Genomic DNA, 62640 nt, shown 5'->3' with positions numbered 1-62640 from the left:
GTGTCCAGCTCTGCAGCCGCGTGGGCTGCAGCCCACCAGGCTCCTCTGTCCATCAGGACTCTCCAGGCAAGAATACTGGGGTGGGTTTCCAATTCCTCCTCCAGCGATGGAGTATTACATAGCCAGAAAAAAGAGTGAAATCATGCCATTTGCAGCAACATGGATAGGCCTCAAGAGCACTATGCTGATTGAGACAAACTGCACAGAGAACGAAAAGTACTGTGTGACAGCTTCTGTACGTGGCATCTGAAAAAGCCAAACTCATGGAACAGAGAGTGTATAGTGGTTTCCAGGGGCCGGGAGGTCAGGGCAGTGAGGAGCTGTTGGTCAAAGGGCACTGAGCTACAGTTATAAAATGAATAAGTTCTGAGGATCTGATGCACCGCCTGGGGCCGGGACCTAACAGTCCTGCACTATACACTTACCGTATGACAGAAAGTCAGTAAGAGAGTACATCTTCCATGTTATCACCACCAGCTGGGAGAAACGTTAATTCTGTGAGGGGATGGAGGCGTCAACCTTCCTGTGGTAATAATTTCACAGTATATTCCCGTATCATAGTGCCATGATGTATGCCTCACACGCACATATTTTCCGTGTCAGTGACATCTCAGTAAAGCTTCCTGAACCAGTCAAGTCGCTGGGCTTCCCCGGTGTCCCAGTGGTTAGGACTTTTCCTTCCATCGCAGGGGCCGCGGGTTCCAGCCCCAGTCGGGGAGCTAAGATCCCACAGGCCTCTCGACAAAAGTGAAACACCTAAGACAGAAGCAGTCCTGTAAGAAATTCGGTAAGGACTTAGAAATGGTCCACATGGGGCGGAGGCGGATCCCTTTAAAAAGAAAGAAAGGCTCTGCGGCGGTCTCAGGGCTTCCTGCTGGGGGCGCACACCGCGCCTGCCGGTCCCAGCCCCGTCACGGGCGCCTGGCAGGCGTCTCCCCGTCCGCGGACCATGGGCCTCGCGATCGGTCAGCGAGTGCTTTGCGGGGAGACGTCCTGAGACCGGGCCGGTGTGCGGCCGGCGTCCCGGCGCGCCTCCTCCGCTCCCAGCCCAGCGCCCTCCCGAGTCAAAACGTCCGCCGTGGTCTCCCTTCGGCCTTCAGCGGCTACTGGCAGGAGTCTGTGGAAGGAAGAGATCTCCCTTCACCCACGTGTGAGCCATCGTTCGTTCTCTCCCTGTTCATTTCCACTCATGCCAGAGAGACTCCTAACGCAGCGGGGCCCCAGCAGCCTCTGAGAGCCTGAGGAACCCGGACTCTGAAGGGCTCTGCTTGCTTTTATGTGGAGGATAACGGCTTCACAATATTGTGGTGGCTTCCGCCATACGTCGCCGTGAATGGCCACAGGCATGCACGTGTCCCCTCCCTCCCGCCTCCCACCCCTCAGGGAGCGCTGGGTTGAGCTCCTCGCGTCTTTCGTCAGACTCCCACTGGCTCTCTGTGTTACGTTCGTCAGTGTAAATGTTTCAGGGCTACACTCTCAAGTCATCCCACGCTCTCCTTGCCCGGCTGTGTCCAGAAGTCTTCTCTACGTCTGCATCTCTATTCCTGCCCTCCAAGTAGGTTCATTAGTACCATCTTTGTAGGTTCCATATATACGTGTTAATATATGATCCTTGTCTCTTTCTGACTCACTTCACTCTGTGACAGGCTGTAGGTTCAACCGCTTCACTAGAAGTGACTCATAGCCTCCTTTTATCGCTGAGTAATATTCCATCACACACACACACACACACACACACACACACACCCCCACGACTTCTTTATCCGTTCACCTCTCGATGGACACACAGGGCACTTAAAGCTCCCTCTGAGTCCAGAGCAGGAGAGGAGAGACATGTTGAGCTGAGGTTGAAGTGTTCAGAATCCTGGTTGTCAATCAGTTTTCAGCCATCGCTCATCCTGTGTCATCTGGGTGGATAGCCACAGCCCACACAGCCTCCTGGGGGCATAGCCAGCACCCAGCGAACATCGGCAGGACTGGGTTGAATTAAGCAAGCTGGCAGTGGGTTTCATCCCCAAGTCACATAGCAGAGTCACCTTGCTTGCTTAAAAAAGCAAGCACATTTCTAACTCAATCGACACAAACGTTATGATGATCAACAACTTGTTACTGGGCTTCCCTGGTGGCTCAATCGTAAAGAACCTGCCTACCAATGCAGGAGACACAGGGTCAATCCCTGGGTCAGGAAGATCCCCTGGAGAAGGAAATGGCAGCCCACTCCAGTGTTCTTGCCTGGGAAATTCCATGGACAGAGGAACTTGACGGGCTACAGTCCATGTGGTTGCAAAAGAGTCAAATACAGCTGACCAACTGAACAACAAAAAACATGAGTTAGTCATAATTACTCCGATTAAAAATCAAACTCTAGGGCTTATCCTACCCTTCCCCTCTTCTGTGCTTATAATAATTCCACCAACAGTGAGACCATATCCACCTCAGTCTATGTATCATCTGTTCAAAGGTGGTTTAGATGCTTATTAACCCAATGCCTAACCACTTTGCCTATCTTTTGTCTATATTGTTGGATTAGCCAAAAAGTTCATTCGGGTTTTTCCATACATCTTCCAGAAAAACCCAAATGGACTTTTTAGTCAACCCAAGACATAACTGAAGAGAAAAAACTAATACCTTCTTGTAAGGAGAGTAGCTACTGTGAATAGGAAGATTTTGTTCTGGTTATAGCCATTTGTGCTGTATATAAAAACATTCACCTACTCAGGGTCCAAGATTGCCGGGAGAAATATCAATAACCTCAGATATGCAGATGATACCACTCTTATGACAGAAAGCAAAGAAAAACTAAAGAGCCTCTTGATCAAAGTGAAAGAGGAGAGTGAAAAAGTTGACTTAAAGCTCAACATTCAGAAAACTAAGATCATGGCATTGGTCCCATCACTTCATGGCAAATAGATGGGGAGACAGTAGAAACAGTGGCAGACTGTGTTTTGGGCGGTTCCAAAATCACTGCAAATGGTGACTTGTGCCATGAAATTTAAAGATGCTTACTCGTTGGAAGGAAAGTTATGACCAACCTAGACAGCATATTAAAAAGCAGAGACATTACTTTGCCAACAAAGGTCCATCTAGTCAAGGCTATGGTTTTTTCAGTAGTCATGTATGGATGTGAGAGTTGAACTATAAAGAAAGCTGAGTGCTGAAGAATTGATGCTTTTGAACCGTGGGGTTGGAGAAGGCTCTTGAGAGTTCCTTGGACTTCAAGGAGATCCAAGTAGTCCATCCTAAAGGAAATAAGTCTGGAATATTCATTGGAGGGACTGATGTTGAAGCTGAAACTCCAATACTTTGGCCACCTGATGGGAAGGACTGACTCATTGGAAAAGACCCTGATGCTGGGAAAGATTGAGGGCCTAAGGAGTAGGGGACGACAGAGGATGAGATGGTTGGATGGCATCACTGACTCAATGGACTCAATGGGTTTGGGTGGACTCCAGGAGTTGGTGGTAGACAGGGAGACCAGGCGTGCTGCAGTTCATGGGGTCACAAAGAGTTAGACACGACTGAGCGACTGAACTGAACTGTACTGAACAGTGTCCAAGTAAGTTTCCCCAAGAAAATTCTTGTTTGGGGAGGAAGTGGAATCGCAGAAGTAAAGTGAACCAGCTATTTGTGCCTTTGCAGTAAAGGTGAAGAAGATACCTATAGTGTGGGGTTTGGGGTCCTTGACCTGAAAGGTGACAGTGGACGGGACTTTCGGTGTTGACAGTTCCTCATCCTAAATGGTGACTTGAGAAGACTCTGAGTCAGTCCTAAAAGAAATTAAGACATGAACACATACCCAGTAAGAAACAAAAAACAGCAAAAAAGAACAACTTCTCAGTGGAAAGCCTATCGGAAACCCATGGCGGTGTGTGGTTGGCCCAGGGGCGGGGGCATTTCGGATTGTCGCATGGGGTGGGTGTTGGGCAGTAGGAGCACTATATACAAGAAGGTGCTTGAGGCAAATCTCTTTAAATACATTTTTATTTTTTTAAATTATGAAAGTATAATGACATATTTACAGGAGACCTGGAAAATACAGAACAAGGTTACACATAGTTCCACTATATATTACAAATTATTTTTAAGTGGATAAATTGAGATTTTTTATTTGGAGTTTCAATATCAAAAGTTAATAGAATGAATATACAAAGAAGTAGAAAGAGTAGATCCGAAGAGCACTGTGAACCAATTCAACATAATTAAGATTTGCATAATTTTCATGCAGCAACAGAGTACAAATTTGATTCAATTTCCCATAGACTGTACACCAGGAGACACTGGAATATATCCTGGCACATAAAACACGGTGCAAAAATGTCATGGTCTAAAGGTATTGACATCATACAGAGTCTGTTTTCTTACCACTGTGGAATTATGTTAGAAATCAATGTGAAACAATATTTGAAAACTACCCACATATTTGCTGGGGGAAATTGAGGGCAGGAGGAGAAGTGGGCGACAGAGGATGAGGTGGTTGAATGGCATCAGTGACTCAATGGACATGAGTTTGAGCAAACTCCAGGAGATGGTGAAGGACAGGGATGCCTGCTGGGCTGCAGTCCATGGGGTCGCAAAGAGTCAGAGACGACGGAGTGACAGAACAGCAACATGTATTTTCAAGTGCAACGTGACATTTACCAAGAGAGATCTTCGACTTGGCCATCAAAAGCCACGTGAGGCAGATTTTTATAAAGCGTCAGCGAGTAGATGTTTTAGAGTTATGGGCTGTGTGGTCTCTGCCACACCTATTAAGGCCGCCTTTGCAGGTAGACACCGCCCGTAGACAAAGTGAAAACAGGTGTGACGGCGTCCCTAGGAAGCGTTCGAATAACTGTCCCAATAAAAGGCATCATCCTCCCGTGGAGGCCTGGGGGCATCAGGGATCCACAGCATTTTGAGGTGGGAAAGATGGCTTCAGAATGGGCTGCTTTCCAGATTAGAAAAAGAGCTCCCACCATAAAGAGCAGGATCCAGGGAGCGTGAAGTCACTGGAGCCAGACTCCTGCCCGGGATGGAGCTCAGGGCTGTGACGATGACGAGATGATGCTGCCCCGAGGAGCACGCCCAGGAGAAGGTGCAGGAAGGAAGTGACTGGTGCACCTTGCCTGCCCCTTTAATGCCCAGTTATGCTTTCTCAGCTCTGATTTTCCACAGAGGACACAGGAGTGTTTCCACCTGAGGTCTGGCTGTGCAGTGAGGATCTTTAATAGCTTAATCACCTGAGGGGGATGAGCAGCATGAGGGATAAAACCGGCTCCTCCCGGGACACGCGCCACGCTCGCTGTGCAGACAGCGTGGCCGACGCAACCGCTGTGGGCGTGGTGGCATCTGGGGGGACAGCAGGTCTGGGGACCCCGTCCCTGTAACTGTGGACTCACCAGCCCCTGGCCCACCCTGGTCGACAGTTCCCTGCACAGAGCTCCGAAGCCAGGTCCAGGCAGTGTGCGCTTCCTCATGTTCAGTCTCAGGGCAGAAAACAGACAGGACAGAGCAAGTCTCGGAGAGGACCGTGGAGCTGTGTCTGGGCACCGACCTTGGGCAGGACACGTGCTGACCCTGCCTCACCCTGCGTGTCCACACCCGGGCTCCGGCTGGACGACGGGGCGACATAGGGAGCAGAGAGGGGTTTTTCAGTGGGGTCCTAGGAGGATTTACTGTAAGCGAGCTTCAAGTCAGGACTTTTGCTGAGAAAGAAAATTTTTAAAATGAGATTCGCTGCGGCTACAGTAAAACCTAGCACTCTGGAGTCCCAGGGAGTCTGCAGGGAACCATAATTCAGAGGAGAGCTCAGACAGATGGATGTCTGCATTCCCTCCATGTGCTGTGGGAGATGCTGGGGAAGAGGCAGAGGGGAGGCCCCCCGAGTGCAGACGCTGAGGACAGAGCATCTGTGAGGGGGAGAGAGCAGAGCCCGTCCTCACACGGCTCTCGGGGCACTGGGGACGGGGCACTGGGGACGGGACAGAGGAGGAAGGAAAACAACAGTGCGAGTGTTGGCATGAGACTAAGAGCAAGGCTTGGTCGCGGTGACTGAGGATGACCAGCAGGTGTGTATGATCAGGTGAAACCAACTGACTGGAGTCTGAGGAGCAGCGAGGCGAGTAAAGTGGGGGGAGAGGGGGTTCCAGGAGGAGGGGGAATAGGAGTTGCTGTGATGAAGCCAAAATGTATTTCTTGCTTTTTTAAGGAAAGTAAATTCAGCTGGACTTAGAAAAAGGATGCAAGGACAGCAGAGCTGCAAAGCAAAATAAGTTTCCTGAGCGAAAGCATCCTCACGTTCCTGCCAGCAGTAAGTAACGAAATGAATGTGTTCTTTTCAGAAAGCCGACTCTTGGTTTTGTTGACGTTTTCTGTTGTTTCTCTGCTTTCCATTGTGCTCACTTCGGAACTAGTCTTTGTTATTTCCTTCCTCCTGCTAACTTTGGGCTTAGTTTGTTCTTTTTAGTTTTGTGACATATGAAGTTTGAGATTTTTTGTTTTTTCCTTTTTTTTTTTGTTCTTATTACTTGTATTTTTAAATTTTAAGAAACAATCTTCTCTTTATCAGTAATTAGAGATTACTTATTTCAGTAACTAGAGACAATGCATATAAGTGTATACTAATACCCACAGAACCTTAATCTTCCTTAGGAAATTTAGCATTACTGTGGCTTCTTTCTTTCTAAAATTTTTTCAGAAAATGAATCCCCTTGAAGAATGTTTTGTATTACACAGACTAGTTCATGTTATGTTGGAAAGTTACATTTCAAACAAAAATGTTTGTAGTTGAAAACAATCCCAGTGTTTGCTGTACTGGTCAGTAGTATCCAGTATATTCCTGTATATAGTTCCAATATCCCATATATGTTATTCCAGTATCCCGTATATAGTTGTTATGCTAAAAATCTCCCTCTTAACTTTTCCACCTTACAAAACTGGTCCCTACAGAACTCACCTAAAAAAAATCAGGTCATTATTTTCTCTCTCCCCAGCCACTAGTATCCACCATTTTACGTTAATGTTATATATATTTGACGACTTATATACCACATGTGTGTGGAATTCTAAAGCACTTGTGTGTGTGTGGCATGTTTATTTCACTGGAATATTGTCTTTGAGTTTTATCCATGTTGTTCCTTCCTTTTAAATGCTGAATAATATTCCATTGAGCTTTTACACTGCATTTTATTTATCCATTGGTCAGAAGGTCAATATTTGCGTTGCTTTCATCTCTTCACTGTTGGAAAAGTGCCGCTGTGAACATGAGTTTGCACATGTCTCTTCAAGCCTCTGCTTTCTGTTATTTTGGACGTGTCCCTAGTATTTGGATGGCTTGGTCCTGCGCTGTTTCTAGTTTTGATTTTTTGAGGATCTGCTGTGTGTTTCCCATCGTGATTGCTGCATTTTATAAAGTTAACAACAGCGCACAAGTGTTTGAATGTCTCCTCCTCCAAAACAGTTGTTATTTTCTGGTTTTTTTCAAGAGTAACTATGCTAATTTGTGTAAGATAATGTCTTATTTTGGTTTTGTTTTGCATTTAGCTAAAAATTCGTCATCTTAAGCACCTTCTCATTTTCTGGTTGCCCATTTGTGTATCCTTTTTAGAAAAATGTCTATTTAAGATCATTTGGGCATTTGTTAGTCAGGTCGTTTGTCTTTAGTTAAGTTGCAGGAGTTCTTTGTATATTTTAGATATATTTTATATATATATATATATATATCACCTTATCAGATATGTGATTTGCAAGCATTTTATCCTGTTTTGTAAGTTTATTTCACTCTGTTGACTGTGTCCTTTGACTCACAGCAGTTTTGAGGTTGATGTGGTCTCATTCGGGGTTTGTTTGTTTGTTTTTGGCTGTGCTGGCTGCTCATTGCTGCAGGCAGGTACTTGAATATGCTGCCCACACCATTCTGATGCCGATGGTCACTTCTGTCACTTGCTAATTACTGAATTCTGTTCTTGCTACTTGCATCATCACTTTAGTGGGATGTCACATATGGTTGGTGCAGGCCTCTTACATTTTGGGCTTCATGTTTTCCTGAATTTTGCCCCTGGCTGCTGATTTCTAGACACCCTAGAGCTCCTGTTTCTGCTCTCAAAATGATTTAAATGACTGTTGAGAATCTATTGATGTAGTCAGTTTCAATAACAGCCATGTTTACATTGTTCAGTAATAATTCACTGAATTGCAGTTGTTTACATTAAAACCCACAGTGGTCTTTTATTTTTTCATTTTCAGTTGAATTATAATTGTCATAAAACATTGTGTACATTGATGGTGTACAGTGTGTTGGTTTTATGTACTTATATACTGTAATGACTACCACCATAGGATTAGTTCAGGGCTTTAGCCCATCAAATAATTATCATTTCTTTTTTTATGGTGGTAACAGTTAAGACCTAGTCTCTTAGCAACTTTGAAACTTATAATACAGTATTGTTGACTATAATCACTACTCTGTGCAAAATCTCTGCAGGACTTATTTATCTACTCACTCCAGTTTATACCCTTAAATACACATCGCCAACTTCCCACCCCACCTCACCCCCACCCCCAGCCTCTGGTAACTGCCGGGGTCCAGCCTCGGCAGGATCCAGGCGATACCCTCAGGATGAATGGCGTGAGAGAGAGAGAGAGCGAGAGAGAGCGAGAGAGAGAGAGAGAGAGAGAGAGAGAGAGACACGTGAGACCAGCCTTGATAGGGCCAAGTCTGTGTTTTACTTTTTGACAACTGGTTTTATACCCTTTCACAGGACGTTTTCAAGGACGTTTTCAAAGTACAAGACGCTTACTCATGATTACACAGGATTAGTATTACATCATTTTGTTTTTTAGGAAAAGCAGGATGTTTTTTGCTTTCCAATTCTATAGTAATTCTTAGCACATGATCTTCTGGCCTTGAGGCTATTAACATTTTATGCAGGTCAGGTGAATGTAAACCTATTTTCCGTTTTTATGGTGACCTTAACTGAAAGTAGCAGTCTCATAGGGCAACAGTACAGAGTAGAATGATATTCTTGTTAATACAAAAATTAATCCTTCTGCAAAGGTTGTCAGTTGCGTTTATCTAAGAAGTTTACCCCATACTGACTCTGCGACTTTGGTGAGGCAGCTTCTGCCTAGCACTCCTGGCTGGCAACTAACAACCATCTCATTGTTACCACACTAGGGCTAAGTCCTTATTGCGCTAGATCTTTAACTATATTAACAATGGTTTCTATAACACAACCTTAGCACATTAAAAGCAAAAACACAGCAAGCAAAACACAGCAAGCGAATCTCAACCCAAGAACCACCTATAGAATAATTTTTCTTATGTTTTCTAGTAGGACTCCTTTACTCCTTAAAAAGGCTCTATGTCTATTAGGGCTTTTATATAATCAGGTTCTTTATGCTATTTTATGATTAGGATATTATAAGCACTCGTGCATATTAGTACCAAGGGCATAAACGCATTTGGCTAACAAACTACCAGCAAAGGAGTTTAAATTAAAACACTCCTTTCATCCTGGATAATCTCATAAAATACCACCACCTGGGAAACTTATTGATTAAAGTTCTAAATTGATTCTTATTTGGGAAGAGATCAGGGAAGGCCTTCTGCCTGTGTCACAGAAATTAGGGAGTAGTCCATTGAGGCAGGCATCAGAAAGACAGATATCATCTTTAAGGTGAGCGCCAGGGGCAGCTTTTCGAAACCCCTGAAAACCTGATCCGCCTTTCCCGTCAGGCTTTCTCCCTCATGGCCTTTCATGGGTGGGATCTCCTGTGCCGGCTCCCGGCAGGTAACCACTGTTCTACTCTCTGTTTTTATGAGTTTGTTTTTTTAAGATTTCACATATAAGTAATAACATACTGTACTTATCTCTCTTTGACTTACTTCACTTAGCTTAATGCCTTTCAGGTCCATCTATGTTGTCACAAATAGCATGATTCTCATCTTTCTAATGGCTGGGTTACATATATATACATATATACATATTATGTATATATATATTATGTGTGTATATATATATATTTTACGTGTATATATATATAGAGAAGGGAACAGCAACGCACTCCAGTATTCCTGCTTGGAGGACTCCATGGACAGAGGAGCCCGGTGGGCTACAGTCCATGGGATCACAGAGTTGGACACTTTCACTGTCACACTTTCATATGTATATATGTGGATCTCACAGCTTCATTCATCTGTTGATGGACACCGAGGTTGTCTCCATATCTTGGCTATTGTGGGTAGTGCTGCAATAAACTTACGGGTACAGATACCTCTTCAAGCTTCAGTTTCCAGTTCCTTTGGATATATATCCAGCCTGAAGTAGAATCATATGGTAATTTTATTTATGAAGGAACCACCATATTTCTCACTGTGGCTCTACCAATTTATAGCCCCAATAATATACAACGGTTTATACCAATAAACTAATAATATACATTGGTTTAAACCAGTAATGTACAAGGGTTTCATTTTTTCACATCCTCACCAAAACTTGTGTTGTTTATGAGAGCCATTCTAACAGGTGTGAAGTAATATCTCATTGTGATTTTGTGCTTTTTCCTTATCAGTGATGCTGAGCATCTTTTCATGTGCCTGTTGGCCATGTAGACACATCTTTGGAAAAGTGTCTATCCATTTCCTTTGCCCATTTCTTTTATTGGGTTATATTCTCCCACTTCATAGATTTTTTTCATTTTGCTGTTTCCCATGATGTGCAGAAGCTTTTAACACTGATGTAGTGCCGGGAGCCGGCACAGGAGATCCCACCCATGACAAGGTCATGAGGAAAAAACCTGACAGGCAAGGCGGATCAGGTTTTCAGGGATTCCGAAAAGCTGCCCTCAGCGCTCAGCTTAAAGATGATATCTGTCTTTCTGATGCTTGCTTCAATAGACTACTCCCTAATTTCTGTGACACAAGCAGAAGGCCTTCCCTGATCTCTTCCCAAATAAGAATCAATTTAGAACTTTAATCAATAAGTTTCCCGGGTGGTGGTATTTTATGAGATTATCCAGGATGAAAGGAGTGTTTTAATTTAAACTTCTTTGCTGGTATTTTAGTTTTAGTTTGTTTGGCAAATGCGTTTATGCCCTTGGTACTAATATGCATGATTGCTTATAATACCCTAATCATAAAATAACATAAAGAACCTGATCATATAAAGGCCCTAATGGACATAGAGCCCTTCGGGGAGTGAGGAAGCCCTATTAGAAAACACAAGAAAAATTATTCTAAAGGTGGTTATTGAGTTGACGTTTGCTTGCTGTGTTTTGCTTGCTGTGTTTTTGCTCTTAATGTGCTAAGGTTGTGTTATAGAAACCATTGTTAATATAGTTATAGATCTAGAAAAATAAGAGCTTAGCCCTAGTGTGGTAACAATGAGATGGTTGCTAATTGTCAGCCAGGAGTGCTAGGCAGAGGCTGTGTGGGGTAAACTTCTTAGATAAACGCAACTGACAACTTCTGCAGAAGGATTAATTTTTGTGTTAACAAGGTTATACTTCTACTCTGTACTGTTGCCCTATGAGACTGCTACCTTTCAGTTAAGGTCACCAGAGAAACAGAAAATAGGTTTACATTCACCTGACCTGCATAAAATGTTAATAGGCCCCAAGGCCAGAAGATAATGTATAAGACCCTCATAAACAAAGAAGTATGCAGAAAACACCCTGGTTTCGTGAAGGACAAGCTGACGTAATGTTAAACTATCTTCCCCTTAGAAATGTACTAATTTAGGGTATAAAAGCCACGGTAAAAAATAAAGCATTGCCAGACTCTGCCAGACTCGGCTGCACCGCCCATCTGGTCTCCCTCCCTCCCTCCCTCTCCCTTGCAGACTTGGCCCTATCAAGGCTGGTCTCACGTGTCCTCTCTCTCTCTCTTGCCAACGCCATTCATCCTGAGGGTGCCCCCTGGATCCTGCTGAGGCTGGACCCCGGCAATGTAGTCCCACCTGTTGATTTTGTTTTTCTTTTTGCTTCTGGTGCTTTTGCTTTTGGTGTCATTATCTAAAAAATCATTGTCATGACCAATGTCAAAGGGACGTTCTTCCCTATGTTTTCTCTCAGGATTTTATAGCATCGGGTCGTACACTTACATCTTTAATTCATTTTGAGTTAATTTTTGTGAGTTGTGTACAATAGGGTTACAATTTCATTTTTCTCCATTTCTTTATTCAGTTTTCCAATACCAGTATGTGGAAGAGATTGCCCTTTCCTCAACAAGTGTCTGTTGCTCCCTTGTCAAATGTTACTTGACAGAAGACGTGTGAATTTACCTCTGGGGTCTCTGGTTTTACTTGGTCATGTGTCTATTTTTATGCCAGTACCACACCACACACAGTTAATAACTCTAGCTTTGTAGTAATTAACACAGTAAGTGCGATGCCTCCAGCTGTGTTCGTCTTTCTCATGATTGTCTGGGCTATTTGAGGTCTCTTGTGGTTCTATACAGAATTTGGGGGAAATTTTTTTTCTATTTCTGTGAAAGATGCCATTAAAATTTTGTTAAGGATTGCACTGAATCAATAGCTGACTTGTGTAGTATGGACACTTTAATAATGTCAGTTTTCCAATCCATGCTATGGATCCCAAGATGCTATGCTTCAAGTTCCTTCATCAAGGAAGTTTAGTTTTCATCAAGACTTTATCAAATCTCATAGTTTTCATTTGTACAGAGCCTTCACTCCTTAGTTTAACATATCCCTAAGTATTTTTTTCAATCAAGGAGGTGGTCTCAGCTGAAGCCTGATCCCACAGGGGCTGTGAAGTGTGGATGGAAACAGTGAAAAGCAAGGGTGTGTGGACTCCAGTTCAGTGGGACATTGGCTGGGGGCCTTGAGGGTGGATCAGAAGGCTCGCCCAGCGTGTCCACGTGGGAGAGCTGCAGTCCGCCTGGGCAGGTCTCCAGAGTCTCCGAGCCCGTCCCTGCAGGTGGGGCCCCATGTGCCATCCAGGGAGAGGGAATCCATGTGTAGATCCAACCAGGGCACAATTTGTAACAGTTATGTTTGGTTGCTCATTGTTTTCTTTGATATGCTCAGAGTCAGTGATGCCTGGCTACATTTAGGTGTGCACTGGGGCAAGGAGCTGTGAGGCGGTCAACTGGAACATTCCTCAAGACAGCACAGAGGAGATCCTGCCACACTTGTATCATGTTGTTGTTTAGTCGCTCAGTCATGTCCAACTCTTTGCCACCCCATGGTCTGTAGCCCACCGGGCTCCTCTGTCCATGGGATTTCCCAGGCAAGAATACTGGAGTGGGTTGCCATTTCTTCCTCCAGGGGATCTTCCCAACTCAGAGATCAAATACATTTACCGCTGAGCCACCACGGAAACCCATTATGAGTCTCCCCCTAAGTTCATTCCCCTCTGAACATACTGCATGCAGCGCAGTTTCCCCCATAAATATGTCACAGTGTATTTCTCAACAGCACCATCAAAGTTCCAGCTTAGAGGACAAGTATCATTTTAAATTCTCCAGGGAAAGGACATATGAGGGAGATATCGACAAAACTAGGTCCAGCTCAGTGTAAATGACAGTTGAAATCAGACAAGGTGTTCCCGACGTGTATGTGAGTGGGGTTTTGTTACTATTGGCTGTAGTTTTGTGTGCTCAAAAATGTGGGTTCCAATTGTATTTTTAGGGATCAAGTAGTGTATTTGAAATTTACATATTCAGAATAAAACAAGTTATCTGGTGAAGTACAGTGTGAAAGAATTATCCCTAAGATTATATTTTAAATCCTGACACCCACTCAGCAGGAAACCAAAGACAGCAGGAGCATCTGGAATCCAGTGGGCAGTGTGTGGCTTCCCAGGGCTGGCTGCACAAGGGGCTTTGAGGCAGAGCAGGAGGTGGAGCTGGAAGCCCCACCCCCTTCACCAAGTTGCAGCAGCAGAGTCAGAATGTAACTATGTTAGGCTGTTGAGGCCCACGTTCTGTATCACACATGCTTTCGGTTGTCACTGTAGTGCTGGATCATTGTAAAGGCATACCTGAATTCCAGTAAATTTTTATTTAACAATCAACCAGCATTAATGTACACTATTTGTTTTTCTCTTTCTGATTCACTTCACTCTGTATGACAGACTCTAGGTCTATCCACATCTCTACAAATGACCCAATTTTTTCTTTTTTATGGCTGAGTAATATTCCATTATATATGCACCACCTCTTTATCAGCCACTCATCTGTCAATCAACATTTAGGTTGCTTCGTTATTACAAATGCTACTGCTATGAACACTGGAGTGCATGTATTAAAATAATACTTTATGTTGTTTAAAGTGACAAAGGCATTTTAGGTGATAAACTTTAACATGTCATGAAATAGCCCCTATTCAAAACACTGAAAAATACAGCTGAAGGAAAAGGAGACTGTTATAGGATAAAGAATAAAGAACCAGCCTGTGGAAGATGAAAAACATCTGATGGTCTGGAACCACTTGGTGAAACTCGTTTTGTGTGAGGAGAAACCAGGAAGTGCGTACAGTGCCCAAGGGCTGGCTGACTGGACACACTGCATCTCTGGTCCAGGGAAACATTTACAGGGATGAGATTTATCTAAGTTTTGCTTTGCTGACACGTCACTCTGGGTAGGAGAAGCACCATCTTAGACCTGGACAATTATTTCAACATTAACAAAAATAAAACTACTTCCAGGATAAATTGTTCACCTTTTCTGGTGGCAAACTCCCTATGTCCTCAATACAATCTCATTTATTCCAGAAATAAATTCTGATGGGATTAAGGAGGAGAGGTGGGATATAAGTAAACTTAGAGGGAGGAGGGACTGTCTCCCATTAAAGCCTCCACAGGGAAGTCTCACTCCACAGCTGAGTGGTCAGTGGAGGCCACAGGAGAACCTAGTGGCCTGGAGGTGGGTCCGGTTTATGGAATTTCTTCTTCACATCTCAGATTTCTCCAGAAGGCAGACTTGAGAGAGCAGGGTCCACAGCATGGAGGCACTTGTTAATTCAGCAAGTGTTGTGTGAGGTCAGCCTGGTGCCCAGCAGTATGTGTGCACTTCGGGACATGTGTGCCCCAGAGCAGAGGGATGAGTCTGGTTCTCTGCACAGGCAGGAAGCAGTCAGCGCCTTCACTGTCTTCAGTCACCAGAGCTTGATCGGCTGCCCTGCTGTTCAGGCAATTAGTCGTGTCTGACTCTTTGTGACCCACTCTTTGTGCCTGTGAGTCCACCAGCCTCCTCTGTCCATGGGATTCTCCAGGCAAGAATACTGGATATTTGAACATATATTATTTCGAATATGACATGCCTGCATATATGGTTTGAGGAGAAGACATTTATCCTCTTTAGGGTTCTCTGGGCTTCTTGGATCTGTGGTTTGGTGTTGACATTGTTTTGGGGGGAAATTCTGTCATTGTTGCTTCCAATATTTTTCTTTTTCTCTATCTTGCCTTCCGATAATCCCGTTGTGCATATGTTCCACCCTTGGTACTTCTCCCACAGCCCTTGGATACTCCATTTTGTGTTAAGTCTCTGTTCTGGCCTTGCAGTTTGCAGATTTCTATTGATAGATCCTCAAGCTCAGACACTCTTTCCACATCTACTAACATTTCCTCCAACCTACTAACAAGCCCATCAAAGGCATCCTTCATTTCTGAGCAGTGTTTTGGTCTCTGGTATTTCTTCCTAGTTCTTCCTTAGAATTCCCCTCTCCTGCTCTCCTTGCGCAGCTGTTCCCGCAGTGTCTGCTTTATCCACTAGAGCCCTCAGCACAGTGATCGTAGCTGATTCACCTTCCAGGTCTGACCCTCCCAACATTCCTGCCGTGTCTGCATCTGATGCTCGCTCTGTGTCTTCACACTGTCCTTTGCCTTGTAGTATACCTAGGAATGTTTTCTTGATATCTGGACATGGTGTACTGGGTAAAAGGAACCGTTAATAAACCTTTAGAATGTGGTGGTGAGGTGGGGGAAGAGCGGAGCATCCACCGCCTCTGATGAGGTCTCAGTCTGCCCGTGAGCCTGTGCCTCTGGACTGTGAACCTCCTGTTTCTCCATGTTTTTCTCCCCCTTGGATGGGACAGCATGGCTAGATTGGGCTGGATGCTGGGTATTTCCCTTCCCAGGTGAGTCAGGCTCTGAGAAGACCCCAGCTGTTGAGGCTCGTTTCTCTCTCCTGAAGGCAGACCTCGGTAAGAACCCCACACTCTGGTGTATTTGAAAATGGTTTCTTCCTCCACTCCCCACTGAAAGCACAAAGGGAGTTTTCTCCCCATCAGTTATATTGCAGCATTTCCTGCCCCAGCAGGCCTGGTTCACAAGGTGTCTCCATCAGGAGTCTCTGTTTCAGAACCTCGAGCCCCACTAGTCACTGTCCATCTCTCCAGTCTTGGAGGCAGTGGTGCCCCTGTTTCCTCTCCTCTTTTCATGATGCAAGAATTTTCATCCTATTCAGTCTTGTTAGCATGCAGTGAAGACTTGAATGAGCTCCTTGAGTGAGGACCTGGAAACCTGAAGACTCATTTTTTTTTAAGTTATTTAGTGTCCAGTAAGTCTGATGAAATGGGAACTTGCTATAACTCACTTGCACACTCTGTTAAAATTAGACCATCTTATTAGCTCAATGATATTTTTCCATTTTTTCTTTCATTGTCCTAAGTTCATAAATCCTTATCATAGGTAGAAAGACCATGAATTCTAAGGGATGTGGAGTACATCCTTGTGTCTGTGTCCTGTAACATATTCATATACTAAGTATATGTTATTTAACACCTGTTATTGGTCAACCATGTTGCTGAACAGGACAGACCTGGTTCCTAAGTGCATGGACCTTACCTGCAGGTGGAGGATCAGGATATACAGGTAAATAGAAATAAATACAAAATAATAATAGTGAAAAATGTAAGTGGTGTCATGTGTATATTCTCTAGGTTGAGCTCCTCCTGTGGAGTATGACAGTGTCTCCCTTCTCAGGAGAGGAAAAGACCAAGAATTCTTCTCCAGTATTGGTTCTGTGAGAAGACTGCTGATGTCATAACCAGCTCAGCCCCACTCCAGGCCACTCTGACATGCTCTCCATGTCTTTTCACAGAGATGTCCTGAGAAGCCCAGGGGAAGCGGCTGTGAAAGCCATCTTTCTGTTACAGGTGGTGGCTGGGGCTCTGGGCAATGCCATCCTTTCCTTCCACAGCATCTCTCCGGTCTTGCTTGACCAGAAAAGGAGACACAGATGCAATTCTCACACACTTGGCCCAACCTCCTGGCTCTTCTCTCCCCTGGCATTCCCCACACAATGGCAGTTTTCGTTTTGAGGAAGCCCCTGTCCGGCCTTGGGTGTAAGTTTGTGTATTATGTACAGAGAGTGGCTCGCAGCACTGCCCTGTGCTCCACCCACATCCTGAGCACCTATCAGGCCTTCACACTCACCCCCAGGAGAGCGGAGTGGGTGATGCTCAGAGGAAGGGCCCCCAGGGTCACTGGTCCGTCCTGCTGCACCTGCTGAGTATTCAGTCTCTTAATGAGTATCTTTGTTCCTGTGACAGTCACTGGCCCACAGGACACAGGAAATGATACTGACAATCAAGGGAAGTGGTTCTGTTCATCAAGTCCCAATGCAGCCACTGTCCTCCTGTGGTCCGTCTCTGATGCCGTGTTTCTTACCCTCATGGTCTGGTCCAGTGGCTCCATGGTGCTTCTCCTGCTCAGACACCGCCAGAGGGTGCAGTATATCCACACCTGCACTGGACACCACAGATACCCCCGGAGACCAGAGCTGCCCACACCATCCTGATGCTGGTGGTCACCTTTGTCAACTTTTACATACTGAATTCCATTTTCAATTTTTACACCACTGTTCTTCTGGAGTCTCGTCTGTGGTTGATGCAGGCCACTCTTATTCTGGCTTTGTTTCCCCACTTTTAGCCCCTTCCTCTTGATCCTTAGGGACTCGGGATCGCCTCAGTTGTGCTCATGAGTTGTTGAAATCACTGTTGAAAGGTTTGCTGTTGTTCAGTCGCTAAGGGTTAACTCTGTCTCTTTAAGACCCGATGGACTGCAGCATGCCAGCCTTCCTTGCCTTTCACTATCTCCTGGAGTTTGCTCAAACTCATATCCATTGAGTTGGTGATGCCATCCAACCATCCCATCCTCTGTCATCCACTTCTCCTCCTGCCTTCAATCTTCCCCAGCATCAGGGTCTTTTCTAATGAGTCAGGTCTTAGCATCAGGTGGCCAAAGTATTGGAGCTTCAGCATCAGCCCTTCCAGTGCATATTCAGGACTGATCTCCTTTAGGACTGACTGGTTTGATCTCCTTGCTGTCCAAGGTTAAATGTATATGAGTCAGTTTCTGTACCATCCATGATTGCTGTATTTAGTTATCATCTACCACTTACCCATTTTTATACTTATTAAACATGCCTAACATCATACTTACAACTTTAACCATCCTCAAGTGTATAATGCAGTGGCAATCAACACAATGCGGATAGCCATCACCACTACCTAAACGCTTGGTATCATTAAATCACTGGCCCTTCTCTCTACTCAGCCCAGACTCTCTGTTCTGCTCTGTCTCTAAGGATCTGCTTGTTCCAGGCACTTCATATACGCGGAGTCATAATGCTGTTTGTCCTTCTGTATATGCCTTGTCTCCCTAAGCATAATGTTCTCAAGGTCATTCTACCTTGTGGCAGATACCAAACTTCCACATTTTATGGCTGAAATCTAGTCCATTCTACATACACGTGTTTCATCAACCTGCTCAGTCACTGACGGACACTTGTGCCATCTAGTCTGCTGGCTGTTGTGAATAGTGTCCATGTGAACATGGGTGTGTGAGCTGTTTCATGTACACCTGGCAGACATGGCTGTGTCCTGGGCATCTCTGTGTGTAACCTTTAGAGAAATCACCAGATGTTTCCACAGCTATTGCTCCATTTCCTATTCCTACCAGCAACGCACAAGCATTCCAGTTTCTCCATATTTTCTCCAGTATTTGCCATTTCCTATTTCTTCAATGTACCCACCCTAGCAGGTGTGAGGTGGTATCTGTGGTTTTCATCAGCTCTTCCCCAACGGCTAATGATGCCGAGCACCTTTTCAGATATTTGCTGGCTGTTTGTATGTCTTTGGAGAAATGTCCTTTTTCCAAGTCCTTGCACATTTTTGTATGGGGTTGGTTTTATTGTTCGTTTGGGGGTTGTATTTTATACCTTCTGAATACTGAGTCCTTTTCAGTGTCAGACTGGCAAGTATTTTCCACTGGTCTGCAGTTTGTCAGGTTGCTGCTGTCCATGGGGGGCAGTTCTTTAGAGACCCACAAGTTGGTCTGCAGCTGCAGGCAGGGCTGTGTGGCATGCTACAGATAAAGGGGGTCTGACTGGAGCTCCAATCACATCCATCCATTTTTAGCACCTAGCTTGAGTCACATTTTTAAACAATCATTTTTTATCTTTATAATGACTGAAGTTGTATGTTGTGTGTGCTCAGTCGCTCAGTTGTGTCCAACTCTTTGCGACCCCATGGACTGCAGCCCACCAGGCTCCTCTGCCCATGGGATTCTCCAGGCAGGAATACTGGAGGGGGTTGCCATTTCCTTCTCCAGGGGACCTTCCCGACCCAAGGAGTTCTTTGTCTCTGGTGTCTACTGCACCAGCAGGTGGATTCTTTACAACTTTACCACCTGGTAAGTCTTAAGTTTGCCTGTGCAACTGAAGGGGAGGGGGGAAGATTTGAGGTGGTCAGTGGGAACATTCCAGGAGGCAACACAGAAGTGCTTCTGGCTGTGGCGTCATGAAGTTCTTCCCCTTTGACAACGTGGGGTTAACTGCTGTCGAGTGTGTGTTGTGTGTTAGTCACTCAGTTGTGTCCAACTCTTTGCAACCGCCTGGACTGTAGCCCACCAGGCCGCTCTGTCTATGGGATTCTCCAGGCAAGAACACTGGAGCGGGTTGCCATTCCCTTCTCCAGAGGATCTTCCCCACCCAGGGATCAAACCCTGGCCTCGTGCATCGCAGGCAGATTTTTACCTGAGCTACAGGGAAGTCTGTAGGTAGCCCCCACCACATACAAACTAACACCAAACTGTTCCTAGCCAGTGCAATCTCCAAAATTCTCTAGGGGAGGCGCTGCGAGGGGGGCTTAGAAGAAACTAGATCTGGGGGATGTTGGACAACGGTTGAGCAGAGACAGGAGTCCGGGGTGGGGGTGATCCTCTCTACAGTTTCCTGCGCTGGAAAGCATCAGTTCAAACTATTTTAAGGAACACATGTTAAATAGTACTCACGGAAACTCTTAAGTGTTCAAACAAAAGTAAAATAAGGTGGAAGAAATAAAAGAATTAGCCCAGGGGGCCTCCCCGCTGGCTCTGCGGTAAAGAATCCGTCTGCAAACGCAGGCAACGCAAGAGATGCAGGTTCGATCCCTGGGTCAGGAAGATAGCCTGGAGAAAGGCATGGCAACCCACCCCAGTATCCTTGCCTGGATGAGAATCCCATAGCCAGAGAGCCTGGTAGCTACAGCCTGTGGGGCCGCAAAGGGTCAGACGCGAGTAGACAACAGCAGAGAACAAGCAAGAAGACACGCTCATAGGCAACAAGACGACAAAAGGAACGCGGCTTTGGTGAAAAGCCTCTGGGATGCCTACCTCTGTCCTACCATCGGGGCTCGAGGGGGCCAAGGGGCTCCGTGTGGCGGGTTGAGGGCATGTGGGGAGGTGAGGGGGGAGGGCAGATGAATGTGGGCCGTGCTGAGGATGTGGGGGCCCTGGGACAGGAAGCATGTCCCACCAGACTATACTCACCGGAACCCCGCCCCGCTCCCTGCAGAACACCTCCGGCCAACCTCAACCGGCCAGAGCAAGTTCCCTGGGTCGTCTCCACCCTCCCTGGGGCAGCGGGGTGGCCCCTCTTCCGTCCGTCCCGGCACCGGGGTGCGCAGAGATAGCTCTAGGGTCGAGGACCTGCCAGACCCCCAGACCTTGGAGGGGGTGTCCAGCGGGGCAGCCCGGGCGTCCGTGCAGGCCACCATGCATCCTGGAGGTGTGCCCTGCCCTCGCCTGGAGCGGGGGCACCTCCTGGGAAAGGACGCGGGCCAGCTGATATCGGGGCACCCGGCCCATGGGTCCCCCAAGGCCCCCGAGCCAAAGTCAGTTGAGAGAACGGCTGCAGGTGCACCCCACGGTGGGACCTGGCCCCTCGAGTGTGGCGGGATCCCCACGAAGCCCAGTCACCCAGGTGTTCTTTCTGGGAACCCCGGAGGCCTGCAGATCCCCTGACCCACGGCCCCAAGTCCCAGGCAGCATGTGTGCGTGCGCACACCGAGTGCTTACCAACAACCCACGAGCCCAGCCCCATTCTCAACACCGTCCATGCCCCACCTCCAGCCTGGTCAGCTCTCCAGACGGCCAGGGTGCCGCAGCCCCACCACCCACGGAGCCCCCTCCCACCCCCAACACAGAACCTCCACGGCACCCGGAGTCAGGGAAATCGAGGCTCCCCCTATCCCCCAAGAGGCAGATGGACTGCGAGCCCCGGGCCCCCAGGGGAAGGGGCCACAGGACCCATGAGTGGGACGGGGGCTCCGTGCCCTTGAGAATTGCCATTTATTCCCGAAGTTGCCAAAATCATCACCGAGGATTCACCGAGGGGTGCGTGAGGGGAGGAGGCGGCTCAAACACTGATTGAGGGCCAGTCAGGAGCTGGGGGAGGGGAACGGGCGGGGCCCCCCGCTGCCCCTCCCCCTTCTAATGCCGTGGGAAGGGTCCTCCTCCGGCCAGCACCCTCCCCAGCCGCGTCCAGTTTCTCTCAGGGAGGCGGGCGGGGGACACAGGAAGAGGCTGTAGTGTGAGTGGGCCCCAGGAGGGGGAAGGGCGCTGGGGGGGGCAGGGTCCCCCAATTCACATGCACTCACAACACTGGTCTCCCAGGGAGCAGAATGGGGGAGGCCCCTCCCGCCCTGGATTATAGGAGGAAGGGGTTAGTGTTGGGGGCCGGGGGTCCCGGGGGCATCATGGGGGGCAGGCCAGGGCCCCCGCCGAGGGGAGAGATGTACGTGGTTGGTGCTCCCGCAACCGGGGGCACAGGGCTGATCCGGAGCTGGTTCAGGGTGAGCGTCGCCGGGGGCGCAGGCTGGAAGGGGTTGGTGACGGAGGGGCCAGTGGCCGGGGCTCCTGCGGGGAGGAGGGCGCGGCAGTCACGGGTCTGCCCGCCGCCCCCGCGCCCCCCGCCCCGGCAGCCACACTCACCGCTCGGCAGGAAAGGGTTGGAGGCCTTGGCCCCGGGCGCTGCTGGGCCCGGCCGGCTCACCAGTGAGTCCAGGTCCACCAGCGCGGCGTTGGGGCCCAGGAAAGACTCGGGTGTCTTGCGCGTGGGCGGCGTGGGCGTCGGGGCGGCCGCGGGTGGGGGGCTCCCCACAGCCTCAGCCAGAGAGCCCCCGACCCCGCTCATGTCGAAGGCGCCGGGGCTGCGGGCAGGCACCTCTCCTGCGAGCAGCTCCAGCTCCCCTGAAGGGACCGCAGAGGGGCTCAGGGGGAGGCCCCGAGCCACCCGCAGCAGGCCGTGGTCCAGGGGCCAGGCCTCCACCTCAGGGGCACAGAGGGGGCAGGCCCAGCGGCGGGGATAGCTCCTCCAAGGCTGACACACACGTGGCGGGGGCAGGTGGACCAAATACCCTTCGCGGGGCCTGGTTTTGTTTTTTTTAAAGATACCAGAACCCCAGCTATGTTGGGAAAAAGGCACAAAAGCAGCTGCAGAGAGGCTGGAGGACGAGACCCCAGCCTGCTGCCTCCACGAAGAGAGCATCGCTTGGACGTGGACAAAGCACAGGGGTCTCCCAGGAGCGGGGTGCGCAGGCCAGGCCGGCGGGCACCACGCCCTTCCTTAGCCGAAACCCCAGCAGGCAGGTGAGGAGGGGTACGTGGCCTGTGGAGGGGCCCTGGGGACACGGGGCGCCCTGCCAGGGTCACAGGCCCGGCAGCACCTGGGGAGCTGAAGAGGGGACGCCCCGCACCACCTTTGCAGCTTTTCCCTCAAAACCTGCCATCACATCAAAAGACACGTGCTCGTCTCTGAACAGACAGGCGAGAGAGCATAGGGCCGCCCAGCGCAGGCGGGGTGGGGGCTCACCTGTGCTGCTCCCAGAAGCCGGCAGGGCCGTGCGCAGGCGGTCGAAGTCAGAGAACTCGTCGGCCTCCGTGTCAAAGCCCCCGACCACTGTGCGGGGGTCAAGATGGCACTCAGCTTTCCCAGGACCCAGGAGACCGGACCCCTCACACACCCAGGGGTCTGCCCCTCCCCCGCCCCCAGTCCCCCTCCAGTACCTGCAGTGCCATTGGTGCTGGGCTTGGCAGGGGACCCCCCCCAGGGGTCTGAGAAGGCCGGGGCCGGGGCCCAGGGATCAGAGGCTGGGGTTCCGCTAACTGGGGCCCCACCTGGGGCAGGAAGGAGGCGTATGAGGCACTGGCACTCCCCTCTGCCCCCTAAGCCAGGCAAACCTGCGGCAGCGGGCCCAGCCCCTCCCACCTAGCCCCCATTCCCTGATCCCTGAGGCCACCTCCAGCCCCACAGCTACCAGTCCCCCACCCCCAGGGCTGCACACCACAGGCAGGGGGTCTCACCATCAGAGCCCCCCCAAGGGTCGGGTGCTGGTCCTTCTCCAGCCGCAGGGGCCTGGGTCCCCCCCCAAGGGTCAGCTGGGGGCCCTGCAGGGGCAGCAGGCCTCCAGGGGTCCCCAGAGGCCGGTGTAGGGGCTGGACCCCCCCAAGGATCAGCAGCCTGAGGGACAGGAGGTCCCCCCCAAGGGTCCGAGGTGGTGGCAGCCGTGGGGAGGGCGGCAGCCATGGACACAGGGGCCCCCCAGGGATCAGTGGCAGGAGCAGCAGCTGGGGCCGTGAAGACATCAGCAAGATCCATGAGGGACGACTGCAGGAGGAAAGAGCAGGGGGTGAGGGGACCCTGGACAGAGAGGGCACCCCAGGGAAAGAGGGTAGAAAAGTACTCAGGAGGAGGAGGGGACCCCAGACCGGAGAGGGGGCCCCGGGGGAGAGAGCAGCAAAGTACCCAGGAAGAGAAGGAGGGGACCCCAGACCCCGAGAGGGGGACCCGGGGTACAGTAGAAAAGTACCCAGAAAGAGGAGGGGACCCCAAACCCGAGAGGGGGCCCTGGGGGAGAGAGCAGCAAAGTACCCAGGAAGAGAAGGAGGGGACCCCGGGGGATAGAGAAGGGATCGGGGGGTGCAGAGAACTGCCCAGAACAGGAAGAGGAGTGGAGATGACCCCAGACCAGGCCTAAAAAGAAAAACACTCCCAGAGTAGGAGGGGAAGGGGGAGGGAGGCGGCCCACAAGGAGGCTGAGCTTTCACGCCAACCAACCCTGAAGGCCTGGGGACCAATGCCAAAGCCGCCCCAGGCCCCCTTGCCCCGCCCCAGTTCATGGGCTCCAGGCAGCACAGCAACGCACACACCAATCCCAGGCTGTTCCTGGGGTGAGCCAGGTCCCCCTGGATACAGAGGGACCTCCGAGGAGCAGGGAGCCGTGTGCACACTGAGGTCATCTTTGGCCCAGGCTGGCCTAGGGCCACACTCACCTCCTCCTGGCCCGCGGTCTCTCTCTTGCTCTCCTCTATGGCCATCTGCAGCCGCAGGTCATCCCCACGGCGGATCCGCTCCTCCTGATCGACCCGGAGCGGCAGGCGGGGAGGGGTCAGACTCTGGGTGACTCGACTCTCACTGAGCCCCCACCCACCCCCAAATGCATGGCCCCAGAACCCCCACACCCAGACAAGGCGACTGAAAACTAAAATGGGATGTGGACAAAGGTGCGATGTGAAGGGACAGGGGGGCGGGACGGGGCGGGGGCGGAGTGAGAGTGCTGTGTGCAGACAGCCAGGGGGCAGCGGCGCCTGACGCAGGGGTCTCCTCCCGTGGGGTGGGGGTGCTGGAGGCGGTGAGCAGGGCGCCCTCAGCCCAGAGCAGGTACACACGTGGAGGGGGCGGGGGAGGGCACGGTCTGACACGGGGTCCCAAAGAAGCTGCAGCGGGAGTGTGCGGGGGTGGGGACCTAGGGAGGGTCTTAGGGGAGTCTGGAGGTCGGGGAAGCTGCTCTGACCTTATCGTGCTCCTCACGGCTCAAACTAAGGGCCAGCTGGAGCTGGGCGTCATCCTCGGGGCCGCAGGACGGGGGCTGGGGGAGAGAGAGCATGAGGGGGCGGGGCCGGGGAGAGGGGGCGGGGCCGGAGTGTGAAGGGCGGGGACTGAGGAAGGAGAGTGAGGGGGCGGGGCAGGAGAGGGAGAGTGTGAGGGGCGGGGCCCCGTGAGGCCGGGAGAGCGAGCGAACATGCAAACAGGCGAGGAGGGAGACAGAGCCAGAGCCAGAGCCAGACGGACCTGGTGGAGAACAGCAGAGATAAGCTGGGGTGGGGCCAATCCTCCAGAGAGGAGGGGGGCGCAGAGAGAGAGCTGGAGGGGCGGAGGTGAGGCGTGGAGATGGAAACAGAACAGACTCGGACCCACGGCCCGCAACCCTACAGGGCTGCACCAGTACCTGATCGGCCTCCTCCTTGCTCATGGCCAGCGCCAGCTGCAACTGCAGCTCCTCCTCCCCGCTGCTCTGCGGCCAGGCCTGCTCCGCCTCCGGCGGGGGCCCGGAGCCCACAGCTGCGGAGGAAGCTGAGGGAACACAGCCACTAAGAGCCCATGAAGATGGGACCCCACAGAGGACAGAGTCTGAGACGCCCCCGTGCCCCCAGTGGGATGCAGGCTCCGTGGCTGAGCAGTGAGGCGGCCCCAACTGGAGGAAGGACTGGAGCAAGGAGGGCCCGGGCATAAGTCAGCTGGTGCAGGGCAGGGCCCTTCGGACCTCCGAGCCAACGGCCTAAGCTCCCGCTCTCGGTTGGGAGATAAATGGCCTCCTTCCCCCTCTCCAGGATTAGAGAGCTCCCGACTGCTTGCACTAGGGAACCCAGCGTTTCAGTCTCCAGGGCTGGGCCCGGGGCTGGATGCTGGGAGGGGACAGCCTGCACGGCTGGCTCCTACCCTGCTCTAGGCACCAGGGGTGAGTGAACAGAGGCTGAAGAGAAAACGGGGGCAAAGACCAGAGGGAGCAGCAGCCTTGCCCTGCAGCCCGGGCCCTCAGCATCACCGCTCCACCCTGACCACCGTCAGCAGAGAAGCCCCCACCCGCCCGCTGGGGTCTCGCCGCGACGCCAGCCTGGGGTGAGCCCCACTCACCCGTGGCGGTCTGCGCCAGCTTCTCCTTGGTCTTGAGTGCGTGGGCGCGCTCCTCCCGCAGCCGGTCCTCGTCGCGCAGCAGGGCCACCAGCTGCCTGGCCTTCTCGCGCACGTTCACGCCCTGGTCCTTGCCGTCGCGGTCCACGTACTGGAAGTCCTTCAGCGTCTGCACGGCGTACATGTTCTCCTTGCACTGCTGTGACACGCGCTCCGAGCCCGTCTTGATGAGGTACTCCATCAGCGTCATGGCCTGCGGGGGCATCGCCGCGTCACCCGGGGCCCGGCGGCACAGCGCGCCCGGCTGGACCTGGAAGGTCGCACTCGGGCACCCAGCGCACACCCAGAGCCTCGCAAGTGCCGTCTGAGGCAGGGACTCCACCCCCGCCTGGCACGACTGGAGGACCACGGCCTCAGAAGGGGGAAGAAACAGCCTTTGGGATCTTCTCATTTTACGACATGGGGACAAACCTCCTTCCCAACAAGTTAGATGGGAATAGCCCGCAGTCCACACCTTGGGCAAGGCCTCAAGGAGCGAGGGAGGCCCCGGCCGCGGTCCTCGGGCAGAGGGCACATGCGGTCTGCAGGTGACACCCGGGCCTCCCAGACCCGCTGCACCGCCCTGGGCTGCCACGTCAGCAGGGGGGCCACCCCGGGGCCACGCTGCGAGCCACACTGGAATTCACCCGGGTCACGTCTCCACTGCCTTCCCGTGAACGCAGCCGAGGTCTGGCACGGCTCCCAGAGGTGTGTCGATGCGGTTACCAGATTGCTGGAGATTAGTCTCTAACCCACCCAGAGGTGTTTACACCTCACCCCGCATGGGGACCACAGGCTCCTGACCCCGGGCCAGCCGTGCCCTGGGGTTCAGCGGGGTTCAGCGGCTTCCCGGGGTCACAGTCACACATGACAGCAGTCCCCAAGGGAAGGGGGACGCCAACAGTACCCTCCGGGCGGCCCGCACACAGGACCGACCACCGCAGCCCAGTACAGAAGCAGCCCTGGCGCCAGCCTCAAAACTCTCATCTCAGAGCTCTGAGCACTTTGGAACTGCAGTCTGCAGTCTGTGAACATGGGGACGACCTAACCCCCAGGGGAACGACACGAGTGAGCGCCGTGCAGCCGCCACCCCTCGCCCTCCTCACAGGAAGCAGGCACCAGTGACCGAGGCCCCGGGAGTCGCCGTCACCACCTCAGGCGCTGTGTCCCCGGGAGACGAGCTACCCATCCCCACCCCAGGCACACAGGGAGGGCCGGCGGGCTGCCCCACGGGTCCCGGCCATCAGCACACGCCAGCAGGGCTCAGGAGCTCGCCCAGCGGGAGCCAGGGTACCCATCCTGAGCGCAGCCCCACCCAGGCCCCACGCCAACAGCACTTCCCTCAAAGCAGGCGCGGCCGGAGCTCCAGCTAGTGGGCACTACTGTAAACCTGCACGCCTCCGCCGGGCGGGGGGCAGCCTTGGAGAAAGTGTCTCCGCCGCCCTCACCCACAGCCCAGTCACCAGGCCCCGTCCCTCCCCAAGAAGTGACTCGGGCGATCAGTGACCCGAGCAGGGCGTGGCAGGGAGCCAGCGCTGTGGGGCCCTGCAGCCTCCCTGGGCCAGGCAACCGGGCCAGCATGGACTCCAGGCCACGAGACCAGCGCCTCCCTGTTCTGCCCACCCCACACACAGCAGACCCTCAACCGCCGAAGTTCACAGACAGGACTCCTCAGCGCGCCTGGGCCCAGGAACCCACTCTCCAGAGGCAGGCCCCAGCCCGGCCACTCCTGGACCCGCCTTGGGATGCCAGGCCTCAGGCCCCCAGAGCAGCAGTGAAACGGGAGAGGGCCATGTGCAGCCAAGTTCCCTTCCCCCAAAGCCTGGGGCCTGTCCGTCTGTCTGTGCACTGGATGGGGGCGTGTGTGCACAGCACCGGGCTGGGGCACGAACACGGGCCCAGAAATCCCAGTTCTGGAAAACGGCAAGCGTACCCGGACAGCCATCCCCGCCGTGTGTGTAAGAGCAGACGGTGCAAGCCACTCAAAATTCCACCATTAGCTAGCTGGTCATGTCCACTTTTATCAGCCCAAACTTAAACACGTGGGAAGGTGGTTTTTTTTTTTTAAGGAACAAACCTCAGTTCTCCTACTGGGGAATGATCCTTAAGACCCGAACTTGTTTTCCTTTTTAAAAGCAAGGAATAACTTACAGTAAAACTCCCTCTTTCTCACGCAGCTGAGTTCTGGCAATCAGACATGGCAGTGTGAGCACCACCGCAGCAAAGATAGAGCCGTCCCGCGCCCCCACTCTCCCGGGGCTACCACCCCGCCTGGAGTCCCACTCAGAGGACCCCAGGGCCGACAGGAGCTGCGGAGGGGGCTGGGCTTGGGGCACACGGAAGTGGACACGGAGCACCCACGTAGGCCTTCAGAGCGGACCAGCCTAGAACCTGCTGCTGGTTCAAAGTTCAAAAGGCTTGGGGCTCCCCTGATGGTACAAGGGATAAGAATCTAGCTGCCAACACAGGAGACACGGTTCCATCCCTGGTCCACGAAGATCCCACACGCCGCCAAGCAACTAAGCCCGAGCGCCACAAGCATGAGCCTAAATGTCCTCGAGCCCGTGCTCCGCGACAAAAGCAGCCAGTGCAGCGAGAAGCCCGCTGCGGCAACCGCAGCCCAGCACAGCCTTAAACAATGGTCTTACTTCTACAAGGAGAAAAAAAATCACAAAGCTAAAAATTCTTAAAATCGTTACGTTTGTTGCCGTCACTGAAAAGACACACAACTCCAGCTCCTCCGGGAAACCTGGGCCCGCCTCCGGGTGCCCCCCAGTCAGCTGCCCCCCTTGCCCGGCAGGCCCCTCCCCCAACACTGACCTTGTAGACGTGCCGCCAGTTCTTGCCGTGGTCATTGAGCCGCTTCCAGATCATGCTCATGATCTCGGAGAAGGCAACCACGTTGTAGGTGAGATCGGCGATCTCAGACATGAGTGAGCTGGACGGGCCCCAGGGGTCGTTGCTCGTGGCCTCCCGCACCTTGATCTCAGCCTCTGAGTAGTTGTGGACGATGTTCTTCACCTGGCGCCGCAGTGAGGAGGTCGACATGGCGGCAGGGGGCGGGGGCGGGCCCCGGGGTGAGCAGAGCCAGGCAACCGGAGGGGGGAGGTGGCGTGGCAGCTATGGGCGGGTCACCGCATCTGCAGGTGGAGAGAGAACCTTCACAACGGGGCGTGGGGCCTGTGGCCGCCTGGCCCTCAAAGCACAGGACGGGGGTCCCGCCGCAGCAGGCAAGGCTCCGCCTGAGTCACCCCGCTGTCTCTCAGTTCCTCAATTGTGCCCAGCACCTCCCTGCTCGGGTGGCAGAGCGTGCAGGGGGGGCCGAGGGCCCTTGGGGCACACCCCAGCCAACACTTCCTAGCCCGCACCTCCAGAGCCTCAGTTTTCTCCTCTGTAAGATGGGGCTTCGATCCAGAGTCTAGACACCCAAAGGGAAGCCGGGGGTTGGGACACGCGCTGTCCCCATGGGTGGGTCCTGAGACAGCCACCCCGCTCTTCCTCCCGTCCTCCGCTGGGCTCCGCAGGAACCTCCAGCCTGACCCACCCCCACACCAGGGCTTGTCCTCGTGATTTCCTAAGCGTGTCTGACTCGGGCTGAGGCCATCCCCGGAGCCCATGGGGGCAGCAACCACGTAGTTCTGGACGGACGAGGCTTTTCCCAGCAGAAGAGCTGGCCCGGAAGAGCCACTCAGTAAACAGAGCAGGAAGGAAGGGGGGCGGGCAGAAGAGACCTCCAGAGCAGGTGGGGGCAGAAATGAGGGCACACAGGGAGGGGGCCCGCCGGGGAGGGGGACACAGCGTACCGAGGTAGGGGGGATAAGGAAGAGTGCAGCCCCGTGGCTGGGCCCCGGCGGTGTGCCAGGCACTCGGGGAGCACAGGACACGTGTGATCTCATTTAACACAGACGCCAGGTTCTAACCGGAGGAGATGGGTCACAGAGCTAAAGCACCCAGCCAAGGTCACATACTAAGCAGGCGGCGCAGACTCCGTCCCAGGCCACCTCAGGCTCCAAAACAGGTCCTTTTAACTCAACCTGTGCTGAGGGGAAGGCGACGGAGAAAAAACAAGAGGGGGACGGGGATCTGCGAAGCTCTCTGCAGCCCACACCCAGGGCCACGCCTGCGCCTCTGCTCCGCCGCACAGGCCATGCGGGACTCGCCGACACCTCACGGGGAGGAAGCCAGGCCCGGGCCTCCCCGGGGCAGCCAGGTCCCAGAGCAGGCTCTGACCATCGCCCACAGCCTCTCCTGTGGAGACCTCCTATCACCTGAGTCCCTGCCCAGAGCGCAGGGGAGCCAGGCACTCGGAGACGGCTGTGAATGGTTGGAGAGAGGCGGCCAGCGCTAGAGACAGGACCAGCCGGACACACAGAGCAGGAGCCTCTGAGAGAAAGGAAAGGAGACAGGAGAGAAGGCGGCACAGAGAAACCTGGGCAAAGACACAGGGACAGACAAAGAAACCAGACGAAAGTGAGGCAGGGAGGCAAGGAGAGAAGGCAGAGGCCCAGAAACAAACAGAGGCTCAGCTGGGACGGAGAGGAGGAAAAGGGGAAAGAACAACGAAACGTGGGTCCAAATTCTGACCTCCCTGGGACTCAGTTTGCTCAACTCTGAAACAAAGGAAAGGATTTCCAGCTGCTGGGTTTGTTGATTAAATACAATGGGAACATAAAGTACTCGACTCCGCGACCCACAGATAGTAGGAGCTCAATAACCCTGGCTGTTTTCATCATCAGAAAAAAAACATTTTCGAAAGACGACATGCTATCTTAACACAGCGTGTTTATACTAAAGGGCGTTAGAAGAAATACTCAACACAGCAAGACTAAGACTTCATGGGTACCGCTAAGAAGGAGACTAGGTTTTTCACAATTGGTTGACCCAAACAAAATTGCTAGATCAAATAAAAGACAAATGATATGGCAAAATTCTATAAGGGTTACTCAGATATCAAACGATATCAAACCTTAACCGTGTGGAACATAAAATCTACAAGTAATAATAGGAACCAGAGCTCCCAGCAGCTAAGGACAAGCTAGTGACGAGGGGCAGCATCACCTCCGTTATTAGGCACGGCTGCCCTACTATTTTAAAGACTAGGGAACTGTCTGGTCAGCTTATAAATACTAGAGGCTGGCACAAAGTGGGCCTCTGACTGCAGAGTCGGGCTCTTCACGCCTCACTCATGAACCTGGGAGGAAGGCCAGATCCCATACGAAGCGACAGACCCGCCGAGAGTGACTCTGGACCGGAGGAGACGAGCACCAGGACAAACATGACGGGAGGACGGCGGCGAGAGAGGCACAAACGGGAGACACCGGCATTAGTCCTGACCCTCCGACGCCGAGACGTGACAGAAAAACAGAAGACCGGGACAGACACACGGGGACGAGCGTTCTGTGGAAACGCCGAGACACACGGACACGAGCACCGGCGAGGCCCAGGCGGGGCCCGCGGGAGGCAGACGCGGAGAGACGGAGAGCCGCGGGCGGTCCAGGCCGGGCGGGCGCAGACACGCGAAGGCCGCCGAGCCGCCCGAGCGCGCCCGCCCGCTCCCCGCGCCCCGCGCGCGCTCACCTCGGGTCGCTCACGCCGCGCTCCGGGGGCTCATGGCGGGCAGCCCCCTGCCCCCGCTCGGCCTCGGTGTCACGGGGCGCGCTCCGGGCCTCGGGCGGCGGACGCGGAGCCGCTCTCGGACGCACGCGCGGACGCACGGAGGGCCGCACGTCGACGGCCCCGCCGCCCCGCCGCCCGGGAGGGGCGCGGAGAGCCGGGCGGGGGAGGGGAGCCGCGGAGCGGACGGGAAGCAACCGAAGAAGGCGACGGACCGGAAGCGGAAGTGACCCCGCGACCCACCCGGCCGTCCTGCCTGCGGCGAGTCTGCGCAATCGCCACTTCCTAGCCCCCGCCCTCCCAGATCTCGTCATTTCCGGCGCGCGGGCGCCGTGGCCGGGCACCTTTGGTCTCATTTCCGCCCGCCGCCGCGAGCCGATACAGGGGGGATGCGCAGGGAGAGTCTGGTCGGGAACGCATCATCGTCTTCAGACCATCTCTGCGCGCAAGCTCCGGGCCCCCGGGCCACGCGCCACCGCCGGCGGTACCTTGGGCGACCTGAATTCTTGGGCCCACCGCCCTCCCCGCTGTCTGCTGGGCCCCGTTCACTGCCCCCTGCTCCCCGGGGCCACGCCCCGGCCCGTCCCAGCGCGGCAGGCCACGCAGGCGAGTGTCACTTCTCCAAGGGCACGGGCACGGGTACCCACGTCGGGGCGACAGCTGGGCCTCCCAGAGCCGGGCCTCGGGAACCCGAGAGACCTGGAGAGCGGAGGGTTCACACACACGGGACACGGAGCAGCTCCATAAAGTAAAATACAACAAAATGTTTAATGAGCAAATTCGTCTTAGCAAATATGAAACTGCCACAGAGAGGAGAGGGACAGGGGCCATGGGGTGGGGGGGCAGGTCCAGGAGACTAGAGAGAATCAACTACTTAAGAAACCAGGACAACGGGGCGAGGACCAGAGGCCAGGAGGACGGGAGCTGTGGTCCTGAGAGGGAAGGGGCAAGGTACCGGACCGGACAACAAAATTGAAAAGAGTTTGGCCATAAAATATAAACACGCTGTTTCTACAGTGGGGGAGGGTAAGATAAAGGGGGTATCCGGGAGAAGACTGCTTCAGGGAGGGGCTGTGGGGGTCCGACCCCGCCCTGCTGTCGCCCACTCCCCGCCCTTCCCTCTGTGTCTGTGGGTGCGTGTGTCTGTGTGGGTCTGTGTGCGCACTTCCCCAGTCCCCGCCCCGCCCCATCCCCAGCCCGCCCCCACCCTTAATTGCTGCCATTCCAGTTGCTGCCGGCTGTCATTCGGCGGTCACTCCTTTGCCCATCGTCTTCAGAGGGGGAAAATGGGGGGAGCAGGAAGGGGAGGAGAAGCCCCCAGCCTGTTCCGCCCCTGCCCTCCCCCGCCGCCTCTACCAGAAGTCCCGGCGGTGGTAAGAGTCGGGGTCACAGTATTTTGTGACGACCACTCTGTTGGCGAACTTGCGACCCGTCAGGCCCTGCATGGCTTTCTGGCAGTCAAACACAGAGGTGAACTCCACGAAGATCTGTAGGAACAAGACCCAGCTTGTGAAGACCCAGGCCTCTTAGCTCCCTCTCAGCAACCAGCAGCACCCACCCAAACCCAGAACTCCGCGGGAGGAAGAGGGCTGGAAAGCGGCCTCACCGCAGGTGCAAGGACATTCACCCAACACACTCCAGCGCCCCAGGATCAAAGACAGACAGAACACAGGGGCGTGGAGAGCAGAGGCAGGCTTGAGCCAAGAGCCCAAAGGGCAGGGCACGGGGCAGGCTCAAGGAGAGCAGTCTATATGCACTAGGCACCCCTGGGTGCTCCCCAGTCCCCAGGGGCCATGGTGTCTCCCCTAGACAAGGGATGATATAAGGAAGGCTCAGCAATTGCTATTCACACCCAGGCTGATTCCAAAGAAAAAACCTGAACCTTGATCTAGTCAAGATTATCATCCTGCTTGAATCAGCAGCTGACAGAAGTGGAGGAAGGGCAGACACAACCAGTCTAATTCAGAACAAGGGGAAACGGAGAATTCTAGAAAACACGCCATGCTGCGACAAGCAAAAACGGCATGCCCAAAAAAGAAGAGTCTGAATCCAACTGGCAGGGTTTTTTCTTTGATCAAAACAACTGTAAAAAGACATCTCTGAGACATAATGGAACTCAAACATGCCTGGGTAGAGAGATACAAACGGTATCACGTGGGTTTTTTAAAATAAAAATGTTTTCATCCTGTTTATAGCAGTTCTCAGCCAAGGTGGATGTGTCCCCAGGGGGCACCGTCACACCGGGTGCAGGACACGACCAGCTCCTGGCGTGTGGAGCGGGATGGGCCCAGGTGGCAGCACAGACCCCAGACCCGAGACAGCAGTGGCTCAGGCGGAGAGCAAGTGCTCGAGTGACACGAGACACGCTTTGTTTCAGCAAAGACACAAAGGAGGAGCTGGGAAGCTAAAGGCAGAAATTAAGACTGTCAGGACCCTGGCATCCTGACGCTGGCCGATGGGGCGCTCTGACCCGACCTAAGTATTATTTCGTACAGTCACTATCACCCTGACTGTTTCTCTACTACTACCGTATGTTTGAAAAGAATGACAATAAAGGTTAGACACAAATCTGACAGGCGGATCCCAGAGACCGGGTAAGGTCTTCCCATCCATTTCCCCACGACCACCTCATGGAGGCACCTCCTGGGCAAGCCGCTCCTCTGCCCCAGGGCCAGTCCATCCAGCGACTGCAGGCCCCACACTCAGAAAGCAAGTTCATCCAGCCCTCTGAACCCACAGCACCTCGCTGGGACCCCAGCCCCCGGCATCACCCCTTCTCCTCTGACCTGCTCATCTCCCTGCTTCTCAGCTTCCGTTCTGCCCCGTCACCCCAAGTCTGAGCGTGTGATGACCCCCACCCCCAACACGCACGGAGCAGACACAGGGTCCAGGCACTGACACGCCTTCTCCCCGTCCTCCTGCCAGACAACGGCAGACTGTCCACAGAGCCGCGAAGACCACCCTGCCGTCACCCTGACCAGGGAAGTCCCAGCTCCGCAGGGCTACACGCCCACCCCCATCTCCACGCGAAGACCTCACCGAGGTCTCCTGCACCCGCCCCGGCTGACCCTGTGCCCTCAGTGCTGCCCGCTCAGGACCTCCTGTGGGCCTCACCACTGCCACCCTTCCTGCTAAACCGGGGGCCCCGCCCCGCCCCCAGGCCCCCGCAGATGCACGAGACAGCAGCCAGGGGTCACAAGGCACACACGCTTCCCAGGGTGTGGCAAGATGCTGACACCTTAACAGTGGCAGAGCCAGCGTGCCTCGGCGGGCCGAGAATCAGAGTCTGGAAACCAGGAAGCGAACTGGAAGGAAGAGCTGGGGGCTCCTAAGCGAGCGTAGCAGTGGAGCCGGCCCAGGGACAGGGACTGCAGCTGGGGGCAGCTTTTCGCACTGTGCCTGAGGAGAGCTGACCACGTGCACAAGGGCACACAGGAGCAGGTTTTGCGGCAAAGTTGCTTCGCTGCAGACGAGAGCTCGGCCACAGCATTGCACCGCTGCCTCACACACTGCCAGGGTCAGAGCAGCGCACACCTGTGTGTGGGGGTGTGCGCATGTGTGAGCACGCACCTTCCCGCAGCCGGGCACCTCCACGCCGTCCACGGGCCGCGGGATCTCGATGGACTTGACGAGCCCGTACTTCCCACACTCGTCGCGCACGTCCTCCACGATCTCCTCGTACTCCTCGTCGTCCAGCAGCTCCTCGGGCAGCACCATGTTCATCAGGCACAGCACCTCCGTCGGGTGCCCGCCCATCTGCACCTGCGAGCTCATCAGGCCGGGCACTTGCAAGGTCACGGGGGTCTGGTTGATGGTGCTCTGTGGGGGAGCAGAGGCGGGGGTCATGGGGTGCCCGCCCCCAGGGTGGGGGGCCCGCCAGCACCCCAGCCCCTCCCTCCCCGCCCCCAGTGCCCCGAGCCAATGGAAGATGACGTGCCAGGGGGCTCACCAGCGTAGCATTCTTGGCGCCCACACTCGCCCTCTGGACCAGCAGCTTCTTATCTCCCAGCTGCATCCCATTCAGCCCCGCGATGGCCTGTGGTGGGGCGGAGGGCCAGGGCAGGGAGAGGTGGTCGGGGTCAGAGCCGGGCTACAGGGCAGGCAGGGCACGGCGAAGGGGGAGAGCTGCGAGCCCCGCGCCTCGCCCTGAGGGGAGACCACAGCAGGGTCGGGCGCGCTGGGGCCGGGCTCACCTGGTCCGTGACGTTGATGTCCACGTACTCACAGAAGGCGTAGCCCTTGGAGAGCCCGGTGGCACTGTCCTTGACCAGGTTGAAGGCCTTAAGTGGCCCGAACGACGTCAGCAGCTCTTTCACCTGCGCGGGCCGAGGTGCCGTCAGCTTTCGGGGTAGGGGGGCCGGGGCACCATCAGCTTTCGGGGCAGGGGGGGAGGGCCAGGGCCTACCTGGTCGTCATTCAGGTAGTTGGGTAAGCCTCCGATGAACAGCTTGTGTGCAGAGTCCGGGACCACGGTGGACACGACTCCTGGCAGGGGGGGGACAGGTTGCAATTCCCGGCACGGTCATCATGGGGACCTGGGAGACGTCTCCGGGGGGGCCCCCACCTGGCCACCAGCCCCCTCCTCAGGGCACCCAACACCAGCGGGCACAGCCGTGCACTGAGCCAGGTCAGTGACCACGCTCACCCCAAGCTGTGGGAGCTGTCAGCCCCCAGGGAGGGTCGCAGGCCACGGTCTCCCCTCCCCCTCTGGCCCCAGCTCAGAGCCCCGGCCCCCCCCCACGGGGTCTGCCGCCCTTGCTCTTGGTCCTGGCCCGGTGGGACCTTGGGCCCAGCGTTCTGCGTCTGTGAGGCTGGGCTGTGCCCACCCCCTCAGCACCCTGAGCTGCGTCAGATGGGGGCCCCTCAGCGGAGCAGGCCTCAGAACCGCCAGGCACCCACTGGCCATGCCCCCTGCTGAGGCTCCCCCTCCTGCCCCCCCCCCCGAGTCCCCCAGGGTCCTCCACCTCCCAGGGCCCGCGCCCTGGCCGGCCAGCTCCTGACTGCCTTCAGGGCCCACTGCAGCCGGCCACCCGGCCCGGAGGACCACAGAGAAGCAGCATTCCACCCGGAGCGAGGCTCCTCCTGGGGGGACGGGGTGGGTGGATGAGAACGACAGGCCGCTGGACTCCGGGCAGTCCAGCTCAGGAGAGCGCAGGCCGCGTCCTGGCCACCACAGCCCAGCCGTGGTCACATGGTCCTGAGGTCATGCGATGCAGACTGAGGCCCCGGGCTGTGCGGGTGCCCAGAACCCACGCCCTGCCCAGCTCTCCCATACAGGCACCAGGTCTGGCCTCACACGCCTGTCCTGCCCCTCGGCTCCGAAGCCTCCCCAGGTGTCGCCGCCTCCTCGGCAGGAGCCCTCGCTGCCCCAGCACCAGCCTGGCCCGCAGGACGGACGGAGCCCAGGGCGGGAGCCTCCCAAGGCAGTCAGCTTCGCCCAGATCCAAGGGCCAAGCCTGGCCCCAACCACTGCAGACGCTTCTGGACCACACAGGTCCAAAGCCTCAGGCCGCACCCCCCCTTCCATCCAGGGTCCTGAACTGTTTCTTCTCCAACCGAAAGCGTCTGTTGAATTTTATCAAATGCGTCTCCCTGGGGCTTCCCAGGTAGCTCAGTAGTCAAGAATCTGCTTGCAATGCGGGAAGCCAGGGTTTGATCCCTGGGTCACGAAAATCCTCTGCAAAAGCGAATGGCAACCCACTCCAGTATCCATGCCGAGAGAATCCCATGGACAGAGGAGCCTGGCGGGCTACAGTCCACGGGGCCACAAAGAGTCAGACAGGACTGAGCGACTATCACTTTCACTTTCTCCCTTTCAATCATAGTCAGCTTTTTCATTGGAATAAAAAGGAAAATCAAAATACTGTGTTTAAGATTTGCCTGGTGGTCCAGTAGTTAAGAATCCACCGGCCAACTCAGAACACAAGGGTTTAATCCCTGGCCCGGGAAGATCCCACTTGCTTCGGGGCCACAAAGCCCACACAACGCAACTACTGATGCCTGAGCGCCCTCGAGCCCCATAACAAGAGAAGCCGCTGCAACAAGCATCGCAACTAGAGAGAGTCCTGCAAAAAAGACTTGCAGAGCAAAAAATAAAGTTTAAAAAAAAACCTCAAAATTACAGAGAAACTTCTCTAGTTTGAGAATGCTTCACCACAGGCAGAATCTGGCTTCCTGCCCCCTCCACAGCCCAGGAAGCACGCTCCCCGGTCACTGTGGCTGAACCGCCAGCCCCTCCATGGAGGCAAATCCCAGGAGAAGAGACCGGCCGCAGTGACAGAGCCAGGCCCCCACAGGAGAAAGGTGACAGGCAGGCCTGCGCGCCATGCTGAGGCACTCTGCAGGTGGAGGGCGGCTCTGCAGCACAGAGGCAGCTCTAACCCCGTACTACGGGACGGTCACGGCGCCACCACACCCACAGGGCACCCCCGGCCGGTGCCCGGCCCAGTGGGCTCGGGCCAGCCTCCGTCAGGACGCTTAGGATGCATGCGGGTCACCGGGAGGCACGGAAGGACATCCTGTGGCCTGATCCCCCCAGACACACGTGCACAGAAAACTTGGCAAGTCAGCAGCAGGCCAGGGCCTCCCACAAGCTCCCAGGACAGCTGGCCTCCCCACACTCTCAGTGGGGACCAGAGGAGCCAGGTGGTCCCCAGGGGCCGCCCTCACTGCGCCCCGCACCCCTGGCTTCACAAGGGGAGGAACTGACTGCTTCCAAAAGGCACCCTTGGGTGTGAACCTCAGCCAGCACAGACTGTTCTCCACCCAGGGCGTGGGACAAACACAGGCCCACCCTTCGGCACAGCATGCAGGCCCGGTGCGGCCACGTGCCACTCCTGCTTGGTCTGAGAGCTTTCCAGAAGGGCCTTTTACACCGTTGGTGTGACACGGCCCCCAACACCAGCATCTGTGGACACTCAGGCCCGAGTGACAGAGAAGCTTCACCAGAGACAACGCAGCTGCAAACCACAGTGACTCTCCGGCCCAACAGAGAGCAGACTCTGGCCACCCAGGCCTGCTTTGCTGCCCACCTACCCAGATGACACTAACCACGGCGGGCAGTCCGGCTCCAAGCAAGGGGTGAGCAGAAGCCTCGAGACAGGAAAGGAGGGGACAGCCACCCATCTGGCCCGCGGAGGAGCTCAGCGGACACACGGGCATCCCCATGGGCTCCAGCACGCTTGCACTGGCCTGAGGGCTCAGAGCATCCCACTTCTCCCAAGACCCTCGGGCTGCCCCAGCCCCCGACAGGCTGAGAGTCCCCGGGCTGGCCCTGCACACCCTTCAGGCACCCCCAATTCCACTCACCAGGCACGTAGACAGAGGGGTTCTCCGACATGCCCGGCAGGGGCTGGTAGTCATGAGGCCTGCGGATCTTCAGCGACTGGCCCTGGAAGATGATGCCGTCGAAGGCCATGGCCTGGGTGGTCTCGTCCACTGAGCGGAACTGAAGGAAAAGACAGGAAAGGAGGTGGTGAGGGGCCCGTCAGAGCCCACCCAAGGGTGCCAAGACCACAGCCGGGTGGCAAGCAGACTGCAGAAGGGCCCGGTGGGAACAAGGCCTGCTCACCTCTAAGAAGGCAAAGTTCTTGTCCTGGTTAATCTGCACGGCCAAAACAGGGTTGCCGGGGGCCTGCGTCAGCCCCCCCAGCCGCATCTGAGCGTTGAAGAAATCCATCATGGCCTCCTGCAGAGGAGAGAGGAGACAGGGGGGGGCGGGGAGGGGAGGTGGAGAGAGGAGGGGAAGGGTGAGAGAGGGAGACACAGAGGGGTGTGGGGGGGAGGGGGGACAGTGGAGTCCGGGTGGGGGCAGAAATCAGTAGTGGGGACAAACGCAGGAGAAAGATGAAAGAAACAGGGGCGGGAGGGGGGGGAGGGCAGCACAGGAGACAGCCAGGGGCCAGAGGTGTGGGGACAGCCACAGGACCCCAACCGGGGAAAAAGGGAGGTCATCAGAAAGAAGCAGGAAACAAGAGGGAGAGGCGAGAAAACAGAGACGGAAAGTGTAGAAGAAACATCCAGTGGCGACAGCAGGAGAGAAATGGCATGAAGTGGAGCACCAGCAGGCAGAACACACGGAGGATCAGAGAGAGGGGTAGGGCGCAGGGCGGGGCGGGGAGGGGGGAGAGAAGAGTGATGTGGAGGGATCTGGTCCTGGAGTCGGGGGCTGGTTTATCAAATGCAGCAAAGTGCAGGTTGAGAAAGTCAGAATGGACCTTACTTGCCTTCGCCGATGGTAGCAAACTTTTTGTTGCTACGAGGGATCTCAGCCCCACAATATTTCACTTTAAAGAGAAATGGAAACAACTCTTTGATCTCGGGATTCTCGGGGCGCCATGGGAAGGGGTAGGGAGAGGGGAGGGGACAGGAGTGGTGGGGAAGGGGGGGAGGTCAGGGCGATCAAAATCAGAGCAGCGACCATGGAGGGGTGGGGGAGAGGACGGGGAGGCGGCAGAGAACAAGAGGCGTGTCAGAGAGGCTGGGGCGTGCGTCTGCGTGTGTGTGCGTGCGTGTCTCCCTCTCTGTCTCTCCACACGGACTCGGACCACGGACTCGTGGGTACCTTATGTGTGTGCTTGATCCCTGGGCAGCTGGAGGAGGCTGGGGAGGGGAGACGGGAGAGGGAAGAGGAGGGAGGAGAGGGCCACCCAGCCCGGCCCCTGGCTGGCTCAACTCCATCGTCCGTCGGGGAGGGGGCCGGTGGGCCTTGCAGGCGCAGAGTCTGACCCGTGCAGGCTGGGGGAGGGAACGGAGGGAGGGAGGAACAGCGGGCACAGGAAGGGGGGGCAGGGGGGCAGCAGGGGGCAGGGGAGGGCAGTACCTCAGTGATGCCGAAGGGGATGTTGCCCACGTAGAGTCGTCGGGCCTGTCTGGTCATCTGGCTCCCGACCACGGGCACCGGCGTCGGCGTCACAGCCAGACCGTCGGGGGTCATGGTGGGGAGGAGGGCGGTGGCTGGAATCTGACCGGCAGCTTCAAGAGGGACAGAAAGGGTCAGAGGACGTGGGGGCACCTCCACCCCGGAGCCGGGTCGGCTGAGGGCCTCGCCCCTCTCCCCCCGGCCCCCAGGCCAGGTGCGGAGCCCACCTTGCATGGCCTTGTACTGCATGGGGGTGATGTGCTCGAAGCCCGGCGGCGGCACGTCCCAGTATTTGCGGACCTTCTTCTTCTTCTCGTGGCGGGGGGAGCGACTGGGGGAGGCGGGAGGGGAGAGTGGGGCGGGGCGACCTCAGTCTGACCAAAGGTGGGCCTGCGGGCCCCCCAGGCTCCCCTCGGCCCCGGCTTGGCTCTCCAGGAGAGAGAGGACGCGGTCAGGGCCGGCCCGTTCTGGGCAGGGGACTCTTCCCGGTGCTCGGGCGGGCGGGGGAGGACAGGGCGGGGTGCGCGGGGGAGGCGGGGGAGGGCGTGGGGGGAAGGGGCAGAAGAGAAGCTCACATCAATCCACCGTGCTCCTCTTTAGCGCCTCTGGTCAAAGGTTTGCTGGGGGTGGGAGGGAAAGGTGTGGGGAGGGATGACTGGGGACCCTCATCTCCCCCGGACGCCGCACCCCCCCGAGGGCACTGAGCCCCAGGGCTGGGGCAGGGCATCGCCCCCAAGCCCCCCAGCCACGAGTAAGGAAGGAGGGCCGGACAGACCACCTTCCAGCTGGAGAGGCTGAGGTGGGAGGAGGCGGGGCACCCCCCACCCGCCCTTCCACTCGTGACAGAGAGAATGGGGGTCAGCCTGGGAAGGGAAGAGGCGTCAGAGCAGAGAGCTGTCCCGAGAGACGCCTCCCTGCCCTGGGGAAGCAGAGCACAGCCCGGGAAGCCGACGGAGAACCCAGACCAGACAGGGGAAGGGGGGCCCTGACCCCAGACTCGCCCCCGGCAGCCCCGCAGAGAGAAGAAAGCGTCCAGACACGACAGCAGAGCCCCTAGCCCGGCGTGGAGAGGGGCCTGCGGCCCGGACGCAGCCCTGCCGCCCTGGTACCTGCGGCGCCGCCTGTCCCGGGAGGCGCTGCGCTGGTCCCGGTTGCGGCGGTCACGGCTCCGGCTGCGACGCTTGCGGTCCCGGCTCCGGGAGCGGCTGTGGCTGCGCTTGCGGTGCCGGTTCTCCTTGTCGCGCTCTGCGGGGAAAGGGCCGTGAGCTGGGCGGGGGCAGCCCGGCCCGCCCGCCCCCGAGGCCGCGCGCCCCAGCCCGGGAGGCCACCCCCACGGGGAAGGGCTCGCGGAGGGCGGGGCGGCAGGCTTCCTGTCCAAGAGGGAGCCCGAGGGCCCTGGGGGCCAGGCGGGAGCAGTTACCTGAGGGAACAGGGCCTAGCAGGGCCCCGGGGCGTAAGGTACCTGAGTCTGCTCAGGAGGAGCTGGGGGGCCAGAGAAGACAGAGGAGGCTGGCTCCTGGTCCCCCTCCAGGGCTGAGGGGCCTGACCCAGGGTCGTCCCTGAGAGGGGCAGGGCTAGACGCTGGGGAATCAAGAGACCCAGTGATGTTTTCCTGAAGGGACCCGGCGACCCCTCAGGAGCGTCCTCCGCAACCAGCCAGCCCGCGCCCCACCTCAGGCCCGCGTCAGGCCAGGCGGGGCCGGGCAGCCCCGGGGGGCGGGGCACCCACCCATCCCCACCCACCAAGCGGAACGCCCTCCTTGGAGGCCCCGCCCACCAACCGAGGACCTTCTGGATGCCCCGCCCACCGCCCCGGGTGTCAAAGACGCAGGAGCTGTGTGGGCGCTTGGTCCACAGCGCCCCACGGCCGCTACAGCCCGGGCCTTCAACCTCCCCTCCTTCCCCCATCAGCCCGCCACCCTGCGAGGCACGCGGCTCCTGCCCCAGGCGGTCTGTAGCCCAGTCCCTCGGTTCAAAGACAACACTGGTTCCTCCAGTATGCTCAGACTCCAGTTCATTTTACCAGGAGGCGGGGGCAACAAGGAGAGGTTGTCAAAGCCTCACGCGTACTGCTTCAACTCTCATGCTCTTCCAAGGCAACTACCATGAGCTTTTATGAATGAGTTTTAACAGTAAAACAAGCTACAGACGCACCCGGGAAAGGAAAAAAACCTCGTTGCAAACATTCAGATGCTAAAACCAGACTCTACTGGTTTTACTCCCCGGGTTACTGTGGGAAAACACTTGGGGGGGGGGGGGGGATCTCGCTTACAAGAGAAAACTGAGGCTCAGGGAGGTCATGTGACTTGCACTGGCCAAAAAGCCTGGATACAGGTGAAGCCTGAATGTGAACCCTTAAAGTTTAAGGGCAGCTAGGCATGGGCAACACCTCTAGACATGAAACAGGCAAACCCATTAGGGCCTGGCCAGAACCACGAGTGATGGTGGAATTGCCTCCTCAAAGATGAAAAGACTAAACATGAAAAATACATCCAAGACTAACACCAGGAGGGACGTGCAAGCAGTGTAAGGAGCGTCCTGGCCCTGGAAGGGGGGTGGACGACACGGTTCTGGGCCTCTGGCTCCCCACTTCCAAGTCAGGCAGAGACCCTTCCCTGCAGCTGAGGCTCAGAAACAGACAGGCAGAGAGAGGTGGTCCCACAGGAAACAGCGGCGCCCGCCGGGTGCCATGGACACAGACACGGAACCCAAGTCTCAGGGGCTGAGGCCTGGAAGAGGCAGGACCGCCAAGACAGACTCAGGCAGAGCAGCACGTGGGCAAAGCTGCCCATAAGGCAAGGGTAACCCCCGCCCCCACCCCAACACACACACACACACACACACACACACACACACACACACACACACACACAGAGAATGATCCAGCACAGATCAGAACAGGAAAGGAGCTCGGCTGCTCTAAATGCCACGGCCACCTCGTTGTGGGAACAACTCGCCAACCCCAGGGACGTGCCCAGGCTGAGGGGACACCCAGGCAGAGACCAGACCGCGAGTGTCAGTGCCCCAACGCAGCTCCATCAGCTCTGGCTGTCCAGCCTGGCAGGACGCATCTCTGCAGCCCCGCAGGCTCAGGCGTCGTTTCAGCTATCCTGCACAAAACCGTGCAACAGCAACCACACCTCTAAACCCGTTTTCTCCTCTTATTTAAATGAGGCTCGCGGGCACCCCTAGGTGTACGGCTTGGGGACATCTGGAAATGCGCCTCCACACTTCGTCCCTGAGTGAGCCCTAGGAACGATTTCACTGTTGAAAAGGTATCACTTACTGGGCACTTAAAGGAGGCCAAGCCACATGCCACATACTGTCGGCATGTTGCCCCGCTGAATCTCAGCTCTGCCTCTGATTAGCTGAAATCTGGGAAAGCTTTTATTCTTGAGCCTGTTTCCTCCTCTGCGAAGGGCAGGAAATCACTTCAGCCTCACAGAAGTGTTACAAGAATCCACTCAGGAAAACTGCAGAAGAGCTTAGCAATGTCCGTGACACGTGGTGGGTGCTGAAACCTTAACTATTATTACTATCATCTGTTAATTCCAACATTTTAGAAACCAAAAAAAAAAAAAAAAAGCCGTCCACTACACGAAGGAAAAACAGGCCCACAAATACTCGGTAACTCATTAGGTACTAGAACCCGCGTCTGCTCCCCTCCAAAGTCAGTGCTGTTAAGCAGTGCACCACGTACGTGACCGACACCCTGTGGGTGCGCTTCCCCAGGCACAGACTACTGATCCAGCCACCCCCTCCCCAACCTCGGGCTGGGCCAAAAGGGGAATCCCAGCGCCCCTCACTCGGCGCTCCAGACACAAGCAGAGTAAGCCTCAAGCCCGCCACCTTCCCTCTACTTAAGTTTCTTCACTCTCAAACCGGATTAAGGCGGCAAGGAAACCTGCTAACTGTCCTACACCTCTCCCAGCGCTAACGTTCTTGGGGTCCCCAAACTAATCACGGCCCCGTTCTTGGACTTGGCGTCTCCCGAGGGGGACGCGCCTCCCACCCTCCAAAGTGAAGCGAGCCCCCTCCTTGCTCAGTGTCCAAGTGTCCGCTCCACGCTGAGATTTAAGAGGCTGGTGCGATAGTGCGGGCCGTGGGGAGCGATGACAGGCAAACAGTCCGCACTGCGACCGCTGGGGGAGCCAGGGCCCCGAGAAGGGGTGCAGGGGTGCGGGAGGGCCACGGAGCTCGGACAATGCGGTCTCTTCCACCGGCGCCGACGCTGGTGCCCGACCCCGGCGGACCGCGGGGCCCAGGAGGCCAGTGAGCAGAACGAGGAGCAAAGGCGCCGTGTCGAGAGGTGCTCCCCACGCGGCACTGCCAGCGCCCACGTGAAAGGGTACCCACGACCGCCATTTTGGGACAAAGGGGGCGTGGAGAACCAGGCCGAGGACCCAGCCGGAAGCGGAAGTGCCAGGGCGTCGGGCGAAAAAGAGGAGTTGCGGGACTCATCTATACAATCTCCTTTCCAGATTAAAAAACGCATGAAGTCCACGAGGTGACACCAGGCGAGCCCGCCTGGAAGCGGAACGGAGCGCGGTGCGCATGCGTCCGGGTCCGCGCCCGCCGCCCCCTCCCCGCCGCGCGCGGCACGCCGGGCGGTCACGTGAGCGAGGCGCGCGCTGCGGGACGGGAGGGGGGGTGCGCCGCGCGGCCCTGAGAAGAGGGGAAAACGACGGGGAAAATGGCGGGGGACACGGAGGGAAGCCAAGAGCCGCCCCGCCCGCTGCCCCTCTCCTCCGGCGCTCTCACCTTGCTTATTCTCGTTGAGCTGCCGCTCGAACTCGTCGAAGTCCGACATGCTGAGGCGGCCGCGTAGGGCGCTGTGCAGCTTTCGCTTCGCCTTGCCGCGCGCCCGCTCCGGCCGCTTCGGCTACTTCCGCCGCTAGCTTCGGCTACTTCCGGCCGCCGCCGGCGTTCCACCGCCTCCTACCTAATCAAGGCCTGGCTGCCCGCCCCGCCCCGCCCCGGCTCCGCCCCTCCCCGCCTGCGCGCCCGCGAGGTGCCCCTCCCCCCCAGGGTCTGACTCCGAAACGCGTCGGCTATTTCCGGACCGTAGAGGAAAGCGTCCGGAGCGGTGACTACGGCTGCTTCCGAAAACACCCGAAGTGAGGGTTTCACGGACTCTCCCAAGTTTTCGCAACTTTTCGGATATTAGCTCTTCCACGTTCGGACGTTTTCGGAGGTCCTCGCGTTCCTCTGCACCCAGCCCCCTCTAAGAATCCGACTTCTTCTGAAAATTCAAACCGTCCCTTTGCTAGCGCTGATTCTCCCCGCTCTTCTCCGCCGGCCAGTCCAAGCGAATCGGCTACTTCTGACAGTCCTAACCGTCCCGGATTCGGCACTTTCCGAAGGTTTCCGGCGCTCGCCTTCGGACCCAGCCAGAGATCAAGCTGTTTCCAAACTTCGGCTCCTTCCGGAGATTCCAGTGGCACGCTCCTCCCCTCTCGGAGAACTTCGGCTCCTTCCGCCACCACTTCGGGAAGACCCCCCCCCCCCACTCACGGGTGACAGCTTCGGTTTTTTCCGTCAGGGCTTCGGCTCCTTCCGGCTCCGGGAACCGAAAAGGGAGGGAGGACGGAGGCGAGGTGGGTCAGGGGAGAGGAAATGGGGAAGGGTAGCGTCCCAGCTCTCGGCACCTGACTCTCCGGGTGGGGAAAGGGGAGGAAAAGAAGGGCCGGCCCTGCGAAGGGCCTAAGAAGGCTGCGCGAGACAAAAGCAGCCAGCGGAGTAAAGGGTGCGCGCGGCCGCTGCGGAGGTTGCCAGCGCGGCTTCGTGCGCCTGCGCAGGGTGAAAGAGGCGGGGAGGGGGGGCGAGATGGGCTTCTGCGCCTGCGTAGACGTCGGTCTGAGCCGAGGTTTCTCAGCTGCTCCAGAAGGGCCCCCCACCCCCGCTTCCAGAGCCCTCAGCGCGCGTGCGCGAGTCTTCCCCTTTTTCCCCCGGGGAGGGCACCGCATTCCCGACCGTTAGGCTAGGCCGCCCCTCTACTAGTTGCCGTGGCAACCGCACCGGCGCGCTTGCCCCTCCCGCCGCGCAGGCGCCTCGAGCGACGCAGCGGATACTTCCGGGAGACGGATAATCTCGCGATACCGCCTCCTGGCGGAGTCCTCCGCTCGGAGGTTTCCGGCTGCCCCGGCCAGCAGCCTCCGCCTGAGGTCGTGGACTCCCTCCTCCTGCCGTGGCGCTTCTGGTCCCAGTAGCCCAGCGGGTGGTGCTCTTGCACTTTCCGCTGAGCGCTGCCCCGCCCCCGAGTTCCCCAGGGCAGCGCTGCCACGCCTCCCACCCCTGCTTTTGCGGAGGCTAATTACACCCTGTCTCTCTGAGTGCCTACTCGGCTCCCGCTTAACGGTCCGCGCTCCCGAGTCCTCCAGAGCCCCCGTCACCGTCCCCGCGGCACCGACCACCCCCTGTCCAGGAAAAAGCCGGGGCCTAGTTTATTCCAAATTTCATCATCTTTTTAATTTAAATTCTCTTAATAGCTCTGTCTCACGTGGACTCAGGCGGGGCTGGGGTGCGGGCGGGGTATGTACAGTGGCCTCGCCCCGCAGGTTCCCGCAGTCTTCCCAGGAGGGAGGGCCCAGCGAGGGCAGGACGGTGCCGCTCAGGTGCGGGGTTGCCAGTGGTCAGGGAAGACAGAACCGGGCCCTGGATGGTGATCCTCTTGGAAGCGTGACTAAGCGAGGACCGCCCCCAACCCAGGGAAGGCGGAGGGCAGGGTGGACGCTAGGGCTGTGAGAGGCCCAAGGGACAGGCCTATATACAGGGGGTCTTGGGAGGGGGTGGCGGTCCGCGCGGAAACGAGCCGCCCTCGTGGGGGCCCACCACCCGTGCACACGCCGGCCCCGCGCGCCGGGAAGGGAAGCAGGGGCCAGAGGGCGGGCGCCGGGCCGGGTGGGGTGGGATCACCGCTTGAAGCGGTACGTGATGGGAAGCAGCAGCTTGCTCTTCTTGAGGGCCTGCACCTTTTTGAGGGTCTCCTCGTCCAGAGCCAGGAAGCAGCGGCGCGAGTACTCAAGCAGGCGCTCCTTGGAGGGGTCAAACTCGCCCACCTCGGCCAGCTTCTCCGGGGCCACGATGAGCAGCTCCGCGATGGGCGTGGTCAGTGCCACTGTGTTGCGGTCCACTCGGTGGTGTTCGAAAGCCCGCGACATGCTCTTCAGCTTCTGGAAGGTGCCCAGGATCTTCTTGTAGCGGCAGAGCACCCCGTCAGCGTCCTTCACTGCGGAGTGTTGGGGGTACAGAGACGGGGGGGGGGGGGGGGGGGGGTTGAGGGAGAAAAGGGAAGAAGGAAGACCAGGAGGCTAGCTGTGAGTTACAGAAGGTGGGAGAAGGGGAGACAGGCAGGCCTGGGGAGGGCCCGAGTGCGGGGAAGGGCTGCATTCCTTCCAGTCCTCCTGGGCCATCGCCGCCTCCCCCGGAACCCTAGGCTCTGGAGAGGCAGCTGCGAGGGTGGGCTATAAACCAGGACCACCCACGGAGGCCCGGACAGTCAGCCAGGTCTGATCCCAGATGGGGGGACGGAGAGAGGAGAGCTCACACAGGCCCCCAGCCCCGCGCTTCCCCAACTCACCCCGCTGCCTCTCCCGAGCCTTGGGCTTGCCGAAGCGCCGCCGGCCTGGGCCTCCTTTCTGCCGCTGCCTCTTCCTCTCCACGGTGCTGCCTTCTTCAGATGCCCCGCTGAGCGAGGAGGCGGCTGACTCGGGGTCTGAGGCCTCGCCCCCGGTCCCCCCTCGGCCTTCCCCCTCGGTCCGCCGAGGCCCGGGCTTCCCCCGGCAGTGGTCGTCTGGAGAGAGGCGGGAAGACACACACACGCATGAACTGCGAGAACAGGACAGTGAGGTGGCGGGCGGCAGGTCACAGAGCCCCGGGAAAGGGGGTCCCCCAGGAGTAAATGCCCAGCTGAACACAGTAAACTAGGCCGGAATTTGAGGGTCCTAGGTGGAGCATGGCCTGAGGCTGCTCAGACTTGGTGCAAGAGGTCTGGGGGAAGGGGCCCAGTGGACCAGGCCAATACCATGGGGACCTCAGGAGAGTGTGATTTTGTGGGGTTCTCACAGTGGAGTTTTCTGGGGACCCAGTGAAGCTTCCAGAAGAGTGGAGGCAGGCAAGGCTTCGGTGGGGGTGTGGGGTTCAAACACCAAGACAAGTAATCTCTGGGTCTAGTCCCTTGGGAAGGGCAGGCCCCCAGACTGGGAAGCTGCCCAGCTTCTGATGCAGGCCCTCCCTCCAACAGCAGGTTCAGAGCCCGCTGCTGGTTTTCCCACGAAGCAAGTCCAGGGGCCCCTGCCCCTGACCATCCTGTGTGGGTTTCCCCATGCAACCCAGGCTAGAGGTGGCGCCAGAGCACAGGGGTCCACAGTGAGATAGGTGTTGAGAAAAACCGCAGGGCCCTCGCCCTGACTCTCAGTTGACTTCCCAGAGAGGGAAGTGGAAGCTTTCGAGGGAGTCAGCCAGGGGTTGACCACCAGCGAGGGAAAGAAAAGGCTGGATCCTCCAGGCCACTGCTAAAGATGCGGGCCAGGAAAGCCCCCGTGGGGAGGGGTCGGGGCAGTGCCCAGGACCCAAACAAGCAGGCCACAGTCCTGCCCATCAACAGAAGGACTCAGGCAGGAAGGAGGCTGGGCTTGGAGCCCACGGAGAGCCATCAAAGGGGGAGCGTGAATGCGAAGGCACAGTGTCCCTGAGGAGGGTGGAGCTTGGTGCCCTGGTTGGGGGCGGGAGATGCCCTCACCTGCATCCAGACGCGCAGAGGAAATGAACTTGTCCAGCTGGCACCTCAGGAAGTCCCGCTCCTCCTCTAGGTCCTCAATGCGCTTCTGCAGCCAGGAGTTCCTCTCCAGGGCCAGGTGCAGCTGGGCCCGGACGCCATTCATCAGGGCCACTGTCGGGGAAGCAGCCTCCGCCGGCTCTAGAGGCAGTCGGCCCTGGTCACACCCCAGGCCTCAAGGACCCCGGCTGGTCCCCCACGGGACTCAGTACCCCGCCAGTCCACTCACCCTCGAAGTTCACCCGAGAGGGGCTCAGGCTGTAAAAGATCTGCGGGTCCAGGTGGGGCGTCTCATCGAACGGGATGGAAATCTCCAAGGCCTCGCTGTCTTTCTTCACTGGAGGAGAGAGGCTAGGCTCACCCAAGGGAGGTCCTGGGGCCTCGGACCAGCCCCCAGCCAGGGAGGAAAGGGCAGGGGCTGGGGTGGGTGGAGCAGGGGTGGGTTCCTCACCTGGCCTCCTCCGGCTGTTCATGGTGCGGCCTTCTGCAGACCCCGGCAGCTGAGCGCCTCAGGGCCACTGGACAAAAGGGGCAGCCACAGATGGAGGAACACAGATGGGCTTCTGGGGGGCATTCCGGGGGACCTGGGGCGCTCGAGGTGGGGAGGGCTGCTTGAGGGCCGGGACTCGTGGGTCTGACAGAAGCGGGGCTGACTTAGGACACCTGGGGTTGCAAACTCCTAGGCTCTAGGGAGTTGGGGGCTGGAAGAAGGAGGACCCGTGGGGTCGACGGAGCAGGGTTCTCCCGGCCGAAGTAGGCCGACAGGGTCTCGACGCAGGTCACCGGCCTGGGAGAGAGTGCCCCAACTTCCAGGCGCAGGGTGGTGATCCCAGCCACGGGTGGACCTCCCTGCCCACGGGTAACCCCTGGGCTCGAGCGGGCGAGCACCGGCCTGTCGCCCGCGGGGGGCTGGGGGCGCGGGGGAAGGTCATGCGTGGGGATGCGCCGCCCCCACCCTTTGTCCCGCGGGCGGGAGAGTCGGCGGCGGCGAGTGGTCCCCGCGGGGGATGCGCCTGGCCGCAGGGGCGTACGCAGCCACCACCCTCCCGGTGCCCGGGGCTGGGCTGGCCAGGGCCCTCCGCTCACCCACCCGCGCGCGGAATCCGGCCCGAGGACCGACGGCGGCGGCGCACATGCCCGGCGCCGGGGAGCGTCTGCAAAGAGTGACGGGGAGCGAAAGGAAGCGACCACCCACCCGCGGGCGGGGCGGAGGCGGTGGTGAGTCTCGGAGCCGGGCAACGGGGAGGGCAGGCAGCCGGGGCCGCCTGATGCGCAGGTGGCGTGCCTCCTCCCGAAGTCCCGGGTCCCCGGTGAGCTGGCCGTTTGCGGCGGAGACCCGGGTCGCACTTGCGCGACGGCCCCTTGCAGCAATCCCTCCCCCCCCCACCCCGCCCTCGGCGAAGCGTAGTTAGGGAACGTCACGAAATTCCCAATTCCTGGAGAGCTGGCGGTGCCCGGGGTCATTCGGGCAGGTGTGGAGGCGCCGGATCGGGTTTGGGAGACGTAGAGAACAGCGGGGAAAGTTGAGGATCCCCTTAAGAGAGGTGCTGGGAACTGGCCGAGGTGGACCCCCGCGACCCCGCTCCTCCATCTCCCATGGGCTGAGCATCCCGGGGCTGCGGAGTAGTGAGTTAACCCTCCCCGAAAATAAAGGCCTAAAAACCAGTCCCCGTCCTGGTGTTATTAATAGCTGGCTTTGCAACTTTCGACCTAGATCCCAGTCCTGGCCGCTCCTTCGCAGCCTCGGTTTTCTCACCTGTAAAGTGGGGCGCTTATAATGCCTTTTAGGTCTGTTGTGGGGATAGAATGATACGACACAGACAGAACGCTCAGCCCAGCGCCCGGCCGGGGCCAGAGCTCAAGCTCGGGGCCCTGTGAGGGTTATCTGGAGTCAGATTATGGAACGCTCCTTCTCTGGGGAGTAGAGACAGCTGGTTTGCTCCTCCACCCTACAGGAGGTCGGAAGACGAGATGAGGCCCCGCACAGTGCCTGACAGAGCTCTGACACGCAAAGAAAATTCAGTGAGAGGGTAGGTGTTTATTTGGCTTCTGCCCCAGCGCCACCTGCCTCTCCTCTCTTTCTCCGGTAGCTTCTGTGCTCCGAAATTCCTACCAGCCCTTAAGAGAGCAGTGCTTTTTAACCCTGCAGCTGGAGAGTCGAACAGTCTTGGCCACACGCCCCTCCTCTTCACTTCACTACCCGGGTCAAAACGTGCAGGGGGAGGCACCTACCCTAGTTCGGTATCTTTCAAACTACATATTCATGCGCAGAAAATTTAATATGGTAGAATGAAATCTGTAATCAGTCTAAAAAATGAAGTAGATGGGAAAAAAAATACGAGGCCTGCACACAGCAGAAGTAACTATTGTTAAACCTTTGTTTTGCACGTATTTTGTGTACCTGTATACCGGGTTGCCATACAAAATGTGTTTCTTATAATGGGTCGTGGTTTTTAGAGAGTTAAGATTAAAAACACTCTGCCTCAATGACACAGGTGGTCAGGAGCCAAGCTCGGATGGACCCCAGGGCAGGCTAACCTTCCCATTCCCCAGCCAGGTGGGCCAGGCACTTGCGAAGTCTCCCGGCCAGGCAGTGGGCAGAGAGAGTCTCCCAGAACCGACCTCACGTGCTCAAAGTGGGAACACGTGTTTATTGAGTGTCCAGACTCCACCTCTGGCTGGAGTGGGAGGCGAGTGTGGGGCCCTTTCCCCCAGCACCGCACATTGTGGGGGCGGGGGAAGGCGGGTCTCAGGAAAGCAGTGCAGATTCCTGGTGGCCCGCAGGCACAGTTTTCAGGCCCGAGAACGGTAACACACAGCACTCTTGCCCCCACCTGGCCCAACCCCAGCAGTCAGGGCTCAGTCGTGGAATCGCTGGTGTCTCTGAGGTTAGAGGGTTCCATTCAGGAAACGTGGGGGTCTTGTTCCCATCTTATTTCCCAAACACCCGGAGATGACTGCAGGGCTTCTCCTTAAGCCCGGAGTCGGCCTCCCCGCCGAGGTGGGTCTGTACTTGTGTCCAGGGCCCCCTGGTGCTCGCCGGCTGTCTGGGGATGACAGGTGTCCATGTGCACACCCCCTCCCCCCCCCCAGAATCCCACGGTACCTGGGGGGGGGGGGGGGGGGGGCGGGGCGCAGCCTGGCTCAGGGGTGCTTCCACCGCGTGTGCTTCTGCAGCGTGTTCTGCTCCATGAACCGGCGCGGGCAATGCGGGCACTGGTAGGGGCGCTCCCCGGAGTGGACCCGGCTGTGCTGGGCCAACTCGCCCGCCTCTCGGAAGCGGCGAGGGCAGAGCGGGCAGCCGTGGGGCCGCCCGCCGCCTGCCCGGTGAATGGAGTGGTGGCGCGCCAGATGGCTGGCCCGCTTGAATGCCTTCCCGCAGGTGTCGCACTCAAAGGGCTTCACCTCTGAGTGGGTGATGCTGTGTCGCTGCAGGTAGGACATGTACTCGAAGACCCGGGAGCACACGGGGCAGCTGTAGCATTTTTTCTGGGCCGACGCCCCATCGGGCCCGGTCTCCCTCTGCGACTCCTCGTCCACCAGTACGGTGTACGGGACGCCCTGGGTGTCTATGAGCAGGTAGTGGTTGGGCCTGGAAGAAGAGGGCGAGGTCTGGGGACATCCTGTGGAGCAGGAAGGTCCGGGCTCTGGGGACCCGCCTGTCCGAGGGGGAGGGGCCTGCATGGCCTCAGCGGAGTGAAACGCCAGGGGCCGGGGGCCGGGGGCCGGCAGCACCAGCATCCGGATGGGTGGCTGAGGCCTGGGGGGTGGGAGACAGGACGAGGAGGTCACGCAGAGGCGGGAAGCTCGGCCCCACGGGCTCCGTCCTTAACGCTCTGCGTGCCCTGCTCCGGACCGCTGCATCTTCTGCAGCGCTACCCTGACTCCGTGACCCTCTGAGGCTCCCAGGCGCCCCCTCCTCGAGACACCTCTCCCTTCGTTCCCACCGCCGACCGCAGGCGCGGGGTCTCTTTGTGGCTGTCTGCCCTCCTCAGCTCACAAGTCGCCCGCAGGCCCCACCCATCAGGCCGCTGACCCGGCCGTGGGGGGGTCAGTGCCCGCTCCGGGCGCCCTCTCGGGTGGGCGGCCGCGTCGGGAGCCCTGTGTCCTCCCCCGCCCCCAGCGCGTTCCGTCCGGGGCACGCCCACCCGCCCCCACTCCCGGCGGCGTGGCCCCGCTCCGCAGGCCTCCGCCCCGGCCCCGACCCGGGCCCCGGCCTCTCTGCCCCGCCCCGCGCTCGGGGCATCGCACGCCCGGCCCCGCCCCGCGCCGCGGCCCGCTCCGGCTCCCGCCCGCCTCCCGGCCCCCGTACCCGGTGCAGCAGCCTCTCGGGTCCGGGCGGCTCCTGATCGGCCCCGGGTTCCCCGCGTGGGTGCAGGCGGCGGCGGGCCGGGGCGTTCGGGGCGTCCCTCGGGAGCTGGCGGCGCCGAGGAGGGGCGGAGAGGACCGGGGGACGGAGAAGAGGGTCCAGGGCAGGGCAGTGGGGGCGGGGCGCCCGGGCCGCCGGGAAACGGCTCCGGCCGGAAACGCGCGCCTGGACGGCGGTTCCCACATGCTCACGGTCCGGCGTCACCACCCGCGCCCGACCCAGCCCGCAAATAAGAGCCCTGAAGTGAAGTGCGGAATGTTTATTGAGAGAGGGTGAGGGTGGCGGGTGCGAGGGGAGACGCGGGAGCGAACCGGGCCGCTGCCGCGGCCTGTCGTCGACCCTTCCGCGCAGACGGCAGGCGCTCACCACCCGGGAGCGGCACGCAGGGCGCCGGGCCGGGGCCGCCCGCCGGCTCAGTGCAGCCGCACATGCTGAGCCAGCTCCGCGGCGTCCTGGAAGCGACGCGGGCAGAGCGGGCAGGCGTGCGGCGGGCCAGCGCGGGCGCGGTGCGTGGCACGGTGCCTCGACAGGTGGCTGGAGCGCTTGAAGGCCTTGCCACAGGCGCCGCACGTGAAGGGCTTGAGGTCCGAGTGCGACACGCGGTGGCTCTGCAGCCGCAGGGGGCTGGCGAAGACGCGGGCGCACTCGGGGCAGCTGTAGCCCTTGCGCGGCCCGGGCTCTCCGGGAGGCGCCTCGCGCGGGGCCGGGCCGCGCGGCTCCTCCTCCAGCGGCGCCGTGTACGTGTAGGGGACCCCGTTGGCGTCGATGAGCAGGTGGCGGCCCAGCCGCGGGGGCCGGGGCCCCGCCGCCGAGGACGCAGTGGACGCAGGGCCCTCCGCCGGGGGGAAAGGGGGCGCCTTGGGGGGCGGCGGGTCCATGGCCTCGGGAGAGGAGGCCCGAGGGTGGGGGGGCCGCGGCGGCAGCAGCAGCATCCGGAGCGGCAGCTGGGAGCGGCGGAGGGGAGACAGGTCAACACGGCCGCTGCCCGGGGACAGTGTCCCCGCCGTCTCAGCGCCCCCGCCGTCTCAGCGCTCGCGGCCCTCTGTCCCACTGACCTCCTCCCTGACGGGAAAGAAGGCTGCCTCCAGGCCGGGTTGCTCGGCCCGCACCAGGCAGCCTCAACGGCTTCTCTGGCTAAGTTCAGCAGCTCAGAGACCCCACCTGCCTTTCCTCGCGAGTCGTCCTCTCCTCCCCCAGGGCGGCCTGAGGGCATCACCCGGCCTCTTCCATCCTTCTCTTCTTACTCCTGCTTCTCTCCTCCCTCACTCCTCGACAGCCAATCAAACCCCAAACCTACTTCGTCCTTTACATCTTGGTTTCTTCCAAGTCTAGCCAGGATTCTTGCCCCCAGAATTTCTCTAACGGGTCGCTTCCTCGGCCACAATTTAGGTTGCATCCTCTCCCCACCCCCGACCCCCGACCCAGGACCACCGCAGCGGCCTCTCCTTGGCCTCCAGACTCTCCTAGACGTCCATGCCCACTAGTTCCCTGGAAGGCTTCCCGAACCGGGATACGTCTGTGGCTGCTCTTAATTTCCTCCCGAGGTACGTCCCCAGAGCCCCACTAATCCAGTTTCCCACTTTTCCACCCGGGGCTCCTCTAACCTGTTCCTGCACTTGGCACCTTAAGGATTCAACATACTCCTCCATTACCTAGGGGCTTCCCTGGTGGCTCAGTCTGTAAAGAATCCGCCTGCAACGTGGGGGGCCTGGGTTCGATCCCTGGGGTGGGAAGATCCCCTGGAGGAGGGAACGGCTACCCACTCCGGTATTCTGGCCTGCAGAATCCTATGGACAGCGGAGCCTGGTGGGCTACAGTCCCTGAGGTCGCAGAGTCGGAGACGACTCAGCGACTTTCACTCCATCACCTAACCTCCGAATTTAAGGTACGCATCGCTAGGATGCCACCCTTCTATGCAGGCGTCGGCTTGTGAACTTTCACACCTGCTACATCCCCACCTCCCCCGGTCCAGGGGTCCTTCTCTAGCCCGGCCCTTAGGCATAGGCCGCTGACATCGTTCCGACCCTCTCCATAGCTGCCGGGGCCCCGGAACCCCCCTCCCAAGCACCCCCCCCCCCACCTTTCCGCGGGATGCAGCACCTTTATTCCCCCACCCCTCCCCGCGCTGTGCCCGGCTCAGCGCCGCCGCCCTGCTCTGCTTCCCGCGCTGCCCCTGCCCCTCGGTCCCCGCCCTGGCCGGCCCCACCCCCACCCCAGTTACCACCGGCCCGGCCCGGCTCCTCCCTCCATCCCGGCCCCTGTACCCGGTGCAGCGGCCTCTCGGGTCCGGAGGAGCGGGCCGAGGTCCCGTGCGGCCCGGGCTTCCCCTCGCGAGGGCCGGCGGCGGCGGGGCCGAGGCTTCGGGGAGCTCCGGGCCGGCGGCGCCGGGGACGCGGGCGCGGGGGGCGCGGGCGCGGGGCGCGAGGGGCGGCGGCGTCCCTGGGAAACGGCGCCGGCCGGAAGCGCGCGCCGCAGCGAAGGTTCCGCCGCTCTTGAGCTTCTGGGGGTCCGGAGCGGCGAAGGGGCCAGGGCGCAGAAACCGCAGCGACTGCCCGCTCCCCTCCCGCCCGCGCCGGGAGCTGCTCGGGGCCTGGGACCGAGGTCGGAGAATAGATGAGGGTGGGCGGGTCTGCGTCTGCCGAAGCCCCGCCCGAGCGGGGGCGCCCAGGCCATCCCCTCGCCCCGGCCATCCCTCCTGCGTCCGCTGCCCCGCGAGGCCGAGGGCGGGAGTACCGACGTTTCTGCCCGCGGGGCTGGTGCAGGTCCCAGGTCCAGAGGCCAGGCTGGGCGCCGCCGTGTCCCCGCCGGGATCCGCCCGCCCGCAAAACGGGGAAACCGAGGCCCAGAGAGGCCCAAAGTCTGCCAGATGGGGAGGGGTGGGCTTCTCATGGGGGGCGGGGGGGCAGGACCAGAGTCCCCAGATGGGGAGATGGGGGGGGTGGGCGTCTCATGGGGAGGGGGGCGAGGACCAGGGAGGACCAGAGTCCACTGATGGGGAGGGATAGGGTATCTCATGGGGGGCGGCGGGGTGGACCGAGGACCGGAGGATGGCAGGGCAGCCAGGCCAACCGGGAACCTAGAGCGGGGGTCGGCGCCGGGCCGCCAGGTGGCCGCAGCGGTGTAAGGCGGGCGCAGGCGGGGCACGTGAGTTGGAACCCGGAGGGCAGCGCCGGGAGCCGCTCGCAAGGCCGCACTCCGCGCGCTCGCAGCTCGACCTCTGGCTGCGCGGTGACCCGGGAGCGAACGCCGGGCGCAGCCGGGGGTACATAGCGGAGAGAACCGGAGTTAAGTTCGCGCCCCGACCAAAGACCCGGGTTGGGCCAGAGCTGCCTCTGAGAGAACTGCGAACAAGAACTTTCTGCAATGATGGAAAAATCCCCCGACCTGCGCTCTGTGCAGGGTAACTGCCGCTAGCCACCCGGGACTGCTGCATATCTGAAAGGTGGCTCGTGGTTAAGGACCTGACTTTTAAACGTTTCTCTTTCTCTTTAAATAGACAGGTGGCTAGTGGCTGCCCACCTGGCGGTACAGCTCCTGAACCACACTCAGCCAGTTGCAAACTGGAGACCCGCGAGCCACTGAGGGTTCAGTTATATTTGGTTTGGATCGCAAGATATATTTTACTGGGCAATAATCTAAATGCCAGAAAATGCACACACAAATCCCCAGGAATAGAAAAAAATCTCTAGGTGGGGCAACAGTAAGCTGGAACTAAGAAAACATTCTTCAGAAAACTTTCAAGAAACCTGCAAGTGTCCAAACAATTGTGGTATCAGGCTAAATTAAAGATCTTCTCCTGCAGCCGTGTTTAAAATAGAGGAGACATGGAAGCAGCCTAAACATGCATCAACAAATGAATGAATAAAGATGTCAGGCATAGATACAATGAACTATTACTCCACCATCAAAAAGAACAAAATAACGTCTTTTGCAGCAATATGGATGGCTTTAGAGATTGTCATAGATGTCATTGTCTGACCATTCTCTGAGTGGTCAGAGAAGCAGAAACATTGTATGACATCCCTTATATGCAGAATCTTAAAAGATATAATACAGATGAACTTTCGTACAAGACAGAGGCAGACTCACAGGGACTTTCCTGGTGGTCCAGTGACGAAGACTCCCAATGCAGAGGGCCGGGGTTCAACCCCTGGTCAGGGAACTAGATCCCACATGCCACAATTAAAACTCGATGCAACTCCCCAAAAAAAGAAAATAAACAGACTCACCAACTTAAGAGAAGGCACTTATGGTTCTGGAGGTGGAACAGGATGGGGAGGGAAGGACAGAGTTTAGGATGGACATGTTCACACTGCTGTATTTCAAATGGATAACCAACAAGGGCCTACTGTATAGCATCACTATATCTTAAGTGATTTGGAGAATAACTTTGGTGTTTGTCTTAGTTTTTTCAATAGAAGTTTTATTAGAAAAACAAAGATCCTCCAGAATTATACAGTCCTGAAGGGCAGCCACTGGACACACGTGGCTCTCAAGCACTTGGCACGTGCCCAGGCTGACCTGAGATGGGCTGTGATGCAGATGCCCCTCAGATTCTGAAGGCTGAGTATGAAGAGTGTAGAGCACGTCGTGAATGATGTCTGTGTGGATTCCACTGAGAAAGGGTATTCTGGGTAGACTGACTGGGTTAAGTATTAAATGAGCCCTTAAAATTAACCTCAGCGGTCCCTTTTCAGTTTTTAGAGTGTGGTGCCCTACTGCACATCATTGGTCGGGCAGGCTCTTCCTCCTCTGGCTTCCTGGCAGGGGTGGGGAAACAGGTGGAAGCTGGTGTACCCAGACCCTGTGCTTGCCTTAAAGGGGCCAACACCCCCGTCTATACCAGGCCTCTCAGCTTCGGCGCTGCTGACCTCTGGGGGCTGAGCCAGTCTTTGCTGTGGGCTCGTCCTGCGCACTGTGGGATGTTGACCAGCATCCCTGGCCTCCACCCCTTTAGATGCTGGAAGTACCACCCCACCCAAACCTCCCACCCAGCTGTGACAACAGGCTTGGCCAAACAACACAGATCCTGTCTGTGTACAGACACCCCTATGAATCTCTCCCCCAGATCCCTTTCTTAAGTTTCAGATCCAGAAAACTAGCTTCGTCCTTGAGAACCACACCCATCTCCGGAAACAGTAACAATAACATTTATTGGGCCTTTCCTATGGTGAGAGTCCCGTGGACTGCAAGGAGAGCCAACCAGTCCATCTTAAAGGAAATCAGTCCTGAATATTCATTGGAAGGACTGATGCTGAAGCTCCAATCCTTTGGCCACCTGACGTGAAGAACTGACTCACTGGAAAACACACTGATGCTGAGAAAGACTGAGGGCAGGAGAAGGGGACAACAGAGGATGAGATGGTTGAATGGCATCACTGACTCAATGGACATGACTTTGCGCAAACTCCGGGAGTCGGTGAAGGACAGGGAGGCCTGGCGTGCTGCAGTCCATGGGGTTACGGAGTCAGACACGACAGAGCAACTGAACAACGTGGTGCCAGCGGTCGTTGTTGTTAGATGCACCCAGTCCTCAGAGCCCAGACAGGAAGTGTCCTGAGGATCCCAACCTTATAGACGAGGAAACCGAAGCTCAGAGAGGTCACGTGATCGGCTGAAGGCCCTGCATCCTCAGGTGGGGAGCCGGCATGGCACTGTCTCTACCTGACCCCCGAGTCAGAGGTCATGGCCACTTTCCTAGGGGCACCTCGGGCTTGTCCCCAGCCCACTGCTGCCATGGCAACAGCCTCCCCTCCCACCCCTCTGCCTCCTCTGGCCCCTTTTCCCTATGGCAACACGGCAGCAATTTTGTAAACCTGCCAAAACATGTCACTCCCTGACCCCAAACCCTCCTTGCTGCACTTTAGACTAAACCCCAGAAGCGCCCCGGCCCTGTGTGGACTGGCCCCCAGCACCACAGTGCCCCCTTGCCAACCTCTCCCACCTCCTGGGCCTTGTGTGTGCTGCTCCTCTCTCTGGAATGTTCCTCCCAACCCCTCACAAGGACACATCCTTTCTAGCCAGGTGGGAACTCAAGTAACCCTTCACCACTGTAGCGCTGCAGGTGATATCAGAGGTCAGCAAGGGGAGGGGAGGCCCCCCTCTGCCCCTCGGGCCATCTCCTCCGCATCTCTGGTTACGCTCTGTGAGGGTCTTGCTCCTTAACAGATTTGCTATTTTCCTGCCTGCCTTTCATGTTCCGTCCTGGGCAAGTCTATCCTCAGACTCTACCAAAGTTCTGGGGAGCAGAGAGCGGCTGGATTCAATACTGGTTAAATGATCGAATGAATGGAATTCAGTCACCCTACCGAAAGGTAAAGCTCATCTCCCCGAGCCAAACAAAATGCCCTGCTTCTCTCCTGGGACAGGATCACGGTGAGGCCCTACATCTGCCCAAAGTTCCCCATCCATCCCCCCACCTTACTTCCCAAAGCCAGGCAGGCGCCCCAGCCCTGGCTCCCTCCCCCAACCTGGGCCCTTGCACCAGCCTTCTCCTTGGTAGGCTGGCCCCCAGAACCCCTCCCACCCTGGCCTGATACTCTTTTCATAGCTAGGTCATATGCATGAAACCTTCTCTCAGCCCCTGAGACACTCAGGTTCCTCCGCCTGGGATTCGAGGCCCTTCTTGAGGTGGCCCAGCCTACGCGTGGCATCGCCCAGCCCCAACTCGACCAAGGGACACACTCCTAGGAAAGCGCTCCAGCCTACAACCCCCACCCACAAAAGAAAGGTTCCCACCTCGGTTGGGTTCCAGCCCTACCACTGCAATTTAAAAAGGACTCAAACTGTCGAACATTTGTTTTCACCTGCCTCAGCAGGCACCATGAGTTACTAAAAAGAAGTGATGAAGGTAACTCTCTGGCGGTCCAGTGCTTAGAACTCCTGGCTTTCACTACCAAGGGCACAGTTTCCATCCCTGGCTGGAGAACTAAGATCCTGCCAGCTGTTCCGCTTGGTCGAAGGGGAAGAAAAAAAAAGTGATGGAACAGTGTGTGCTACCTTCATATTAGGCGAGTTTGCAGCTCACCTGATCAGGCTGCTTTATTCTGTACCCTCTCACAGATGGAGAAACTGAGTCCAGGATGGGTGGTGATCGATCCCAGGCTATGAAGACAGGCTGTGGGAGAGTCAGGGGCCCAACAAGAGACTCCTGCTTCTCCCCACTTGGCAAGTTGGCTGGAGATCACAAGTAATTTCAGGAGGAGGAAACAGGCCCAGCGAGGCAGCCTCAGGTCACAGGGCAAGTAAGGAGGAGGCCCAGACCCCGCGCTCTGCTTTCTGCACCAAAAACGGGAGCCTCTACGGAGCCCCTGCGGCCTCTCCACCGTCCAGGAAATCCCTTCCAGCCGAGCGGTCCTGGATGTGCTGGGCCAGTCGCCCGGCTTCCTGAGACCACTGGGACACAGCGGGCCGGTGCGTGAAGCGACGCCTCCTAATCCTCGCTGGGGTGCTTGAAGACCTCCGAATGGGACGTGGTGTGGCTCCGGCGGTGCGGGGAGCTCTCGGGGAGGGACGGGAACAAGAGGGGCGCCTGGGCTCCGGTCACGCAAGGCCAACACCATCCCCGACGGTGAGCGGGTGACGGGCCTTCCGAGGTGGGCAGAGGCCCGGGGCGGGGGCCACCCTAGGGAAGGAGGGCCCACGGCCCACGGAGAGGCTCGGGGTCGAGGAGCCCTCTGGGAACCTGAGGGACGGACACGAGCGGGAGCCTCTAAATTAGCTCTTTCCGCGGAACCCACCAGCTCCGAGCCGCTCCGCCCCGCGCACCTGCGTCTGAACGGGCGCCTTAGCGGACGCACCGCGCTGCTTGGGCCTCTCCGGCCGCGCGGAGCTCGGGCCCAGCCTCCCGGCGCCGGCGGGCGGTGCGGGAGCCTCTCGGGTCCCGGCGCGGCGGGAAGCGGCCCGAGGGGCGGCCCCAGGACGTCTGTCTGCGGCGCGGCGAAGATGGACTGTGAGAGGCCGAAGCCCTCTTCCGGCTCCCGCCGCCATCGCGACCGGGCGGGGCCCGAAGCATTTGCCTCGGCGGGAAACAAAACACCCGCGAACCACGGTTCCGGGTGCCTAAGCGCCTCACCTCTGCCATCGGAGGGTTAAAAAAAAGAAAATACCCGGCCAGTATAAAGTCACTATTTGGAGACGCGGTAGATGCGGAGGGAGGGAAGACAAAAGAGATAGCTTTTGTCCGAAAAGTTATGACTTTCCTTTAAAAGTCACTTTATCCTTCTAGGCTGGAGAAGGAACCAGTCATTCTACAAAAGGCGAAAGTGTTGGGTTAGTCGCTCAGTCGTGTCCAACTCTTTGACCCTATGGACTGTACTCCACCCCCCCCCCCCCCCCCCCCCCGCCCCGACTCCTCTGTCCATGCGCATTCTCCAGGCAAGAAAACTGGAGCGGGTTGCCATTCCCTAATCCTGGGGATCTTCCTGACCCAGGGATCTCCTGCACTGCAGGCAGATTATTTGCCATCTGAGCCAAGGAGACCAGAAATCGCCCTGGGAGGTGAATCCATCTTTCATGATACTGTCTCTTGCTTCCCCTGCCACCCACGGACTCGCAGCACACCCGAAGGCTGAAGATCATTCAGTGTTAGAAAGAGCCAGCACAGAAAAGGGTGCTGCCTTGTCCTTCAGAGAGGACAGGGCCCAGCTCTGCAACTGACAGCCCTCGAGCTGGACGCTGGCGGCCTGCGGCAGGATTCCAGGACGTGGCCCCCTAACGGTATGCGTGCTGTGCCCTTCCCTCCCTATGCATCTACCAAGGGCTTCCCTGGTGGCTCAGTTGGTAAAGAATCCGTCTGCAATGCAGAAGAC

At 57.6% G+C, this 62640-nt stretch overlaps 5 protein-coding genes and 1 long non-coding RNA gene across 17 annotated transcripts; 1 reads left to right on the top strand and 5 right to left on the bottom strand.

Annotated features, from left to right (window-relative positions):
- The first annotated feature begins 6191 nt into the window (after window positions 1-6191).
- On the top strand, window positions 6192-14013 carry LOC139029797 (uncharacterized). The gene is made up of 2 exons (XR_011482005.1): window positions 6192-6289; window positions 12163-14013. It is a non-coding gene; the product is annotated as an uncharacterized lncRNA (long non-coding RNA).
- A 7520-nt stretch (window positions 14014-21533) lies between these two features.
- On the bottom strand, window positions 21534-31882 carry EPN1 (epsin 1). Of its 2 annotated transcripts, XM_020869236.2 has the most exons (11): window positions 31790-31882; window positions 29033-29352; window positions 26177-26426; window positions 25491-25615; window positions 25056-25130; window positions 24535-24618; window positions 23566-23869; window positions 23269-23379; window positions 23075-23161; window positions 22195-22452; window positions 21534-22119 (listed from the first exon to the last, which is right to left on the bottom strand). In XM_020869236.2, exons 2-11 carry the CDS (start codon window positions 29258-29260, stop codon window positions 21911-21913), a joined length of 1731 nt encoding a protein of 576 aa, XP_020724895.2. In that variant the 5' UTR covers window positions 29261-29352; window positions 31790-31882; the 3' UTR covers window positions 21534-21910. The 2 variants fall into 2 exon arrangements, with proteins under 2 accessions (XP_020724895.2, XP_070306465.1); XM_070450364.1 differs by lacking the exon at window positions 25056-25130.
- A 692-nt stretch (window positions 31883-32574) lies between these two features.
- Window positions 32575-46494, bottom strand: U2AF2 (U2 small nuclear RNA auxiliary factor 2). 4 transcript variants are annotated; one of them, XM_020869229.2, is made up of 12 exons: window positions 45447-46494; window positions 41795-41930; window positions 41261-41305; window positions 40913-41016; window positions 40647-40798; window positions 39396-39512; window positions 39134-39272; window positions 36231-36310; window positions 36019-36141; window positions 35763-35861; window positions 35396-35644; window positions 32575-33312 (listed from the first exon to the last, which is right to left on the bottom strand). In XM_020869229.2, exons 1-12 carry the CDS (start codon window positions 45493-45495, stop codon window positions 33178-33180), a joined length of 1428 nt encoding a protein of 475 aa, XP_020724888.1. In that variant the 5' UTR covers window positions 45496-46494; the 3' UTR covers window positions 32575-33177. The 4 variants fall into 4 exon arrangements, with proteins under 4 accessions (XP_020724888.1, XP_020724889.1, XP_070306466.1 ...); XM_020869230.2 differs by having other exon boundaries at window positions 35775-35861; window positions 45447-45665; XM_070450365.1 differs by lacking the exon at window positions 41261-41305.
- A 633-nt stretch (window positions 46495-47127) lies between these two features.
- On the bottom strand, window positions 47128-51388 carry CCDC106 (coiled-coil domain containing 106). Of its 4 annotated transcripts, none has more exons than XM_020869234.2 (6): window positions 50548-51388; window positions 49913-49979; window positions 49691-49798; window positions 49426-49602; window positions 48265-48477; window positions 47128-47913 (listed from the first exon to the last, which is right to left on the bottom strand). In XM_020869234.2, exons 2-6 carry the CDS (start codon window positions 49932-49934, stop codon window positions 47597-47599), a joined length of 837 nt encoding a protein of 278 aa, XP_020724893.1. In that variant the 5' UTR covers window positions 49935-49979; window positions 50548-51388; the 3' UTR covers window positions 47128-47596. The 4 variants fall into 4 exon arrangements, with proteins under 4 accessions (XP_020724893.1, XP_020724890.1, XP_070306474.1 ...); XM_020869231.2 differs by having other exon boundaries at window positions 50552-51388; XM_070450373.1 differs by having other exon boundaries at window positions 49913-51388.
- A 433-nt stretch (window positions 51389-51821) lies between these two features.
- On the bottom strand, window positions 51822-54083 carry ZNF581 (zinc finger protein 581). Of its 2 annotated transcripts, none has more exons than XM_070450372.1 (2): window positions 53774-54083; window positions 51822-53053 (listed from the first exon to the last, which is right to left on the bottom strand). In XM_070450372.1, the coding sequence occupies exons 1-2, from the start codon at window positions 54013-54015 to the stop codon at window positions 52606-52608; spliced, it is 690 nt and encodes a 229-aa protein (XP_070306473.1). In that variant the 5' UTR covers window positions 54016-54083; the 3' UTR covers window positions 51822-52605. The 2 variants fall into 2 exon arrangements, with proteins under 2 accessions (XP_070306473.1, XP_070306472.1); XM_070450371.1 differs by having other exon boundaries at window positions 51822-53221; window positions 53774-54080.
- On the bottom strand, window positions 54075-56553 carry ZNF580 (zinc finger protein 580). 4 transcript variants are annotated; one of them, XM_070450367.1, is made up of 2 exons: window positions 56095-56553; window positions 54075-54774 (listed from the first exon to the last, which is right to left on the bottom strand). In XM_070450367.1, the coding sequence occupies exons 1-2, from the start codon at window positions 56518-56520 to the stop codon at window positions 54244-54246; spliced, it is 957 nt and encodes a 318-aa protein (XP_070306468.1). In that variant the 5' UTR covers window positions 56521-56553; the 3' UTR covers window positions 54075-54243. The 4 variants fall into 4 exon arrangements, with proteins under 4 accessions (XP_070306468.1, XP_070306471.1, XP_070306470.1 ...); XM_070450370.1 differs by lacking the exon at window positions 56095-56553 and adding an exon at window positions 55931-55983; XM_070450369.1 differs by lacking the exon at window positions 56095-56553 and adding an exon at window positions 55483-55870.
- Window positions 56554-62640: the final 6087 nt, after the last annotated feature.

The sequence above is a fragment of the Odocoileus virginianus genome, chromosome 20 (genome assembly GCF_023699985.2).
Source record: "Odocoileus virginianus isolate 20LAN1187 ecotype Illinois chromosome 20, Ovbor_1.2, whole genome shotgun sequence".
Taxonomy (NCBI): domain Eukaryota; kingdom Metazoa; phylum Chordata; class Mammalia; order Artiodactyla; family Cervidae; genus Odocoileus; species Odocoileus virginianus.
The sequence above is the reverse complement of the archived record's forward strand: the minus strand, read 5'-3'. Positions and strand labels throughout refer to the sequence as shown.

Coding starts and splice junctions, on each gene's coding strand:
- ZNF580 (XM_070450367.1), bottom strand. CDS start 56,520: ATGGCCGGGGCGAGGGGATGGCCTGGGCGCCCCCGCTCGGGCGGGGCT. Junction 54,775..56,094: donor CCGAGAGGCCGCTGCACCGG/GTACAGGGGCCG, acceptor CGCCGCTCCCAG/CTGCCGCTCCGGATGCTGCT.
- EPN1 (XM_020869236.2), bottom strand. CDS start 29,260: ATGTCGACCTCCTCACTGCGGCGCCAGGTGAAGAACATCGTCCACAAC. Junction 23,870..24,534: donor AGACCGCGGGCCAGGAGGAG/GTGAGTGTGGCC, acceptor TTCCTCCTGCAG/TCGTCCCTCATGGATCTTGC. Junction 22,120..22,194: donor CAACCCTTTCCTGCCGAGCG/GTGAGTGTGGCT, acceptor TCCTCCCCGCAG/GAGCCCCGGCCACTGGCCCC.
- CCDC106 (XM_070450373.1), bottom strand. CDS start 49,934: ATGAACAGCCGGAGGAGGCCAG. Junction 48,478..49,425: donor CTCTGCGCGTCTGGATGCAG/GTGAGGGCATCT, acceptor GCCTCTCTCCAG/ACGACCACTGCCGGGGGAAG. Junction 47,914..48,264: donor GGCTCGGGAGAGGCAGCGGG/GTGAGTTGGGGA, acceptor AACACTCCGCAG/TGAAGGACGCTGACGGGGTG.
- ZNF581 (XM_070450371.1), bottom strand. CDS start 54,015: ATGTGGGAACCGCCGTCCAGGCGCGCGTTTCCGGCCGGAGCCGTTTCC. Junction 53,222..53,773: donor CCGAGAGGCTGCTGCACCGG/GTACGGGGGCCG, acceptor CCCACCCCCCAG/GCCTCAGCCACCCATCCGGA.
- U2AF2 (XM_020869229.2), bottom strand. CDS start 45,495: ATGTCGGACTTCGACGAGTTCGAGCGGCAGCTCAACGAGAATAAGCAA. Junction 41,017..41,260: donor GAGGAGCACGGTGGATTGAT/GTGAGCTTCTCT, acceptor CGCCTCCCCCAG/TCGCTCCCCCCGCCACGAGA. Junction 39,513..40,646: donor TCCCCTTCGGCATCACTGAG/GTACTGCCCTCC, acceptor TCTCCTCTGCAG/GAGGCCATGATGGATTTCTT.